This window comes from Prionailurus bengalensis, chromosome B1 (genome assembly GCF_016509475.1).
Source record: "Prionailurus bengalensis isolate Pbe53 chromosome B1, Fcat_Pben_1.1_paternal_pri, whole genome shotgun sequence".
Classification (NCBI taxonomy): Eukaryota; Metazoa; Chordata; class Mammalia; order Carnivora; family Felidae; genus Prionailurus; species Prionailurus bengalensis.
The window spans coordinates 54,922,071-54,994,159 of NC_057344.1; the positions used below are offsets into that span (position 1 = coordinate 54,922,071).

The window sequence follows — 72,089 nt, forward strand, 5'->3', positions numbered from 1 at the left end:
ATCATTTCTACCAAATCCAAAAATTTTTCATGTTTATAGAAATATTGGGAAGAGGTTGATACAAGGGTACAAACTTCCAGCTGGAAGATGAATAAGGTCTGAGGACCTGATATATAACACGGTGACTATCATTGATAACATTGTATTATATCACTGGAATTTGCTAAGACAGTAGAACTTATTTGTTCTCACCAAAAAATATGTATGTGTGTTGATGGTTGTGTGAATTATCTAGATGGGAGGAATTCCCTAGCAATGTAAATGTTTATCAAATCATCACAACAGACACTTGAAATATCTTACAATTTTATCAATTATACTTCAATAAAGCTGAACAAAAACTTATTGTTGCAAAAGCATCATTGCGCTTTGCTGCAAATTGGACACATGATATATCATCTTTAATACCCTTTTAAGAACATTATACCAATGATATGTGTTCTGTTCTACATTTACTTCTTTGTTGAAAAATATGTCATTTATTTAATCCTTTTGTTCACTTGTCTAGTATTTGTTAATTTTATGTGCTTGTGGTATTTCCTGTTCTTTTTTTCTAGCTTAGCTCTCCTTTTTTTTTCAGTTTAGTTATTCTTTAATAACAGTTGCTCATATTGCATAATATTCCATGCATAATGTATTCAATCACTTTCCACTTGGTTGGGATTCAATCTTGGTTACGTTTTATTCGTTTGCCACTTTACAATTTCATTGTCTTTTAATCAAACGTGTTTCCAATCACAAATATCTTTATGGGCCCAAACCATTTATGAACGTTGGTTGAGAAATATATAACAGCAGGTCACAAGACACTTTGTCTTTAAACTTAGAATATAACAACTTCTTGCCCGGTTTGAAAGATTTGCGGTTTAAAATGAAACATATGACACATAGAGGAATTTTAGGTCAGTGAAACTGCTCTGTATGATACAATAACGGTGGACACGTGTCACTCTACATTTGTCCAAACCTATAGAATGTACAACACTAACAGTGAACCAAGATGTGAACTATGGACTCTGGACGATAACGATGTGTCAACGTAGGTTCATCAGTTGTAACAAATGTAGCACATTGATGGAGGGTAGCACATTTTGATACTGGGGGAAGCAGTGCATGCGGGAGGGCAGAGAGGATGTGGGAAATCTTTGCACTTTCCACTCAGTTTTGCTGTGAACCTAAAGCTGCTCTAAAAAGTAAAATCTATAAAAAATGAAACATAAATTTTCTGCCACATTTATCCAATGGAAAACTGTAATCACTGATTTGAATCAGATTGTGCTCTGCTAGAAACTTTCTCGTTTGTGTCAGGATATGACAACCATTTTCCAGAATCATCATCCAATAAACAGAGTGAAGTGCCAGAGTTTTGACTTTTTTATCCAATTTTCAGATTTTATGAATGTATTTTTCTTCAATTTCTGACAAGCATGCCAGAATTCTATTCTCTGTCTCTGAATCATGAATTTGATGTGAATAAATTTTTTAAGTTTATATAGTTATTTTGAGAGACAGAAGGAGAGAGTGCATGTGCAAGTGGGGGCAGAGGGAGAGGGAGAGAGAGAGAATCCCAAGCAGGCTCCGTGCTGTCAGCTCAGAGCCTGACACAGGGTCCCAGGTTAGGAATGGTGACATCATGACTTGAGACAAGATCAAGAGTTGGACCCTGAACCGACTGAACCACCGAAGCGCCCCTGATGAGAATAATTTTGTCTTTCATTTTCGCTGTTTTGATCAGTGACTACGGTTTCATTTATTGTGAATTTGTCATAGCAGAAATCCAATGTGAATTTCATGTGGATAATGTCCCTTGCTCGTTTTCATTGTGTCTTCTTTAAATAATTTATAATGTCCTGCTTACAAATTTTATGTGAGCAATGCTGTACAGAGTCTGCTCACTTTCCTAGCTTCTGGTTATTTAAATTTGGAGGATTACCTTGAAGAGTTTCTCTCTCCTATTACTTTTTAGTTTTTACCTTATTTTAATTTCTACTTTTATCATGATTCAAATTGTACATGTTCTCAATGATCTAAAGCAGGTGTTAGCAAACTTTATCTGTAAAGGCCCAGAGAGTAATCATTTTTGGCTTTTCAGGTCATACTGTATCTGTAGCAATTACTCAGCTCTGATGTTGTACCATGAAAATAGCCATAGACAATATACAAAAATATGGGCATAGACAATATATATAAATATAGGCATGGATGTATCCCAATAAAACTTTATATAAAAACAAATGGCAGACCAGATTTGACCCACAAGTATTCGTTTGCTAAACTCCGATCTAAAGAATTAAAAAATAAAATACTGTTTCCAAAGTATAAAAAAAAAATAAAGGTACAAAAAGAAAACTATTTTTCACGTTTCTTATTTTCTTCTCTAAAATAAGCAAAATAATACACTACAATTAAAGGACAAAATAAAAATTATAATCAGTACCAAAATTTAAACCAGAAGATATACATAAAAATGAAATTTTAATTTAATTTCTGAAAATGTAATTACATCTCTTTTTTTATTTTTATTTTTTGTTTGTTTATTTTTGAGTGAGAGAGAGAGAGAGAGAGAGAGACAGAGTGCAAGCAGGGGAGGGGCAGAGAGAAGGAAACACAGAATCCAAAGCAGTCTCCAGGCTCTGAGCTGTCAGCACAGAGCCAGATGTGGGGCTTGAACCCATGAGCCTTGAACCCATAAGCCCTGAGATCATGACCTGAGCCGAAGTCCGACACTTTACCTACTGAGCCACCCAAGCACCCCTGAAAATGTAATTACCTCTTATTAATTTTTTTAATGTTTATTTAGTTTTAGAGAGAGAGAGCAGGGAAGGGTCAGAGAGAGGAGGACAGAGATTCTGAAGTGAGCTCTATGCTGACAGCAGAGAGCCCGATGTGGGGCTTGACTTCACAAACTGTGAGATCATCACTTGAGTGGAAGCCAGAGGCTTAACTGACTGAGCCACCCAGGTGCCCCCTTATTAAAAATTTTTGTAAAAATAAAACCATTCACAACTGAAACATTCAATGTCGACCAAACAGCCAATGTACAGAATCAATTTCATAAGAAAGACAAATACTATATGGTGTCACTTATATGTGGAATCAAAAAATAAAAAGTTGAATTCGTAGAAACGGAGAGCGGGAATGTGGTTGCCAGGGGTAGGGTGCTGGGGGAAAGGAGCAGACGATGGTCCAAGGGAACAAAATGTCAGTTGGAAGATGAGTAAGTTCTGAGGCTCCAATATACAGCATGGTGATTATAGCTAATAATACTGTGTTATGGGGCACGTGGGTGGCTCATTCAGTGGAGCATCTCACTTTGGCTCCGGTCATGATGTCGCGGTTCACGAGTTCAGGTCCCGAGTGGGGCTCTGTGTCCGGAGCGCTCGGAGTTCGGATTACACTCGGGTTCTGTGTCTCCCTCTCTCTGCGCTCCTCCCCGACTTGTACTCTGTCTCTCTCTGTCTCAAAAATAAATAAACATTAAAAATAATAATAATAATACTGTGTTATGTACTTGAAAATTTGCTAAGGCAGTAAATCTTAAACATCCTCACCAAATAAACAAACAAACAAACAAACTGAGATGATAGATGTGTTAATTAACTTGGCTGTGGTAACCAATTCATAATGGATACAGATATCAGAGCATCACATTGTACACTTTAAACATATGCGATTTTGTTTCTCGGGGACACCTCAGTAAAACTGGAGAAAAAAAGAGTGTCACGGTTCACATGTTTCATCTAGACGTATATATATTTCTAAGTACTATGAATTATTTGACACTGTAAAAGGCGATTCAGACACTGTGTTCAGCTATTTGCATACCTCCCTAATTTATAACTATCTCCAGATCCAGGAATTGGAACACAAGTGCATCTGGGGGGGGGGGGGCGCACCTGGGTGGCTCAGTCGGTTGAGCATCCGACTTCGGCTCAGGTCACGATCTCACTGTTTGTAAGTTCGAGCCCCCCAGTGGGCTCTCTGCTGTCAGCACAAAGCTTGCTTCGGATCCTCTGTCTCCCTCTCTCTCTGACCCTCCCCCACTCTCTCTCTCTCTCTCAAAAATAAATAAACATTAAAAAAAAAAAAAAAAAGAACCCAAATGCATCAATCTGCTTGGGCTGCCATAACAAAAAAAAAAAAAAAAAAAAAAACATAGGCTGAGTGCCTTAAACAATAGAAATGTATTTCTCCCATTTCTGGAGGCTAGAAGTTCCAGATCACCATCCAGCAAGGTTTGGTTTCTGATGAGGACTCTCCCTGGCTTGCAGACAGCTGCTTTCGTGCTGCAGTCCTCATGGCCTTTCCTCTGAGCCCATGCCGAGAGAGAAAGACGAAGAGAAAGGGATCATTTGGTATCTCTTCTAACAAGAGCACTAATCCTATTCGATTAGGGCCCATCCATATGACGTCACTGAAACTTAGCTACCTCCTTCAAGGGCCTATCTCTAAATACTGTCACATTTTGGGGGTTAGGACTTCAGCATATGAATTTGAGGAAGCACAATTCAATTCTTGACAACAAGGAAAAGCAGGAATATAGACACTCAGCACTACTTGTGTGTTCAAGAAAATATTGTGTCAACGTTATTTGACAGAAGGGATTTGGCAAATTGATTTATTTTAGCTCTACTCAAGTATTTTTATCCCACATTTCAAAGCAGTGTCTGTCTCTGACATTGGCAGGGACACAGTCCCCAAGCCTTCATGGAATTAGGGCACTGGAGCCTTTGCTTCATGGATAAAGTGCAAGAAAAGTAGAGATGCATTTCCTTGGAACTGAGTAGTATTTATGCTATACAGGGCCTTCTAAAGGGGGGGCGCCCAGGTCAATGGCCCCTCTGGCCTTGTCTAAGGTGATCATCTCTACAAGCATTACACGGATGAATGGAAAGAGATCAGCAGCCTGTTTAACCTTGAAAACGGTCCAAGTCAGGACCTGGGATAGGTTACATTTTTCTTTTTTTTTAAATGTTTATTTATTTTTGAGAGAGGCAGAGAGAGAGTGAGCGGTGGAGGGGCAAAGAGAGAGAGGGAGACACAGAATCAAAAGCAGGCTCCAGGCTCCAAGCTGTCAGCACAGAGCCCAACGCAGGGTCTGAACTCACAAACTGCGAGATCATGACCTGAGCCGAAGTCAGATGCTCAACCGACTGAGCCACCCAGGCACCCCTAGGTTACATTTTTAAAACTACATTTACCTTTCATGGCAGGATATCAGTACTTTGTATAGATCAATATTAAATACATTTGGTCAAGGATAGAGGCTTGAATTGCATTGTTGAAAAAAATGAGTGAATGAATGCTTATGTAGCCTTAAAATTTATAAATATGAAAACATTGTAGTGTAGTAGCCATTTTATAGTTGAGTAAACTAAGAACAGAAAGGCCAGTTATGCCCAGAGTAGCACTTTATAGTTACTAAGGCAACACAAATATCACACAACTACTGTTTCAATGTAATGGTCCCTTGGGTTATTCTGTCATACATGTCAAAATTATTAATCCAGAAAACATTAGTGTCTTAACATGAGGGATTGGACCACCTCCTGAGCAAGATTTCATCCTGTCAGTTATTCCTTATCAGATCTAATTAAAAAAAAAAATACACACACACACACACACACACACATATATATGGCCTTCAGAGAAGAAGTAGAATTCTGAAGAGATTTAGAGGTGTGGAACACAGCAAAGCATTGGTCATTGAGAATTTTACATATCCAGTACCTTCCAGTGTAATAGTGCCCAACGGTGATAGCCTACAGGTGTGGACAGTGGTTCTATCACAGAAGGTATCTTGAACTGTGAGCACCAGAAACTCTTTTGGATGCTATGTACTAAGCCCATTTTGTCACTTATATGATTCTCCTACGACTAACATCAAGAAAGTTGATGATGGGGAATGTAAATTGGCACAGCAACTGTGGAAAACAATTTGGAGGTTCTCAAAACATCAAATATAGAAATTCCATATGATCTAATAATTCTACTACTGGCTACTTACAACCAAAGAAAACAAAACCACTAATTCAAAAAGATATATGCATCCCTATGTTTATTGCAATATTATTTATAATAGCTAAGATCTGGAAGCAATCTAAGCACCCGCTGTTGGACAAATGGATAAGGAAGATGTCGTATAGATGCATACAACGGAATATTTGCAGCCTTAGAAAAGGATGTGATTATGCCATTTGCAACAACATGGATGGACCTAGAGAGTTTTATGCTAAATGAAATGAGTCAGATTGAGAAAGGCAGATTCCCTATGATTTCAATCAGATGTAGACTTTAAAAAAAACAAATGAATAAACACACGAAAAGCTGAATCAGACCTACAAATACAGAACAAACTGATGGTTGCCAGAGGGGAAGGGTGGGGGGTAGAAGGTGAACAAAATGGGTGAAGGGGAGTGGGAGATACAGGCTTCTGGTCATAGAATGAATGCGTCATGGCAATAAAAGGCACAGCATAGGGAATATGGACAATGATATTGTAACAGTGTTGTATGGTGACAGATGCTAGCTACAATTATGCTAAGCTTATCATGACACATAAAAAAAGTTCAATCGCTATGTTGGATACCTGAAACTAATGTAACCTGTGTATCAACTGCACTCAAATTTAAAAGAATTTGGGGGGGCACCTGGGTGGCTCAGTCAGTTGAGCCTCCGACTTCAGCTCGGGTCATGATCTCACGGTTCATGGGTTCCAGCCCCGCGTCGGGTTCTGTGCTGACAGCTCAGAGCCCGGAGCCTGCTTCGGATTCTGCGTCTCCCTCTCTCTCTGCCCCTCCCCCGCTCACGCCCTCACTGTCTCTCAAAGAATGAATAAACGTTTTTAAAAAGTGTTTTTAAATAAAAACAAACGGACTATTGCTTTTGCTACTCAGACTGTGCCCAGAAGAGAACATTAAAAGAAAATGATTACTTTTCGTTCTTATTTTGAGGGTGCGGTGTGGGGTGGTATGACAACTCTGGGCTAGCGTATCGTTAATAGGTTCTAGGTACTGTTCTCTCACTGAATGTGTATTTTTTATACTTTCCCGCATATCCATTCCCTCTTCTAGAAAATGAGGTAGTTAAATTGTCAGGGAACTCCCATGTTTCGGGATGCCTCAAGGACTCAGGAGGCCTCGGACACTGCGAGGGGAGAGGGGCCAAGGAGTCTTACATCCACCAGCCTTCAACTAGAGCAGCTTCGGATTCATATGTTTTTCCTATTGGGTGCCCACTTTCTTGTAAAATGTCACTCGAAGAAATAATTCTATGCAAAAAAAAAAAAATTTGAAAATTACTTGACCAGATGAACACTGAGGTCTAACCCAAAGAATGTTCTAGCATATAAACTGCTACATTCCTTTTAAAAACTGTAGACTTTGGGGTAGTCAGATTCAAACCAGCTGTGGCTCGGTTAGGATCCCCAGTTGCCGACAACAGAGCTCACGTAAACTCTAGTTTAAATAGAAAAAAGACACTTATTTTCAAAAGGAACTTGCACAGTTCCCAAATTCTGTGGGGGGGGAGGGAGTAAAACCCAGGGGCGATGCAGCCAGGTACAACCCCCAAACACAGACGGACCGTGCCACAGAAAAATCCACTGCCAACTCCACCAGACACAGAAACTCAGCTCACACCACCAGCCCTGAACTCTGGCCGCTAGAACATCCACCACCATTCCCTTTACACACGCACGCGCGCACGCACACACACACGTGCAGGAAAATGTGAAAGATACACATTTAGTGACAGAACAGTAACTGCAACATGTTATCTCCACACTAGACAGCACGCATTCCCCCTGGTACGTACTTCCCAAGGTGACTGACTTCAAATTCACAGTATTGTGTGGGACATCTGACCGGTGTCCCAGCTGCAGGCAAAGCAAATCAAGGACGTGACCTGCCCTCTTAAAGAGACAAGAATCACACGGCAGGAAGGTTCACCCAGATGTAGGAAAGGTATTCAGAAGATGCCGGACAGCAGAAGCATTGCTTCATTTCTCTTGTTGTTCAAGAAATCTTTGAGTGCCTACAATGTGTCTGCTGCTCTTCTGGGCCCTGGGATAAAACAACAAAATAGGGAAAAGTCCTCTTTCGTGAGAGTTGATGTTCTAAAGGGGCAGCCGGACAACACACAAGGGAGCAAATAAATGTTCAACATGCTGGATGCTGATTAAGTGCTACGAAATAAAACAAGCAGGATAGAGGGGCAAAGAATAAGTGGGAGCCATCCTGACAGGGGGGTCCAGGACACGTCACTAAGAAGACTGCACTTGAGCAATAATACGTAGTATACTACCTCCAGGCAGAGACACCCCCAGCACATGCAAAAGCCCGGAGGTGAGCCAACTATGTTCTACACGCCGTGATAAGTCTCACGGACCCTTTAGGCGGACGTGCGAAGCCCAGAGTCGACTCTGTGTTGTCTAGTATTCCTAAGAGCTTTAACATTTTTCCACACTTAAAATTCCCAACTCGCAACGGTGGGGGCCCGCAAGGCGCTTGTAAAAATCCAAGACTACTGAAGGAGGCCACCAGCAGGAAGCAGAGTTGCTTCCACCGTGGACACAACGTGTGAGGCTGTACACAGAGGTGGATTCTGGGTCAGCAAGAGCCAACCCTGGAGTCGAGGCCCTCGTTCCAATTCTGTGGTAGCTGCTACAGTAGCGTCTTATAAAGACAGAGATGTCCTTACCGCCAGACGCCTGTGTGTGGAGGGCAACACCTGACAGTGGGTGGATGACACTCCCCACATACTGACATCAACTCATTCTGAAGAGTAGCAAGATCAGCATTTGTACAAAGCAGCAAATGACTTTCTGCACAATGTGTAGGAAGCGGAAATAAATCCTGCCTGTGGCTTAATGTTGTTTCAGTACGCACATTTCCATTCCCATACATGTGTTCGCTTGCTCACTCTACCGGCAGACCCTCAGTTAGGAGTTTGAGAAACAGCTAGAGTTGGATGAAGTCAGAAGAGGGAAAGGATATTTGTTACAGATGATGTGAAGCCTCACAGAAACCAAGGATGGGAAAATGCTGGAAAAGAGACTCGAAGCTCTATGGGCTCACTCTCTGCCCCATTCCTCTCTTCTCTCTTCTACTTTCTACACATTGGCTTCTGTTTTTCTGGTTGGAAACATGGCAGCCAACAGCCCTAAGCTTTACATGACACAGTACAGGAATCTAAAGAGTTTGAATTCCAATAACAAAATTTCCAAGCATGAACCCTGTGATATAATAAAGAATATATCTGGGCTTTGTCCTTGGTTCCTTGCAGAGTTTCAAAAACCATTGGAATTTCCTGAATGATAAATGTCTTTGTTATGTTAATGGAGTGATTTTTGGTGAGCTCCCGAAGATCAAAGATGGCTTCTGGGACAACCTTCACTGTCTGGCTGTCATCAGAAAGACTTGGCATGTGACTAGACAATTGGAACTTCTCGGGAGGAAATGGATGCTGGAGACTGAGTCTGATCACATGGCCAAAGATTTCATCAATCGTGCCTCTTAATGAAACCCCAACAAAAACTCAACACCAAGGCTCTTTCTGGTTGGTGAAGATAGAGATGTGCCAGGGAGTGAGATGCCCTGACTCCATGGGGAAGAAGCATGGAAGGTCTATGCTTGAAACCCTCCCAGACCTTGCCCTGTGCAGCTTTTTCATCTGGCTATTTCTGAGTTGTGTCCTTTATAATAAAATTATAATTGTGAATATAGCACTTCCTTCAGTTCTGTGAGATCTATTAAATTATTGAAACTGAGGGGTGCCTGGGTGGCTCAGTCGGTTAAGCATCCAACTCCTGACTTAGGCTCAGGTCATGATCTCGCGGTTAGTGGGTTGGGGCCCCGTATCGGGATCTACGCTCACTTCACGGAGCCTGCTTCGGAACTTCTGTCTCCCCTTTCTGGCCTTCTCTCACTCGTGCACTCTCTATCTCTCTCTCTCTCTCTCAAAAATAAATAAACGTTAAAAAAAAATACGGAAACTGAAAGAGCCATAGAAACCCCCAAATTCAGAGCAGGTCAATCAGAAGTGTGGCTGACCTGGGGACCCCACTTGCATCTGGTTTCTAAGGTGAGGGCAGTTTTGCAGAGGACTGAGCTCTTAACCTGTGGCGTCTGGTGCTAATTCCAGGAAGTTAATGCCAGAATTGAATTGTAGTTAACCCATTTGGGAAGGGAAAAACGGACTCTGACTAGCCAAGCCTAATTAATGAGGCCAAAATAGTGGGGTAATTTGATTAGCCCAGCTTGGATCTTCTTCCCACCCCAAACCAATGAATAGTCACATCTATAAACACGGCGACATCTATGGCAATCACATGAATTTAGAGGAGAGGGACACTTCCTAGAAAAGAGGTGTTTGGCAATTTCCTCGGGCCCTACTCCCACCGCACAGAGCTTCACCAACTGACCAAGTATGTCATGCATTTCATTCTCAAGCCTACTCAGATATACAGACAGCTCTCCGAGGCTAGAAATTCATGCAATCGTGCCACGTAGCTAGTACATGTAATCCTGAACTTCTAAAATGAAAAAAAAAAAAAAACAGACACTTTTCAGCGGCTAAAACATCTTATATTAAAATTGAGAGTTTATAAATAGTAACCGGATCTTCTAAACAATCAGCTGTAAATTCCATGTGTCTAGGAAATTATTCGGTGTTTTTCTCAAGTATGTATTTTCTTTGGCAAAATAGATGAGTAGTCTCCTCCACGCAGCCCCGAAAATAAATGTAAGGCCTATTCTGGCATTACATATGCGAGAGAGTAGTTTCCCATGTGGTATTGTGGTAAGCTATAATATGACTGCAAAGAACTAAAGCCTTGTAGATCTAAAAGAATAAAGACGGGGGTGCGTGAGTGGCTCAGTCCGTTAAGCGCCCCAGCTCAGGTCATGATCTCACGGTCCGTGAGTTCAAGCCCCACATTGGGCTCTGTGCTGACAGCTGGGAGCCTGGAGCCTGCTTCGGATTCTGTGTGTGTGTCTCTCTCTCTGCCCTTCCCCCTCTTGTTCTCTATCCCCACCCCCCAAAAAATAAATAAGCACTAAAATTTTTTTTAAAAATAAAAGAATAAAAGTGAACATGATCTATGTTCGGTCACCAGGTACACACAAGAAAGAGGATGCTTTTACCCTGCTCTGCTACTGTCTGCCTACACAAGCCTGCCCTCACACCCTGAGAATGTGTTCTGTATCTCATAGCACCCCAACACAGTACTTCATACATTAGCTCTTAGCTCTCTCTGTTGTAGTTGTCTGGAAATTCATCTGTTCCCCCAGAACACTCTACAGGAATTGAGAACACAGGCTGCCTTCTATTCTGTTTAGTCCTCAAGACAAGCGTAGTGCCTAGGACACAGAAGGAGCACAATAAATATCAGTTATATTTGCATTGTTTGTCTCTGGCAATGACCTAAATTCTCTGAGTGTTGGTTTGCTTACGAGCAAAATGAAGGTAATTATAATCCTTACTTCACTGGGTTGTTATGAGGACTAAATGCTCCATAAATGCTGCTGTTGTTGCTGTTGATAACGGGGGCCCAGTCAGTAATCATTATTCACTGATTAGAAGCCAACAGGCCCAAAAGCAAGCTATTTATAGGTGGAGAAATCATAAGAGAATATTTCACAAGAGGTCCAAGTGACTGTTCTCAAAATAAGCAGCAAATGAAATCGCACTATTCAGACAGACGTCCCCTTTCCTGGCATCTCCATAGTCATTACACCCTGGGTATTATTAGAGCTTGTAAAATACATGTCAACCTATATTTACTACCTGTTATTCATTTGTTTGTAACAAATCACCAATGTAACTTATTAGAAGTCAGATAATATAATTTTAGTTTACTTTCTGCTGCATGTTTAAAAACTTTATTAGATTTTGTGGCATCGCAATACAGAAAACAAAAATTCTGGTGCTTTTTCTCTTTGTTTCATTAAACGACTTTGCTCCAGAGTACTTGACATTTGTCATTAACTTTTTTAGCAGTCCAGCTCCGTTCCTTACTGATTCATGTCCTCTACCCTGCAATGTTAGTCAATAAAATAAACATATTATGGAAGCAATTTATAATAGACACAAATTATGTCATTAAGAAATCATTCTTCTGCTTAGGCTCTACGAAAATCAAGAATCATAACATCCCCTTTGTGCCATAAATTTTTAAGAAATTTCAAGACACACACACACACACTTTGAAAAGAGCAAATACACACGAAGTTCCAGCAGGCAAAGAAAATCTCTTTTTAACCCAAAATAACAATAATTCTTCGGAAGGAACCTCTGAGATGTCATCTAGAAAACAATGCTACTAAAAATAATGACAGGTGCAAGCTGAGAATTAGAACTATAGTTACACATGATACCCAGGCAACCCCTGAAAAAAGAAAACGATCTGTTTTCAAAAGTCGTATTTACTGGGGCACGTGGGTAGCTAGTCAGTTAAGCGTCTGACTCTTGGTTTCAGCCTAGGTCATGATTTCCTGGTTTGTGGGTCCGAGGCCCGTGCTTGGCTCTGAGCTGACAGCTGTGGAGTCTGCTTGGGATTCTCTCTCCGTCCCTCTCTGCTCCTCCCCCACTGACTCTCTATGTCTCTCTCTCAAAATAAATAAACATTTTTCTTTAAAAAGTCACACTTGTCAAAGATATATTTTTTAATTAGTAACGACAATGCCATTAAAAAAATTTTTTTGTGGGGCGCCTGGGTAGCTCGGTCGGTTAAGTGTCTGACTTCAGCTCAGGTCACAATCTCGCAGTCTATGAGTTCGAGCCCCGCGTCGGGCTCTGTGCTGACTGCTCAGAGCCTGGAGCCTGTTTCAGATTCTGTGTCTCCCTCTCTCTCTGCCCCTCCCCTGTTCATGCTCTGTCTCTCTCTGTCTCAAAAATAAATAAACGTTAAAAAAAAATTTTTTTTTAATTTTTTTGATGGAGAAAGAGAAGAAAGCTCACCAGCTAGAATTCAAATGTATTACCTTAAATAAAGGTACTTGACACTTGCCAACCACTGAATTAATCTGACAGAAAAACTGAAGTTATTTGAATATTAATTGCATGATGAGAATTTATGTTGGCCGGAAGCCATTTTTAAGAGCTTATTACTTTAAGGTGCTTTCTAAAACTCTTCCATTAAGAACACTATTCCAAAACTCCCAGGGTGTATTTAAACGTGGAGTAAGCTGTCTACTGCCCAGAAGACCCTACAAGCAGTTTCGTTGAAAACACGCTGATAATTCCTCCGTCCTTTCAAATATACAAAGGTGATTTTGTTACTGAAATCACACATTCTGTCCTTAATTGAGATTATAATCGTCAGTCTTTGCCCCAAACAAGTTCTTAGGGAATTATACACCAGGTCGTCTACTTGATTTTGACCCACGGTAAAATGTCACAATTTGCCGTCCGTGATCACAACTTTGGCATCTCGACAGTGGCATGCGAGGCATGTCGCTTCCTGAATTGTTGCCAGCTAACGTTCATTTTGATATATGACTATCACCAGGGAAATTCAGACCCGTTCAGCCACTTATGTCTCACGTTAATACTCCCAAGAGGTTTTATGAAAGGCGCCAGCATTGCTACCCATTAGGAGTTGTCATGCAGTGTTTTATTTTGATATTTTACTTCACTGATTTTCATCATAGTTTCCTACCTAGGTTCCAGACACTATGACTGCATTCATAAACTTGCATATAATATGCATGTGAAATCATATTTCCTTCTTGGACGTGTTAGCAAAATTCCATCTGTCTGTTCCTTTTTAAACTGCTGAGTTTTCCACATTGAAAAGAGAATTGGGTTACAATTACCTACTGTGGCTTTTCATCAAAATAACGTTTTAAGTTGTATGTAATATTGTTCCATGTTATCCCTTGCCTGGGGAGTTTCAAAGATTTCACACACCCAGATTTTTCTACAATGAACCCAAAGACAGATTAAAGCATTTTCAAGTCGACAGGAATTTTTAGAGATTTTTCTAGCCTAACCCCGTCATTTTTCAGATAAGAAAGTTCAGCTCAAAAAGATTAGAGAAGCAGGAGTGCATGTGGGTGAGAATGTGAATTCTGGGGCCAGACTGCCTGGGTTCAAGAATGTCTCCACCACAGCCTTGTGGTGGGACGTTGCCAACTCACTTCACTTTTCTGTGCCTTCATTTCTGTGTCTGCAAAATTTTGACACTAATATCTGTTATATAGGGTTTATGTAAGAATTTACATGAGCTAATAGATTCATTACCAGGAAAAACAGTTCTTCTCCATGCCCATAACTTCAGTGAAGAGGGAATTTCCTTAAGTAGCCCTTAGTATGACCTTGGAAGAAGGGGTAGAATGGGGGAGCCCAGATCCTTGCCTTCCCTTTATCCTGGGATTAGCTACCCACAGAAGACTCAACTTTTGTTTTCTTCAATACGGGATGCCCTTAGGATGCCCTTCCGTGGAAAACCTATCAGTCAACCAGCAAAGCCCAAGACTGAATGTAGAAATCTATCGTATCCCAGGGCTCAGCATTTGGGAGCCTGTCGTTTGTTGCCAGGCTGTCTGATAATAGCTTCCTTTAAAGGTGATATTTGGTTCTCCATCTGACCAGTTGTTCTCTCTCTCATTTGGTTCAGAACTCTGGCAAGAAAACACCAACATAAAGTGCGTAGTTCACAGAGTGCTTCACACAGAATGAGCACTCAAGTAGCATTAGCTGTTACCGTCATTATTGTATCTTGCTCTAAGTCACCCGTTGCTTCAACATCAAAATTAACATTACAAACCAGATCCCTTAATTACAGTGCTAAGAGCTGATCTATGAACAGAAAAAAAGGACCTTTGATTATTTAATACCGTAGGGTCATATAATAATGTTTCGATTTCACAGTTCTTCAGATCCACTTAACAATCAATCCCTGTGCCCTTATTTGAAACAAACATATGCTATAAATATTGACCAAATATTCTTTGGGACCTACAATTCAAATAACAGTTATTTATATTCTTGCATAAAATATTTAAGTCAGGGGTGCCTGAGTGGCGCAGTTGGTTAAGCGTCTGACTCTTGATTTCACCTCAGGTCATGATCTCACAGTCCTGAGACTGATCCTTGCATAGGACTCTGTGTTGGGCATGGAGGCTGCTTGAGATTATCTCTCTCCCACACCCTCTGCCTTTTCCCCATTTGTGCGCATGTGCTGACTCTCTCTTTTAAACAAATGAAGTTGTATCTTGATATTTTGAGATACAAAAATATGGAAGTAAAAAAAAAAAACAGCCACACAGTGTTCGTTTCTCACATGAAGAACCCACATTTCTTGGATTTGAGTTTTCAGTTTAAAAATGCTTCATTCCTCATTTTTATAATTTGAGGTTATATTTTCCTCTTAAATTTGCTATTTGGCCCTCCCCACAATTACATATTCATAGACACACACACATACACACACTCTGTATAGACCATACACATAGGGGGAATATTTTACTTGTTAGTAAATTTATTTTTTTTAATTTTGTAGTCTAATAAGAATGTTTATGAATGTTTGTACAGTAGAACTTTGAATAAGAGATTTTAAGTTTCTTTAGAGAAGTTCCAAGATCTTTTTCAATTGTGTCATTCATCATAAATCAGACCATATCAATTCCCTAATTAAAACCTCCGACATCTTCTCACCCCATGTAGAATCAAATCCTCTAGAGCCCTTTATGATCTGGCCTGCCTCCTCTCTGACTTCACCTTCGGGGAACCCTCCCTGTCATTCAGGGCCTTCCAGCCAGTTTACCTCCTCGCTGTGCCAGGACATGCCAAGAGTATCTCCATCTTGGACATTTGAACTTGTTCTTCCCTTTGCAAAGAACTGTCAGGATCCTGTCAGACATTTGCTTAGCTCACCCCCTCACTTCACCCAAATGCTGTCTCTCAGACCGTTCCTCGCCATCTTTGTTCAAATATCCCCACTCTCACACTCTATCACTCTGTATCACTTTATCTTGTCTCATTGTCTTCATAGCCCTTATCACTACTTCATAACATATAGAGGTCACTTATTTCTTTATTTTTTGTCCCCCCCTACTAAGATGGGAGTTACAAAAAATTAGAGATTTAACTTACTTTACACCTGTATCTCAAGAACCTGGCAAATATTAGGCGCTCAAAAATGTGTTGAATTGATAAATAGCAAATGAATCCTTGGTGTGCCGGTACTTAGCAAAGTCCCTGGCTCATCGTGAGCACTGGATAAGTGATGGCTGAATCAATGAATAAAATGTTTTGTTCAATCAAAGAATATTGCACCCGGAACAAAAGGCGTGACCCACGTGTCTTCAGACGTCTTAGAAACTTACCGGAGACAGAATAATTTTTAAATGATACGTAATACTGCACTAAGCTGTATGCAATCAGTTCTACAGTAATTGTGTCTCAATCAATGATATAGCTAATAAGTTCATGACTGCTCACAAAGCAGAGTCTGATAAAGGCCGGAATTCTCAAGTCAGAATTCACTGGGTAACGATTTGAGATAAATCTTAAAGGACTTATCAAATTTGGATAGATAAAGAGGAGTTGTTGGGGGGGAGAATATCACAAGTAGGAAGAAAAAAAGCCAGTCGTGATGGAATTGTATTTTTTTTGTTTTGTTTTGGTTTTGGGTTTGGGCTTTGGGTTTTGGGAACTGTATTTTCTTAATATTTTTTCAAGTAAAAGTTTTCTGTTGGAAGTACAGTTGACTCTTGAACAATAAGGGTTTGAACTACACAAGTGCAATTACACACAGATTTTATTTTTAATGTTTTTATTTATTTTTGAGACACAGAGAGACAGAGCATGAGCAGGGGAGAGGGCAGAGACAGAGGGAGACACAGAATCGGAAGCAGGCTCCAGGCTCTGAGCTGTCAGCACAGAGCCTGATGCGGGGCTTGAACTCACGGACTGTGAGATCATGACCTGAGCCGAAGTCGGACGCTTAACCGACTGAACCACCCAGGCGCCTCCTACACACAGATTTTTTTTAAATAACACAATACTGTAAATGTATTTTCTCTTCCTTTAATTTTATTAATAACATTTTCTTTAGCTTACTTTATTGTAAGAATACAGTATATAATTCATATACAAAATATGGGTTAGTCAACTGTGTTGACATTGGTAAGGCTTCCAACCAACCGCAGGCTATTAGGGGTTAAGTTCTGAGGGAGTCCAAAGTTATATGCACATTTTCACCTGGGGGGTGGGGGGGAGTAGGGAGGAGGTGCCCCTAACCCTTGTGCTGTTCAAGAGTCAACTGTACATAATATAACAGACTGTATCTCTTGGGCAATGTTGAGATTCTCATGATATGAAGTTTAGAATTAGGAAATAAAAATTAGAAGTTAATTATAATCACCCACATCTTTCTTCGTGTGCTAATATGCCCAATTATTTTTGCCTAAAGTTATTTAAGTAGAAGTAATTTAGTATCAGTATTAGTAAATTCTGCCTATTTAGAAAACTAAAATGCTTGTAGAAGAAAGGTTTTTAATATATTGAAGATATGGGAAGGGTACTGGGATATCTTCACATGGCCATATCCATAAACCTCATGCTTTTTATGATTACGAAGTAAGTTATTGAAGATATTTTTAGAAATACTCATTATCTCCGACGTGCTCACTGTCTTAGCCTGTAGTTGACTAATAAGTAGCTTAAAAGGTATTCTCAGTTGCTTGTAACTCAATGTGATAAAGCTGCTTATCAAAGTATGATACCTCCATGTCCTGAAAAAATTAGCGTGGGCTCCAAAATTTCAATAGGTTACACTTAGTGAAGGATCAGGACAGCATATAATTTGTAATAATTCGTGCTTCATTGCTATATCCTCATATTGAACTTCTGATGCTATTTGACATTAGTCACCAAGTCAAAGCCAACATCCTGTTAGTAGAATGCACCACTGCGTCCCAGGGGAGTGAGTCAAATTCTGAGCAGAGATACCGCTGCGACCGAGATATATGACTCTCCACTGGTTCAAAAAAAAAAAAACCAAAAAAAAAAAAAAAACCTCAAAAGAAATAGGTTTGAAGTGCACCATATTTCTTAAAAAACTGAAAAATTCGGGGCACCTGGGTGGCTCAGGCAGTTAAGCGTCCAGCTTCAGCTCAGGTCAAGATCTCACGGCTTGTGAGTTCGAGCCCCGCATCGGGCTCTGTGTGGACATCTCAGAGCCTGGAGCCTGCTTCTGATTCTGTCTCCCTATCTTCTGCTCCTCCCCTGTTCTCTCTCTCTCTCTCTCAAAAATTAATAAACATTGGGGCGCCTGGGTGGCGCAGTCGGTTAAGCGTCCGACTTCAGCCAGGTCACGATCTCGCGGTCCGGGAGTTCGAGCCCCGCCGTAGGGCTCTGGGCTGATGGCTCAGAGCCTGGAGCCTGTTTCTGATTCTGTGTCTCCCTCTCTCTCTGCCCCTTCCCCATTCATGCTCTGTCTCTCTCTGTCTCAAAAATAAATAAACGTTGAAAAAAAATTTTTTTTAAAAATTAATAAACATTAAAAAATTTTTTAAACAAAAAAACCTGAAAAATTAAAACAGCTGAAAAATTGGTGTCTTACTGAACTGCAAGAATAAGTTAGTAAAATAATGCCCTCATTCAAAAAATAGTAAAGAATACCTGTTTCCAATTTCCTTCTTCCTCTTTCCAGTGAATATGTTGAAGCTAGAAAAGTGAAATAAACTATATTAAATAGAAATCCAATGGGTCTGCCTTCCTTTGACATTATAAATGAACACGTGGGGCATATGAAAGGTATTTGTGAGGAGACCTTTCTTAATGAAATGGTCATCTTAAGGTCCCTGTACCCTCATTTTCCTGGAGAGAAACGTTTAATTTATATCACCATGCATGTTAACTGTTTTCCAGTCAGTCTGTGATCAAGCATGTGGCATGGGAAAGAGTGTCTGCATTTTTGAGGCTACCTGTATTCCCTGATCTTAGTAGATAGTAAGAGAGTGGAACCAATAATGGCTATAGATTGAGTCAGAACTAAAAACTATATTCTTTCACTATCTCAACAGCTAAATTCCAATTACATCAATCAGTTCCTTTTCATTTTCAAACATATAAGCAGATATTATACAGACGAATGTTAAAAGAATTCACTGAATTTGCTTGAAAGATAAAGGCAATGTACAAAATGATAGTAAGACACATCTAACAACATCCAAATACAGTGACTGAGTGTAGACTCAGGATTTCAACTCAACAATTTGGAAAACATTGCTACACGTGAAGTTTAGGCTGACGCTCCAAATTCTAATAATACTACCCGTGAGCAACGTGACATTTATTTAATCTTCCTCGATATCTGTCCTTACTGGAAAATGAGGGTAAACGTTCTACTTCCCAGAATCACTGTGAGAATCAAATAAGATATTTCAAATGTGTATTGAGACAAAGTATGGGCGTGAAAATATTTCATAAGTTGTAAAGTGCTAAACACATGGTAATTATAAATACATTTGATTTTTTTTTATTTGTGCAAAAGGACACAAAATGAGATTAATCATCATTTTTAATTACTATAGAAGGACATTCTATGCTCTTATCTAAAGCTGACCCATCCATTTATGTATTTGATTTTCAGTCTTCTGCCCATGCAAGGCCACACCGGCATTTCTCACCTCTCTATGCCACATTATTAATGTTTTTCCTTTCAAACTAACCATTTCCTTCAACATACAAACATGCTGTCGTTTACCCCATCTTTAACCACACTTTTATTCCCATCTTTGACTTCACTTTTCTTTGCACAAGCTACCATCATTTCACAACTCCCCTTAAGGCAAGTCTCAAAGCATGGTCTAGAGTGACTATTTCAAATTCGTCTCCTCACATTCTGTCTTATGTCACTTTTGACGGACTTGCTGTCTCTCCTCTCTATAAAAAAAACATTCTCATCAAAGTCACTGAAGACCCCCATGTTGCTAAATCTAAAGATCAGTTCTTTTTGTTCATGTTACTTGATCGAGCAGCAGCATTTGGTACAATTGATTCAATTGTTATTGGTATGGGATATCCTTTTTTAAAACTCCTCTTCTGGAATACCACGTTCTTGGATTTCTTGCCACCTGGCTGATCACCGCTTCTCAGTTTCCTTTTCATAGTTTCTTCTCTTTTGCCAGATCTTTTAAGATGAACATTGCCTGGAGCCCAGTCTTTGAGCCTCTTCTCTTCAATATCTAGATTCACTTGTAGTGAGCTCAGCCTCCCAGCCTTAAGTACTATCTGTACCACAATGACTCCCAAATTTCTCTCCTGAAATCTAAATGTGAATATCCAAACTTCTATTCAACATTTTCTCTTGGATATTGCGATAGGCAGAGTTCTAAGGTGGTCCCTCAAGATTCCTGGCCCCTGGTATACATGCCCTGAAAAATCCCTGGGACTGTAAACATGATGAATCTTCCTCCGGTGGTGATGTTATGTTACATGGCACAGTTAAATTTTAAAAGGCAGGGTGGGGGTGATAAAATTAAGAGAAATTTTAAAAGCAATCCCTTTTACAATTACATCAAAGGAATAAAATACCTAAGAATAAACTTAACCAACGAGGTGAAAAAACCTACATACTGAAAACAATAAGACACTGATGAAAGCAGTTGAAGACAACACAAATAAATGGTAAGGTATTCCATGCTCATGGATTGGAAGAATGAAGATTGTTAAAATGTACAAAGCAATCTACAGATTCAGTGAAATCCCTATCAAAATTCCAAAGGCATTCTTCACAGAAATAGAACAAATAATCCTAACATTTATATGGAACCACAAAATACCCCACATAGCCAAAGAAATCTTGAGAAAGAAGGACAAGCTAAGAGATCACCCTCCCTGGTTTCAAACTAATACTACAAACACAGGAATTAAAATAGTATAGTGTTGGCACAAAAACAGACACATAGATCAATGGAACAGAATAGAAAGCCAAGGAATAAATCTCCATATATATGGTCAATTAGTTTACAGCAAAGAAGGCAAGAATATACGAGGGGAAAGACAGCCTCTTTAATAAAGATGGGGAAACTAGTCAGCTACATGCAAAAGAATGAAACTGGATCACTCTCTCACACTATACACAAAAATTAACTCAAAGACTTGAGTTTAATTAACTTAAAGACTTGAATATGATACCTGAAACCACAAAACTCCTAGGAAAAAAAACCTACGCATCGACATTATTCTTGGAAATAATTTTTTGAACCTGACTCCAAAAGCAAAAATAAACATGGGACTACATCACCCTGAAAAGCTTTGCACAGTGAAGGAAACCACCTACAAAGTGAAAAGGCATCCTACTGAATGGGAGAAGATATTTGCAAACCATGTATCTGATAGGGGCTTAATATCCAAAATACATATAAATTACGGAACTCCTACAACTCTATAGCAAAAAATATATATATTTTTTTCAATTAAAATATGGGGAGAGGATTTGAATAGACATTTTTCCAAAGAAGATGTACAGATGAGCAACAGGCACACGAAAAAATGCTCAACATTACTAATCATCACTAATCAAGAAAACGCAAATCAAAACCACAATGAGACATTATTACCTTACACCTGTTAGAATGGCTATGATCAAAACAACTAGAAATAGTAACTATTGGCCAAAATGTGGAGAAAAGAGAACCTTCATTTACTGTTGGTGGAAATGTAAATTGGTGCAACCACTATGGAAAACAGTACGGAGTTTCCTCAAAAAATTAAAAATAGAACAATCATATGATCCAGCATTTCCACTTCTGGGTATTTACCTGGAAAAAAAAAACAAAACACCAATTTGAAAAGACAGGTGCACCACTACGTTTATTGCACCATTATTTACAATAACCAGGATATGGAAACAACCTAAGTGTTCACTGATGGGTGAATGGATAAACAGGATGTGGTATATAGGTACAATGGAATACTACTTGGCCATAAAAAAGAATGAAATCGTGTCATTTGCAATGACATGGATGGACATGGAGGGTATTATGCTGAGTGAAATTAGTAAGACAGGGAAAGACAAATACCATATGATTTCACTTATATGCAGAATCTAAAAAAACAAAACAAAACAAAACAAGCACTCATAGATAACAGACAGCAGACTGGTGGTTGCCAGAGGGGAAGAGAATAAGGAGGTGGGTGAAATGGGTGAAGGGGAACAAGAGTTACAAACTCCCAGTTGTAAGATAAATAAATCACGGTGGGGGGGAGGGCGGAGGGGGGCGGGGGGGGGGGTATAATGTACAACATGCTGACTACAGTCAGTAACATTGTATTGCATATTTGAAAGTTGCTAAGAGAGTAGATCTTGCAAATCCTTATCCTAAATTTAAAAAAAAAAAACTAACCAGATTTACTGCCTTAATCATTTTCGGTGTATACAAATATCAAATCATTATGTTGAATTTCTTAAACTAATATGATATTATATGTTATATTAAATAAAATAATATTTCCAGAAAAAGGCAGAAATAATATAGGATGGTTAAGCATTTGCTGTTACCTATACTTTAATCTAATCATCTACTCTTTTTGAAACAGTTACTTATGTTTTCTAGTAATAGTTTGTTATACAGAGCTCCTTTTCCGGTTGCTTGATACTTAAAGTTCAGGCAAATTGTGAATAATTTTTTTTTTTAAAGATGGGGGTGCGAGATATCCAGGTGGGCCTGACCTAATCACATGAGCCCTTTAAAAGCAGAGAGCTTAGGGGCACCTGGGTGGCTCAGTTGGTTAAGTGTCCGACTTCAGCCAGGTCATGATCTCGTGGTCCGCGAGTTTGAGCCCCGCGTCGGGCTCTGGGCTGATGGCTCGGAGCCTGGAGACTCTTTCAGATTCTGTGTCTCCCTCTCTCTCTGACCCTCCCCCGTTCAAGCTCTGTCTCTCTCTGTCTCAAAAATAATTAAACGTTAAAAAAAAAAAAAAAAAAAAAAGCAGAGAGCTTAAAAATAAATAAATAAATAAATAAATAAAAGCAGAGAGCTTTACACAATACAGAAGTATATCAAAATGTCAAATCATTTACCTTAAATATTTAAAAATATTATGTTAGCTATACTTCAATAAAATTGCAAGAGGCGAATGTCAAGCCCAGTAAGAAAATGTGAAAAATAACGAATAAATAAATAAATAAATAAAGGCAGAGAGCTTTAAAAAAAAAAACAACAACAACAACAAGCAGAGAGCTTTCTCCAGCTGGTCTCAGAAAAGGAAGTGAGAAAATTGAAGCATGAGAGGAATTCAACAGGAGGGAAATTTTCCTTTGCTGAGGGAGGAGAAGGCCATAGAGCAAAGACCTCAGGGTGGCCTCTAGTTGCTGAGAGCAGCTCCCACCTGACAGACAGCAGGAGAACGGGGACCTGAGTCCTAGCACCACAGGAAACCGAGTTCTGCCAACAACGTAAATGGGCCTAGAAGTGGATTTTTCCCCAGAGCTTTCAGACAAGAATTCAGCCTTCCCGACACCTTGATTGTAGCCTTACGAAACCCTGAACCGAGAATCCAGCCATGCACAGCCTGACTTCTGACCTACAGAGAACTCTAAGTGGGTGTTATTTGAATCCACTCCACTTCTGGTAATTTGTTACACAGGGAAAGGGCAGGGCAAAAGAAAGAAAAAGAGGGAGAGGAAGAGAGAGAGGAGGGGAGGGAGGGAGAGAGAGAGGGAGAGAAACAGAGAGGAAGGAAGGAAGGGAGGGAGGGAGGGAGGGAGGAGTAACTAAGAAGATACAAATGTGTAACAGGCACCCCGAGCTCATCATTTCCGAAACTGACCTGTTGATCTTCCTTCAGAGGCTTCACCTCATTCTTCCCCATCTTCATTGATGGCACCTCCTTCCTTCAGTGGCTTGGGCCAAACACTTGTATTGATCCTTGACTCCTCTCTTTCTTTCACCAGCCACATCTACATTGTCAGGAAATCCTGTAGGCTCTGCTGTCAAAATCTATCCGGGTCACAATACTTGTTAGTACCTCCTCTGCTGCTTTTGTCCAAAACCCCACCATCGCCTCTCCCGCAGTGACGGCACCGGCCTTTCAGCCGGACTCTCCTGCTTCCCCCTTACCCAATGTCTGCTCTCAGCACAGTGGCCAGGGGAGTCTTTGTAGTTCTGCGAACAGTAAAAGGGCTAGACAAGTCTCTGCTTTGAACGCTTCCATTGGAAACTGTTGTGATTTAAAATTTAAAAAAAAAAAAATGGAAATTGGAATTCGTTTCCAGCACCTCTGCTATTTCCCAGCCACAGGACCCTGGCAGGCCCTATGGCCTGTGAGGCTCAATTTCTCATCTGAAATGGAAGTTTGCGAGGCCTGCCCTGCCCCATTCACGGGGCCACTGTAACAATTAACTGAGATTCTCATGTTTGGGGGAAATGCTCTAACGAAAGAGCTCTGTGCATATGTATATCCTTATTTATCACAAAACTGCTTAGCAGTTCCCTGGTGAATGAGTGGCTTCTCAGCACCTCATCACTCCTCCTGGAGCCAATGAACCTCCCTATAAAGTTACAAAGATTTCCAGACCTGCAGGTGACCCTTAGGCTTGGGTGCTGGTTGCTTACCCTGTGACCAAGTAATGAAGAGCACGTTATGGCTCGTAAATTTGCAGAGCTGTCTTTTTTCCTGCAGAATTTGAAACGAAGGCGGAAAGGGGGATTGGCGCTATTTGGTAAATACATCCATTCCTTCCTCTTACACAGCGATCCCAGCGTTCAGATGTCAGCTAGTATTACAACAAATTTCAACTTCTGCCTTTCTTCATTTCCACATCCCCAGCCTTGCTGAGGAAAAAGAAAATGACAGAACAACCCCAGGAAAGAGCAGAGCAATGGTCCCAAGGAGAAGTGGCATTGTAGGAATGTGCTGTAGGTGCCTGCGTGAGTAATTCTGGTAGCATCGTGCTCAGCCGTGAGAGGTTTCTGGCCCGTTGCACTTCCCGTGGCATTGCCATCACATGTGGTGTGCCTTCCCAGTGTGATTCGGGTATTATGACAGAGGCTACAGAAAAAAAATACAGCCACTAGAAGAGAAGCCTGAAAACCAAGTAGGAAAAACCTTGGAAGAAAGAGCGATTATCACAGTCTCTAGAAGCCATAGTTTGGATTCCGATGGACCACACCACACCCACCACAGATGAACTCAAACCAGAGCAGATCTTCGTAAGTTGTTTTACAAGGCCTGCGTTCTTTCACACCTCTGAGCTGTGTCTACGGTAAGAGCTTCATGTAGCCTTGCCGTATGAGGTATCTTCTGTCTCTCTCCAAAGTCCATGGGCCTTGATCTCTAACTGGGAGGCCAGCCTGTGTGAAATTCATCATCTGATGATGTCTAGTTGGGTCCAGCCAAAGGGGACCATTACCAGGAGAGCAGAAGGAAAAGGAGAGCGAGATCTCAGGTTGTATCGTGCCCCCCAAACCTGCATTCTCACACCGGGGGCACCTCGGGCCGCTGTGTCCCTCAACCAAGGTCACTGTTCATCTCAAAGCATTACTGCCCCTCCTCCTGGTACTCAGGTCTCCATGCCCTCCAGCTTGTCCCTTTGGGTCTAGGGATTGTGACAGCTCTGTTATTAATGGCCCTGAAAATACTTTCCGTACACCGTCACCACTGCTTTATAAATCTATTCAACCCTCCTCAAGTTCTCCATCTTGCAGGTAGCATCTGTTTCTTGGTGAGCCCCTGCCTGATACAGTTGCCAATTGAACGAGCATGTCCTAAATATTTCTTTACCTCATTTGTCAGACACATGGCATAAAAGAGCCCCTCGGTAGAAATTCTATCTAATTTTAACACATCCTATATAAGAAGCGTCTTTATATTTTAATAACTATATCCTTCAAGGGGTGCCTGGGTGGATCAGTCAGTTAAGCGTCCGACTTCGGCTCCAGTTCTGATCTCACGGTTCGTGGGTTTGAGCCCCGCGCAGGGCTCAGCCCCACATCAGGTTCTGTCTGGAGCCTGACAGCTCAGGATCTGATGCCTGCTTCGGATTCTGGGTCTCCCTCTCTGTCTGCCCATCTCCTGCTCGTGCTCTCTCTCTGTCTCTCAAAAATAAATAAACGTGAAAGAAAAATTAAGTAAAAAAAAAAAAAAGTATATCCTTCGAATCTCACCTTAGATGTCTCTTCTTCCAACCTGTATTCCCCAAACCACGATCTCTTTTGTAGCATCTTGCTTTTCTCTACTATTGCCTGGCATGGTTTCTTGTTATATACGTTTGTTTGTTTTCGTGTTCAATGCCTATTGCCCACCAGATCTTAAACTTCATGAAGGCAGTAGCTATGCTCCTTGTCTTCAGCACTGTGTTCCTCACCAAGGCACCCTGGACCATGATTGATGTGCAATAAACATGTGCTGAGTAGGTGAGTGAGTTAAAATAGTTAAGGGGGAGAAGAGCCATCTAATTCCTCATGCCAGACACATTTCAACCTCAACACCTATGTAGCTTGCCCCACCCCCCAATACAGGTCAGGGTTATCATCCTCCTTGTTCCTTGCCTGCCCAAATACAAGCATTCCATAGCACCTTAAAGCCCTCATTGGTCTTCTTCCTCTCTCTACTCCTGTACGTGAGTGTTGCTTCCCTAAAATAGACTGTAAGCCTCTAGAATATAGAATCCATGACTTAGATTTATTTTGTATCCCCTATCAAGCACTTTAAATAGGAAAATCTATTGTATGGAAACCAATTTGACAATAAATTTCATATTAAAAAAAAAAAAAAAAAGAAAATCTAGGACTGAGTCCGCCCTAGGCCAAGGGTTCTCCACAATGGCACCAGAGCTATACGGCTGACAAAAGGGGCTCAAAATAACCTATCGGAAATATTTTACGTAACTGCAGGATGGATAGAGAAGGTCTAAGACTCAGACCTCATTTCAATTACTAGGCCTCTGTAGCGCATAATCAAATATCTTTCAGGCCCTGACTCCCATTCTGCATCACTCAGCCACATAATTCTTTGCCGAAACAGAAACATCCCTCATCAAAAAATGTTTATATCCCAACACAGAAAAAAAAAAAAAAAAAACACATTAAAAACTCCTTAGCACTATTTTAAACCTACTCCAGCATGCCAGAATTTTTGCTGTACGTGAATCTGCCACCACTGGACTTCTACTGCCAAGGGGGTCATTTCTTTGTCTATATTCTCCAGTGAGGAACTTATAGATGCAGTTTTCAGATCAATCCAGTTTCCGGCAAAACAGAGAGGAAAGACAGCACACAACCCTGACGGCATTACCTGCCAGGCAACAACTTTTGATTCAGCGTAATTTAAATCATGTGTCTAATTACCTAGTTATTTCAATATAACTGTGTTTTGTATTGACTTTTTTTTTTTTTCAACGTTTATTTATTTTTGGGACAGAGAGAGACAGAGCATGAACGGGGGAGGGGCAGAGAGAGAGGGAGACACAGAACCGGAAACAGGCTCCAGGCTCCGAGCCATCAGCCCAGAGCCTGACGCGGGGCTCGAACTCCTGGACCGCGAGATCGTGACCTGGCTGAAGTCGGACACCTAACCGACTGCGCCACCCAGGCGCCCCTGTGTTGACTTTTGAGGAAGCCTCCTTCGGTTGTTATTTTCTCCTACCCTTACGGGGAAAAAAAAAATTTAAGAAACCAATAAATTTTTGCAATAGTCAAGCTGATTTCGGAGCTCATGACAATTGTATGAGCTAAAGTGCCTGCCTTTAATGAGGATACACCCTTTTAAAATAGAAACTTGAAACTTTCAGAAGGATGTATTGAGAAGTTTATTATATTCCTTTGTGTTTTATCTTCTTCCTGGTTCTTACAAATGGGCCCTTTTGGAAGAGAAATGGATTCTGCTTAATCTGCCTTAGATCTGATCTGGCTTCTTTGAGAAAACTGTAGATGAGACTGACCAGACTTAGCCACACTTTGGGTTCATCTGGCCCAATCTGCAACATCTACAAAAAGCATTTAACTTAACTTCTTGCATCCTATCAAAGTTAGACGCTGTTGAAATAGCCCTTGAATTATTTCTTACCCCAAATCATACAGTATAAGGCAAAGGCTCAAAACCCAGAAAGTACCGTTGCCCAGACTGAGAAAAGTGAATTGTAAAAGCCCCTTTTGTTTTCCAACAAGGTTAAAATCACAAGTTCAACATGCGATAATGCATAGAAGATTGATACACAGTGTGTATAAACATGGTGACAGAGAATACCAAGAGCCGTCCATCCCATCATGACGCAGTTCAAAATTTGACATGTTTGAACTCTCAACACACTTGGCGAACTTCCGGTAAGCTCTACCAATCATAATTAACCACTAATGAAATTTTACTAGGAAAAAAATTACAAGCCATATTCAAAACCTCTTTATGTCTGAGGGAGCAAATTCCGTGAGAATGATTGCCTTCCTATATAAGAGACTGCCACAGAAAGGCTCAGAAACAAATCCGTCCCCAACAGCTAATAATTCACCTATTATCAAACCCTCTAGAATCATAATACCTCAGTCCCAACTGAGGGGCTGCAAATATGTGACAAAACAATTGATGAATGGCAGTGACCAACTGAATTGGTAATGTGCCTTGGGATTTAGGAACTCCACCCACCCTATGTGTGAGAAGAATTTATGAAGATAACATGACATGCTAATATATTTTTACAGCTTAAACAAGATATTCCATGCCATTTTTGAGCCCCACACATAGTTTATCAATATAACTCTTAAGACCTTTATCCCCTTTTGTTTCTTGGCCGCTGCACATAATATAATTATCAAAAAGGTTAAGACTTACGAGTGGAAGCATTTGAACCCTAGACAGAAGCTCTTTTTTTCCCTTCTTTCTCCATTTCTGTTGTGTTCATTGGTTCATTTTGACTTTGGTTGTTTTTGTTGCAATTGTCTGACTACAATCTTCAGCCATGACAGAAACATAACAAAAAATTGTAAATGGCTGAGATGTGACCTTTGAAAAACTTTATTCTTCTTTCTCCTTTGAGATGGGTCAGGTGGTACATCAAATCCCAAAGCAGCATTGGCTAGAGTTCAGGTATCTTTCAGAAAGAAACCAAGGTCACCACCTCTGAAGGACAAAACTGTTCGTTCATAGGTAGAAAAGACATCAGCTCTGTCCTCTCCCGGCTGTTGGTGAATGTCAGATCTACTTCTGAAAGCTGTTTTCATTCTCTAACACAGTTGAGCAGTTAATTATAGAAAAGTACTTCAGGCTTCTCTGCTTAATCACATTTAAAGTATAAAAAATGTATGCTGCTATATTGAGTGGTCAAGAAAATTCTTGTAAATTGAAAGAGTTAATATATACCAGGCTTGTCACTGCTTGTGATAAAAAAGAACAAGCAGCTAATAGATGGGGAGTCATTAATATATGCCTCACACAATGTACTTTCCCTGAATTAGCTCACTCAGTCCTTACACAACCCTAAGAGATAGAAACTATTATGATGGCCATTTTCTAAATGAGGAAACAAGCTTCTGGAGTTTAAATAAGGTAAACAAAAACAAAAAGCCTAGTAAGTGGAAGGGCTGGAACCTTGAACTTGAGCTTAATCTACTACAAAACCCATGGCCATTAAAAGCTAGATTTAACAGTTTCTGCAAAATTCATACACACTCCATGTTGCTTTGAAATTTTTCAAATACAGAGCATGCCCTGGAATAAGATTTAACCATACCACAAATCCTTTAAAATCAAACAAATATGAGTGAGAAACACCACCGATTGTGAACAGCACGGTCTTGGGAAATTTACTCAAATTCACTAAGGTTCAGTTTTCTCATGTGTATGAAGCTTACAAGATTATTAAAAGGTAAGTAAGATCACATGCGTCAGTACATAGTAAAAGACCAATAAATGGAAGCATTCTCCCCATTAATCCATTTAGAGATTTTCAATATTTAAGATAACTCAATTCAAAAATAAATGACCTTACACATATTTTCCCTCTTTCGTGCCTACCTGGCATGTAGCAGGTCATTTCATGACTATCTATTGGGCAAAACTGAGTGTTTCCAGAAAGCCTGAGCAGGAAAATATTATCTGATTGGAACTCTAGCAATGACTTCCTCCTATCACACTTGGCCACTCAAGAATTTGTTATATAAAATGGCAGTAAACTCAGATAAAGTTTATGCTCTCATGTAAGAGCATATCACATTCTGACACTGAAACTTCAAGTCACCAACACACAACAGGTGACCTCAGACATCTACAGAAGCATCACTTTAAAAAGATGTGCAAATACATTGCTGATAGAAAAAGATTCAACCATAGGTCTAGAGCTGTCCCACCCACTGGCCACATTGACTACTGAGCATTTAAAATGTGATTGGTTCAAGGATGCCTGGGTGGCTCAGTCAGTTAAGCATTGCACTCTTGGTTTCAGCTCAGGTCATGATCTTACAGTTCATGAGTTCGAGCCCCACATCAGCTCTGCACTGACAGCACAAGACGTGTTTGGGATTCCCTCTCTCCCTCTTTCTCTGATTTTCCCCCACGCACTCTCTCTCAAAATAAATAATAAAACTTTTTTAAAAATATACATATACATATATGTGTATATATGTATATATGTGTGTGTATATATGTATATATATGTATATATATGTATGTATATGTATATGTATATGTACATGTATATGTATATGTATATATGTTTGGTCCAAAATGAAATCTACTCTAAGAGTAAAGTAAACATTAGATTTTGAAGACTTAGTATGGGGGAAAAAATGTAGTATTTCTCACTAATAATTTCATATTGACTACATGTTGAAATAATTCTGTTTTGGGGGGTGCCTGGCTAGCTCAGTCGGTGGAGTGTGCAACTGTTGATCTCAGAGTTATGAGTTCAAGCCCCACATTTGGTGTAGAGATTACTCAAAACCTTAAAAAAAAACAAAAAAGAAAGACATGATTCTATTTTGGATGTATCACATGTAATATTAACATATATGAGACATAACATACACTAATCTCTATTCATACATTATGGAAATTAATCTCACATGTTTCTTTTTATTTTTTAATGTGCCTATTATAGACTTTAATAATGTGAACTTTACTGGTTCACATTTTATTTTAATTGTTCAGTGCTGTCCTGGAGTGTTTACCAAATCTAATCAAGGCAATTTAAAAATAATATAATTTATTAGTGAAGAAAACAGAAAAGACAGTGCAGAGTCTAGGAAACAGATTAAAAATCATTCAGTATATCTTCGGGACTGTTTAGAGAGAAATCATTCAGTATATCTTCGGGACTGTTTAGAGAGAGTAAACTCTGACTTTTAATGCACAATATTATTTAGTGAAATGGAAATAATTCTACAAAAAAATTAATTATTGCATTAATTATTTATTTACAAAAAAATTAATTATTGCTGGGGCTGTCATAACAAAAACATACTGCAGACCGAGTGGCTTAAACAACAGAATTTTATTTTCCCACAGCCCTGGAAGTCCAACAACAAGGTGGGCACAGGTTTGCTTCCCTATGAGACCTCTTTCTTTGATTGACCCATGGCCACCTTCTCATTGTGTATTCACTTGGTCTTCCTCCGTGTGATCACAGGTATGTGTCCTAATCTTTTCTTAAAAGGACACCTGTCATATCGGATTAAGACTGAACCTTTATGACCTCATTTTACCTTATTTACCTCGTTAAAGGTTCAATCTCCAAATACACTCGTATTCTGAGGCATTGAGGGTTAGAACTTCAACATGTAAATTTGGCAAAGGTACAATTCAGCCCACAATACTCAACTATAATAATTTAAAGGAAACCCATTAGGAATATTTGCGGGGAGGCGGGGGGGGGGGTTGTTCCTGATTATAGAAAGTTTCTAATATATTACGGATCTCCTAAGTGAATCTACCTAGCTAAAGGGAAAACTCACTCCAAGTGATCAATATTTGTAATCCCACAGACATGCATTTCTCTTTACAGAAATACTTTGGACCTCTACTTTCTAAATCAACCTCTTGTGGGTCTTTTTAATACGAATCGGTCTCCCAGAGTTTAACCCTCCCTGGAAGGTAATACTTTTCTCTCCAGACACAGCAGAGGCATTCTGAGCATCATTGTACAGTCCGGTGCAGGGCAAGACTATGGACCCAACGTTCATATCAGCTGAGTTTTCAGTTACCCTAACAAAGCTCTTTATGATCTATTGCAAATGTTTCTGAATAGCTGGTTGAGTTGATGTGGTATGATAGTTAACAAAGTCCTCAAAATGACACAGACTTGAGATTAAATCCCTGCTCTGCTAGTTTCTAACTATATGATTCAAAGAAGGTTGTTCAGCCTCTTGCATCTCAGTTTCTTCATCCGTGGTAGAAGAAAAATAAGGATCCTCCTAACTGTACGATGAGGATGAGGATGAACTGCCGTGATTTAATGAACTTCCTGCTCCAACAAATTTGAACAACTAGTTTTCTCCATCATTCTCTAGTTCACCACCTAACACCCAGGTAGACAAGAGATGACAAGCTTTTTCACCAGCTTTCTTTAGGAACTCTGTATCTAGACACTGTGTTTGGTTTGTGGCTAAGGGGCCTATACCCATTAACACAAGCTGGAGTTGCAATTAAAGAAAAGTAACAAAAAAGATTATGTTTTCAAAACATAAGTTTTGAAACTTATGTTTTCAGTAGGTCTTTGAAAACGGCACCAAAAATACATTATAAGAGAAGAAGAGAGCACAGAAAACCAGTTTCATGAACCCCATCAGTAGATGTCTTGGGTGTAAGAAAAAGAAAAGGGATTAGAGAAGTAGATTATTAGAAGCGTGTGGTTGGCAACATCAAAAGGGAATTCTGAGTTCAGTTTCCACCCAAAAAGGAATCCAGGAACAAACCCGGGGGAAACTGACCCAAAAATACTACACTCAGAGGTGAAACAAGAGCCATAAGGTGAGTCCAGCTTTCCTGACATATTGGGGAAATATGTTTGAACCAAATCTGAAAAAGTAAGAGCAAATTGTCTCACTTAATTGTAGGAAATAACAGGTGTCATGCCCCCCCATGCATGCCCATTTGGGTTCCTTAGAATCCAAGAAGAATTTGAAAAATCTTGTCAACAAGACAAGCAATCTGGAGTGAAAAAATTGTTCCTGACTAGTCTTTCAGAAGGATTACCATAACATCTGGTTGGGATTGCATACTTACTTGAATCTTTCTTGAAAAACCTCTAACTTTAAAAAGGAAGCACTCAGTTGCTTCAGAAGTTGAGAACATTAATTACACGTGGGTTTTTTAAATTTTCTGTCATTTTATGAAAATATATCCCACCAAGTAAATGTTGATCCTTATGTCAATGGTGAAAACAGCCCACTGAAGTGCTCTAGCTTTGTATTTCTTTTCCATGAGACTATTCTTTCTGTATACTGCTTGTAAGTTTAATCTAAACTACATTTGATAAAATTTTCCTTTTTTTAATTTTTTTAACATTTATTCTTTCTAGACAGAGCATGAGCAGGGGAGGGGCAGAGAGAGAGAGAGGAAGACACAGAATCCGAAGCAGGCTCCAGGCTCTGAGCTGTCAGCCCAGAGCCTGACGCAGGGCTTGAACTCAAAAGCTGTGAGATCATGACCTGAGCCAAAATCAGACGCTTAACTGACTGAGCCACCCAGGTGCCCCTCAAATTTTGTCCCTCAGGAACAAAACCAGTAATTGTGTTGTGACCCAAACAATTTGTATTGGTTTGTCACACTTGTCATTGTCTCATCACTAAGCCTGAGCCAGAAATCTTGAAGTTGCTGTAGGATAATAATATATCTGGCCTCTGATCCCACTAGGGTTTTTTAATCTGTGGTCAAAATATAGATGAGGATGTGGCTATTTGTGACGGTCATTGAATATAGAAATACTTTCACTTGGGTTCACAACTTAATCAGTTAATGCTTACATCCTCATGTCCCCTTTATGTGTTAAGTGGAGTTGAATGACTATTTGTAAGAGACATCTAGAGACCAGAGAGCTCAAACTTCTCTGGGAGTTATAGGCAGAGAGATGATAGATGATAGATGATAGAGAGGGAGAGAGAGATGATGATAGATAGATAGATGACAGAATAGAGATAGATAGATAATGAGCTCTCAGTAGATAATAAAAATAAGTAAGGCCACCCTTTGGTCAAAGACAAGAAGAGCAATGTCGCCTAAAATTGAGAGTGAAAATGGGACAGAAAATCTTGAAGACTGGGGCACAGGTTCCAGCCAAACATTCTAACAAGCTCTGACATTTGCTTGTGTGCCTGAGAAGAACTAGTCATTCCAGTTTCCCGTATATGAATAGCCCTGTAATTAAAATGACTTTTTCACTTTTTTTAAATGGCAATTTTTTTTCCATTCTATGTCAGTCAAATGATCCCTGTACTTGTTGATTTGCCCAAACCACACTTGAGCTGTTTGAGTAATCAGCCCATGATTTTGACTGATAGAGAGCCAGTCAAGAAGAAAAAAAAAAAAAGGTAAAAATTAGCGAAGAGTTCAGCCTTCCACTTTTGTTAGGTAGACATAGCCTTTGAATCAAGAAGTATGACATTTTCAGAAGAGTTCTCAGTAAACATCGTAGATCTCTAATAGCAGCTACACAATGTAGAGATATTCCATCACTATTAAAATCATTTTATCATCATCAGAATCATTCATGTCATTCCATCACCTCAACCAGGTGCAGAGGCAATTGCAAAGGTGTATTTTCAGGGAATAAATTATCACTGAGGAAAGTAAATGAATCTGTATAAATATACCTCCACAGGGAAGAGTTACATAAATAACAACAAAGCAATGCCCAAAATTCTGCAATCCAGAAAGGATGCTGTTTTATAACCAACTGATTACAAATATTTATTCCACACCTACTGTACATCATATTGGTCCTTTTGGGGGGTAAGCCAAATATAGAAAACAGTGATAAAAAAGACAGTTGCTCCAAGCATGCTTAGTTGGTGAATTCTTCCTGATTATCTCTGTCTACGTGAGGAAATAAACATAGCTGAACCCCTTTGATGTGCCAGACACTGTTAAGTGCTGGGAATATAAAAATAAATAAGATGCAGTCCCTGCCACAGATGAAATCACAGTCTAATGGGGGAGAGACTACAGTTCTTACCATCTAACGTGCTAAGCTCTGTAACAGCATGACAATGATGGACAAGATACTAACACAACCATTTCACATAATCGATTCGATTTGAAAATAAAACTGAGCATATTTTAACAGCAGCTGCAGTAGATGTGGAGTGATAGCTCCATTTTGTCTCCATCACCCCACGTGGAACTCAATCTCTCTAACCGTCGGAGGACTGTTCTCTGTAGAATGGGTAGCTGGAAAGAAAGAGGTCATTCTTTCACCCTACAGACTTGTTCTGGGTGTGTGCCTTCCACAGCTAGTGTGTTTGCATTCTCAAGTCCACAACAATGGAATTCCCAGGTTCTGTGTTCCTTTCATGAGAAAATATGCAATTGCTTTGAGCTATTGGAAATTTCCCATTCCCACTGAAAACCTTCCACCTCTTAAATCTAAAACATCACATCCCAGTCACAACTTTTTCTCTTCACATATTCTGCACTCTCTTACTTTCATTGATACCTACTGTCAACCTCAGAGAACCTGCCTTATCTTCTTCCCTTTCTCTCCTCTTTCTGGTCTAGGCCTTTGGGGTCCATCCCTTCAGATATTCTGTTGTTAACATCCATTGGCTTTTACCTTGTCGATCTCCCTTCCAGTGCATAAGGACCGAAACCCCGTGGATCATTCTAACCACTGGTCTGTTCCACTAAATCTGGCGCCAGGAAGAAATGTAGTTTACAGCCCTGACGGAGCCTTTGGGGCCAATCAGCAGTCCTTTACATGCCCCTAGTTGGCCCGTTTTCCCATGACCCACAAACAACTTCACTAATTACATTTATTATTTTTCAAACTCCTTTTTCAAACCTTGTCATTCTCATTTGCAGCAGATTATCTTGTCCTCTTCTCTTTTTTTTTGAGTTTTATTTATTTATTTTGAGAGAGAGAGAGAGAGAACATGAGCAGGGGAGGGGCAGAGGAAGAGAGAGAGAGAGAGGGAGAGAGAGAGAGAGAGGGAGAGAGAGAGAGAGAGAGGGAGAGAGAGAGAATCCCAAGAAGGCTCTGCACTGTCAGTGTGGGGCTCAAACTCACCAACTATGAGATCATGACCTGAGAGGAAATCAGGAGTCAGACTGAGGCACCCAGGCACCCCTTATATTGTCTTTTTCTTAACATAGAAAACACAAATAATTTAAAAAGAACTTTCTTATAGCCCTGTTTTCCTATATATCTACATATATATATATATATATACCCCTTCTATCACAGAGAATGAGATATCTCACTTCCTGCCCAAAGCTAGTCCTACAATCCACATCTTTCACCCATTCAGGTCCCTGCTCTGCCTATCAGCTCTGTTTTCCCCTGTACTTTGGGGGTTTTACCCTCTGCATATGATATAGTCAAGCTTCTCCTCGTGAGAAAGCAAGCCCTCTCTCAACCCTGTGTCTTTCTTAAGCAATCTCTCTAGCTTCCCTTGACCCTCACAACCAAGTTACTTAAGAGTGATCTTTGCCTCCTGCTTACTTCTTCACTCACTGTAATTTGGTTTCTTTCTCCTATCTACAAAAACTGTTCTGATGAGACCAAATTGCTGTTCATGCTGTTCCCAAATTGCTATAGCCAGTGGATATTTAGCCACTCTATCTTTCTTGATTGTTCTGTAACATTTGACACTATGGTCAACTTTTTCAAACTCTTTTCTCTCCTGGCTTTTATAACATCATATCTCTTTGTTTTTCTTCTACCTAAATAGATACTTTTGGAGACTCATCTCTTATTTCTCCACTCCTTAAATATTAGAGTACCCTCAAAGGCTTTATCCTCAGGCCTCATCAATTCTACATGCTAACTCAGTGTTACCTCTTAGGGTTTCAACGTTCACCTATACAATAACATCTCCTGACTCAACATGTCTAGACCTGATCTCACGGTGAATCCAAGACCACCAATGCATCTGAATAAAGAACAATTCTGTATGGATGTCTGTGAGGTATGTGAACACCTTAAATTCAGCACATTAAAAATTGAACTTGGGGGCTCCTGGGTGACTCAGTCCATTGAGCATCTGACTTCAGCTCAGGTCATGGTCTCGCAGTTCATGAGTTAGAGCCCTACATCAGGCTCTGTGCTGTCAGCACAGAGCTCTGCCCCTCCCCCACTCATTCCCCCCCTTTCTATCTCTCTCAAAAATAAATAAACTTTAAAAAACGTTTTGAACTTGAATCCACAGGACACTGTTTAGAGATGTAACATGTAATTATAAAACCAGAATCGCTCTTGACATATATGCAGTTGGCCCTCAAACAATACAGAGGTTAGGGGCACAACTCCCATGCAATAAAAAAATCCACATATAATTTTTGACTCCCCCAAAACTTAACTACTAATAGCCTACTGTTGACCAGGAGCCTTACCAATACACATATATTGTGTATGTATTATATACTGTGTTTTTACAATGAAGTAAACCAGAAAAAAAGAAAGTGTTATTTTAAAAACCATAAGGAAAAGAAAATACATTTACAGTGCCATATTGTATCCAAAAAAAGTCCATGTAAAAATAGACTCGCACAGTTCAGACCCATGTTGTTCAACTGTATTGTCATTTTTTTGTCTTAACTTTAGAGGGAGCTTTTAGGAATTAATATCCCTTACAGTAAAAAATCATGCATCTAAAGTCGAGTGAATCTTGTAACTTATCTTTTTCTATATATTTTTTCCCATAGAAATATGTCCAGAAATAAATGTTCCAAAAGTTAATAATGAATATTTCTGAGTCCAAGGACTTGGGGTGACATTTACCTTTCACTTTATGTCTTCTTGTACCTCTTTAAGTTTTATAGTGAGTTTGTACAATTTTTCAATAGTTTTTTAAACTAATCTCATCTCCATCTCTCTCTGTATTTCCTATTCACAAGATAACACCAAATGGTACCATCTTCTAATTTGGGTGGAGTCCTTGATTTTTTTTCTTGCACCCACCTCCTCTTGAACATGTCTTAAATCCATTCGCTTCCTTTTCAGTCCCATTGCTCTGTTCTAAGTAAGGACTTCAGCTCTTGCAGTGGCTTTTGCCTCTAGTCTCAGACCCGTCCATTCCATACTCCATACTATTGTCGGAAGTGTGTCTCTAGAACCCAAATCCTGGCATGCCATATGCTGTTTAAAATCAGTAGCTTTCAGTAGCCTTCAGAATAAAATCTCAACTACTTGGAATGTCCTAAATGATCTACATGATCTGACCCATGTATTTTCAAAATGGTGACCTTAGACCTTAGGATCAGAGCAAGGTTCAAATCCAAATTCTCTATTTGCTCTCTGGTGACTCAGACAAGTTAATTAACCACTTTGGGGCTGTTTCTTTGCTCGCAAGCTGGAGCAAATGATACTTTGCAGAGTTGTTATGTTAGAGATAACTGCATTTAAGTAGTGGACATAACTTTAGGTGCCCAGTAAATGTAACTTATTATTTTTACTACTACTGCTTTTATTGTTTCCATATAGCCCTTGAGGAGGGACAGTGTCTTATTTACGTTTATATCTCCATCACCTGGGCCTAACATATTCAAGGAACTCAAGAAATATTTGCTCAAAAAATAATACAGGTAATATTTTGGACTCCCCTTGGTCGCAACTGGGCCTTTGTAGACTGGCTGTGAGCCCCTAAAATTCATCAGTTAAGTCATCTGATCTTTTCCATCTGAATCCAATCATAAAGTTAGTCTTGTGTCTGCATGCAGAGATTACAGAGAATTCTTCTACCATGCTCCCTCAGTTGATTACTTAAAAATATCAATGCCACACTGCCCGTCTGAATTTGAAAAAATTCACACAGTTCTGAGTCACACCAGATGAATCTAAAAATGTTTCTGTATATACTTGATTATATAATGTCATAGCCTCTTATTCTACAAACGTCAACATTTGTTTTCTTGGATTACTAAAATTGATCTTAAGAGTTCAGATTCTAAAGTCAGATTTATCAATCCATTTGTATTTTGACCCTCATACCCTAAGTTAAAAACCACCAACAAATTCCAAAGTGCTTCAAAGTGCAAACCAATTACGACTTTGAGCAGTCATTAAATTAAATGCAGTGCATTATTTTGACTAAAGAAAAAAAGCATTGTCTCTGTAAATTTTTATGGAGTACTCCAAAGGCAGGGTTTTCTCATCATCCTCTGAATAAACAAAACCGTAAATTCTACAGACCAAAGAGTAAAATAAAAACAAAATTAAAAATTGGCCACACACACCTGCCTGCTTAGCTGTAACAGATGTGATTAATGTCACAATTTAGTACCCACGCAATAATGAGGTGCCCAAAGAGGACTTGGTAAAGGTAATTAATGCTAAATTCGCAGCAGTTTGATTTTTAACCTAAAAAAAATGTTCTAAATAGTAAATATTTTCCTATATAATAATTGAAATGCCTTACATAGGCATGTTTTTTTCCACTTCAATAGTATAAATCCAAGATTCTCCAGGGCTAACTGACAAGCTAGTAACATCAATGAAATACACCATACAGCTATAAATGCCACTTCTAGAATTATTAAGATGATGCCATCAGAAATCACGATCCATTCACATTATATCTTGAAATTGTTAGCTGGCCTCCCCTAGACTCTACTAACCCACATTAAAACTCAATGGCAAGCTAAAAGTTGCATCCCCTTGTGGGGATGGATGGTGAACTTCTGAATGTACAACCTTTGATTCCAGTGGATATGGTGCTATGGTCTGAATGTTTGTGTTTCCCCCAAATTCCTATGTTGAAATCCTAACCCCCAAAGATAACGTTATTAGAAGGTAGGGCCTTTGGGAAATGACCAACTCATGATGGTGAAACCCTCATGAATGGGTCTAATGCCCCTCTAGAAGAGGCTCCAGAGAACTCCCTAGCCTTTCTACCATGTGAGGAACACAGGGATAAAACTGCCAGCTATGAACCAGGAATAGAGCCCTCCCCAGAATACAACCATGCTGGCAACTTGACCTTGAAGTTTCCAGCCTCCAGAACTTTGAGAGATGAATTTCTGTTGTTTGTAAGCTACACTGTCTACAGTATTTTGCTACAGCAGCCAGAACAGACTAAGACACATACAGTGATGGAAAAATCTACTTGGGTAATTTGAGATCATTAGATTAGCAAAGAGCTGGAAATTACATATAGAATACATGAGAATCTAAATGGATAAAATGTAATAACTATGAATAAAAATATTACATTTCCTATGACCAATTCCATGATATAATGAAATATACTGTTGGCAACTTTGCATTAGAAAACTGGAAAAAAAAAATTAAAAAAAAAGGGGCGCCTGGGTGGCGCAGTCGGTTAAGCGTCCGACTTCAGCCAGGTCACGATCTCGCGGTCCGGGAGTTCGAGCCCCGCGTCGGGCTCTGGGCTGATGGCTCAGAGCCTGGAGCCTGTTTCCGATTCTGTGTCTCCCTCTCTCTCTGCCCCTCCCCCGTTCATTCTCTGTCTCTCTCTGTCCCAAAAAATAAAACGTTGGAAAAAAAAAAAAAAGAAAAGAAAACTGGAAGAGGGAGCCTGGGTGGCTCAGTCAGTTGAGCGTCTGACTTCAGCTCAGGTCATGATCTCACGGTGAGTTCAAGCCCCATGTCAGGCTCTGTGCTGACAGCTCAGAGCCTGGAACCTACTTCGGATTCTGTGTATCCCTCTCTGTCTGCCCCTCCCAGTTTGTTCTCTCTCTTTCTCTTTTTCTCTCTCTCAAAGATAAATAAATAAACAACAACAAAAAAAAGAAGAAAACTTGAAGGAGTAATTCACTCAGGAAAGTCTACTTAAATCAATAGGAAACCATATAACAACAGTACTTTTCTTTTTTTATAAAGATTTTCTTTCAGATGATCCACAGTAGCTACAAACACTCATCCTGGATTGGTCAATAAAATGAAGGAAATTACTTAATAGTTTAAGTTAAGAAAATGACCCCCAGAATGACACTCACTACTGCAAAATGTATTCAAAGTAAAAATCTGCTCAAGTGAACATCACCAAAAGCAACATGTCCGACGTATAATGCTAACACCTCAACGCAGCAGTGGCAAATATCTTTATTACTTTCAGTTTAATGTAACAAAGCTGCCTACTGATAAGTTGCCTGCTCAAGTTTCTAGAGTCAATATAAAAGGAATATAATATACAGTATCATATAATACTTTCTTGACCCCAGTTTATCCTAGAAATTATTTCTTTTTTATAATGTGTAATAGTCTTAAAGAACTGATCTAGATACCAATAAAGTGTGACTAATTTATATTTGGTTTATAAATAATAAATTAGTGGACAATGGAGACAGATTCTGTAACAGAGCAAAGAACTCACAAAGAATGCAAGAAGTGACGAAGTGTGAGATGGGGTAGCCAGCGCAGGCCAAAAGGTGATGATGTATGAAGTGTAGCTGAAAATCCCAAGGAAGGATGAAGTGAGAGGGCAGTGATCTTGGGGTGGTGGACGTCCATCTGTAAAGTAAAAAATTTTATCTGAGAGATTATTAAAATGACCAGAAGGAAGTTGGACAACTGGTGGGGCTGAATTTTGATAAATGGATAATATAGAGAATATTAAGAGCAACACTCAACAACTAAATCTTTAAACACAATATAGATGTCCTGTCTTCAAATTATCTCCTGTCTTCATGTGACTGCAGTGATACATTTTCAGTAAGCAGTCCTCAAAGACTATAATCTGCCATAATGTAACCTCCATATGTGGATTGTTTTGAAACTCAATAATGTCATAATTTACTTTTAATAAATCCTGGATCCCAAGGATTACTAATGTATTTCTGAATCTCAGTGCTGATTTGTTTTAAAGACAAGATAGTAAGCTCCATGAAGACATCTGAAACACTTCTACAGTATCTGGCATATTGTATATGATCAAAAAGTATGGACTGAGTGAGTAGATGGATGGACAGACGGATGGATGGATGGATGGATGGGTGGATGGATAGATGGGTGAGTGGATGGATGGATGGATGGATGGACGGAAGCATGAAGTCAAGATAAATCTTCAACCAAGCAAAGTTAAAACCACACCATAGGTTTTCCACATTACAGTGTGGTAGACCAAAATAGGTCAAAGAACATAAGGCACCTGATGGGTTTTCCTGTACCATTTTTGGTCCCACTCACCAAATCATTATATTACAGGCTGCTTAAGCCAGAGATTGCGTCTGTGGTATCATCAGCACCCAGCTCTAGGGTTATATGCAGGATAAATTAAGAAAAGTTGTTGATCCACACAAATTCATATTTGTAACAATGTTAAATGAGAAGATTTCATCTAATAACATTGCTCTTCATAAACCGGGGACTATTTTTAACTGTCTTTTTCTTTCCTCAACTATTTTAATGAACTTCTGAACCAAACTGGGTATCTTAACTCAGCATAGCTTACTATATGAATGTATCTATTTCGTTTTGAAATGTGTAAATATGGCCTATAAAGGTGTAATTCCTGGTCTACCTCTGGTCTTCCTTATTCTCATCTTAGCCTTTAACACCATCCTTCATGCCAAACTACCTAAGATATATTTGGTCCAAGTAGACATTGGTTTCATAGTAATAGGGATTGGGAGTTAATCTGACAATAATTATTGAAACATGCATTTTTTAAAATCTGACATTGAAATAATAGTAAAGTCTTCTATTAAAATATAAACTTTTGGGTGGCCTGGGTGGTTCAGTCTGTTGAGCATCTGACTCTTGGTTTGGGCTCAGGTCATGATCTCATGGTTCGTAAGTTTGAGTCCCACATGGGGCTCTGTGCTGACGGAGCAGAGCTTGCTTGGGATTCTCTCTCTCCTCTCTCTGCCCCTTCCCTACTCGTGCTCACTCTCTCTCTCTCAAAATAAATAAACTGCATATATAGGTATAAACTTCTGATTAATGTGTAAATTTGCTTCTATTTCAGCCTGTCTGAAATAGCCTTCCCATATTATCAGCTCTGTATTTAACATTCAGGTGCTTTTACCACCACCACCCTTTGCTCCTAGTATCTCTCCTTTGCATGTATCCTCTTTCCTTGTGAAAATTTTACCCTGAAAAGTCTTGTGGTCATTCCTACTCCTTCTTCACTTACACTGCAAGTAGTGAAATGGTTGTACCTCTCAAAAACAGGAGGTACTAGGAGGAAAGTTAGTAAAGCATATCCATGCTTACTGCTAATGAAAGAAAGATATAGAGACAGGGGGTTATCAAGAGGGAAATTACTACTTTTAAGAATCTGAATAAAAGTTAAAATTTGTTTTTTGGAATAACCAGGAATAATAGTAGGACTACCTGGGAATAACAGTCCTAGCACCATAACACATAGGCACTTTGGGGGGGGAAATGCGCAGAATAGGTCAGAGTGCAGGGGGCAGTAAGGAAATCTGTGGTCAGTTCGATGCAGAGTGAAATTTATCCAAGATTTGGATTTCGAAGAGACCATATTGTTCCAATTCATCCCAGTTCTGCTCTTCACAATGAAGAAGAGAAAGTGAGCTGTCAATAGAGATCGCCTTTGTTTGATATATTTACAGGATGGGTATGAAGAGGAAGTGGAGGATGCACAATGTCCCCTCTGACTTATTTTCTTGTGTCGTGTGTCATACTGTACAGGGCATGACAATCAGTATGACCAGGGTGGAGATAGCATACCTCTTCTTGGGATGCAGCAGTCATGCAGATGCCCAACAGTCGTGGTATCTTCCCTTTGGCTGAAGACAAAAGAGGAGAAGGGAAAATCCTTGCCATACACAAAGATGACAGGCTCTGCCTAAATACAAAAGACGAAAGCAAGGACTTAAAATGTACAACCTAGGCCAGTGGCCTTCATTACAAAACGTTGGTTTCGAATTTAAGTATGTGCAATCTCTTCAGAATCTAGCAATCAAGAATCTAACAATCAAGAAAGCAATTACTTTCTTTGGGAAGTAATCCTGAAAAGTACCAGGAAAGAAGTGGGGAATTGAAAATAGAGAAAGGAAGGAGGCCAATCAAGGGTACGTTTTCAAGCAGGCTACAGTTATTAGTGACTAGAGTTTCAGTCCCACTGAAGAATCCAAGGAGACAATGAGCAATATGCCTCAGAGATAGCCCAAGCTAGGGATATTTGCCCTCCAGTTCTATCACACATTGCCCAAGAGCTACCCCCAAGGGGTCTGAATGCCTCAGCACTCCCTGCACGTCCTACCCACAGGCCAAATACACTCCAGTAGCCAGAGAGGATCTTACACAGAATCGCACATACTTGCTGCACAAAGCAGAATAGCTGGGCAGGTAAATGATGGGTACTGAGCGGATAGAACAAGGCATCAACAGCATTTGCTACCCCTAATTCCCATTAGATTGGACTCCAAAATACCAATATATTTATCATCTGATCAAAAAGATGAGGGAAGAGAAGTAAACTATCTTTGTATGAAAGAAAATGCTGCAGGTAAAAGAAGACTGGAGCATTAATTTAAAAGAAAACTTCCTTACTCTAAATTTCTTGGGCCTTTTAGAAACTAATATTAGGTTAGAACAAGGGTTGGCATTCTAAGACCCTCATGCCAAATACAACCTGCCAACTGTTTTCATACAGCTCCAAAGCAAGGGTTGTTTATATTCTTAAATGGTTGGGAAAAGGTAAGAAGAAGACACTTTCATGACCCGCAAGATATTTTATACGATATGCAAATAGCAATGTCCATAAACATGTATTGGAACACAGCCACAGTCATTCAGTTATGCGATATCAATGGCTATGCTGTCCATGGCAGGGTTGAGTAGTTGCGACAGAGACCGTACGGGCTTAAAAGCACAAGTTTTCTTCTCTGGCCCTTCACAGAAAGCTTGCCAACTGTAATTTAGAACCTGACTCAGTCTCAGGTAATCTTCATGATAATAGTGATTCCCTGGGGTGGAGGGAAGGAACCGTCTCTTCCTTTTTTTTTAAGGAGAATTAAAACCCCTGATTAGGCTCCATCCGTCAGTCTCTGGCTTCTTGGACAGAGATGACTGTTAACTTTTCCACCCCTAAATTGATCAGAGCAGAACAAACAGTCTCCCATTACTGCCAACATAAAACTTAAGGTTTCTCGGGGGTAAAGCATGTTCCTTAGAAAGAGATTCTTACAAGTTGTAATAGAAATGGAATAAACTTGAAGATTTAGAATCGCTTTTTTCCTCCAATATGAAACATAACACTTTGCAAACACCTGCTCCATTTTGAGTTTCTCCAGACATAAATTCACACTGGAAACCAATGTTTGAACCCTTGAAAAGAAGTTAATTTTGAAACAGGAGATGAAAAGATACCACCCCACAGGGTAACTAGAGAGCGAGAGAGAGAGGACACAACAGCAGGTGAGAGAGAGTTTAATTACTATCATTTAATCATCAGGCACCAAGCTAATACATTATCAAAGGAATAAAGATTTAGATAAATGATTGGACAGAGAGCGAAAGAATTAAAACTGGTAACTTTCATCAGATCCCAAGGGAATCCAATATGCCAAGTTTAATCTGGCCTAACCACATGGTTCCTCGTTCCGTCATGGAAACAGGGACTAGATATGTAAACCAGGTCTTTTCCAGGGAGTGTTACAGTGATCTATGGGTATGCTATAAATCAGCATTGCGTCCCTCAGGATGCCAAAGTCCATTCTCAAGGCCTTGTTTACAGGAGAACATCAGTATTCTCTGGGCACACACGTCAATGCAAAGAGAACTTTAAATAGCACAAGAGAAAAGTGTTCCTGGTAGTCATACAGCCTATGAGAAACTTTGAAGTACAAATGAGAAGTGGAAGTGAATGTTAAACGTATGCCTTGTCCTAAAACTTCATGAAAAATGAAATGTACAAGAAAAGTTGGATCCCTGCCATGACACCCATTACAGTGTAGACTAAGGCTCTGACCTTTTGGGTTATACTTACTGTGTTTTTGACACATTTGGTCAATTAAAACGGGTGAAGTGTAATTTGTTTTTCTTAAGTTTAATACAGCACGTCAATAGAAGTTAACCAAAATTTATAGTTGGAACACTAAAGCTGCCACATGCACTTAAACAAATGAACACAATTTATCATGGTTGAAATAAAGAGAACATCATGGGCATTTGACTTTATACTTCACATAAGCGTGTTGCCAAATATAGGAAAGTAAGCTCCTTCTCACACTTCCAATGGAAAAGACATTTTAGTTCACATTAAATATTGGTGTGAAAAGTCTGGCAGGTATCCAGTCCTAAGGAGTGTTAACGTTGGCACTTCCACTGTGTACTTTTACTATAAATTGTTGTAGCGTTTATTTGACATGGAATACCCAAAGGATTGATGAGCAAAGAAAGGAAGATTTTTTTTTATTGTGCCATATTACCTTTTTCAGACATCTATACTAAGCCTTTACATCTTCCAACTCTAAACAAGTAGCCACCTGTATTCAATCGGTGCAAGATATTTTTCATGAAACTATAGCTTGCCTTTTTATAAACCTATAAAAGCACACATTTTCCATTTTATTAGTCAGCAAAGCAGTGGTGTATTTAATAATAAAACTTATAAATGCAGTTTCTTTATAGACCGTTGAACTTTTTTTTTTTGCTTGTTTAAAATACCACGAGCACAACCAAATTTATTTCACAGTTTCTGTCTCTGTCGCAGAGAAACAAGGAGCTACAATTTTGTATATCTTTACATTAAAAAAATTCACCTAGCACTCGGACCATTGATATAGCAGCCTACAGACTCCCAAAGATTGAAGAGAAACACAATACCGCTAGGGGAAAATTATCTGCTACCATCAAATACATGTATTTGATTTTGACAGTCACAATACGTATGTCACTACATACAGCTACAGCAATCATGCACTTTGAATTTCTTTCTTTTTTTTAATTTTTTCAATATTTATTGATTTTGAGAGACAGAGAGAGACAGAGCATGAGAGGGAGGGGCTGAGAGAGAGGGAGACACAGAATCGGAAACAGGCTCCAGGCTCTGAGCTCTCAGTACAGAGCCTGATGCGGGGCTCGAACTCACCGACCGCGAGATCATGACCTGAGCCAAAGTCAGGCACTCAACTGACTGAGCCATCCAGACACCCCTTGCACTTTGTGTTTCTAAATAAATTTGTGTCTCTTTTTTAATTAAATATACGTATACAATATACACAATAATTAAATATATATATGCACAGAATCTCGCTATTATAAAATGAAATTTTAAGGTAGCAATACGTAACCCATATGATATTGGTAAGATTGAAAACAGCGGTACACCTATCGATGAGGGAGATATAGGAGAGTATGCTGGAGGAAGTATGGATTGTTGCAGCCTTTTGGAAAAAATAGTCTGGCAATATCTGCTAAAATATAAATCACATACACTTTTCTTTTCTTTTTTTTTTAATTTTTTTAAAAGTTTATTGATTATTGGGAGAGAGTGCGAGCCAGGGAGGTACAGAGAGAGAGAGGGAGGCACCGAATCAGAAACAGGCTCCAGGCTCTGAGCTGTCAGCACAGAGCCCGATGCGGAGCTCAAACTCACGGACCGTGAGATCGTGACCGGAGCCGAAGTCAGACGCTTAACTGAATGAGCCACACAGGCGCCCCAAATCACATACACATTTCAAATCAACATCTCTGTTACTGGTAATCTGTACCATAGAAATAAAATACTAGTATATACGGATAGTTAATGCAGTTTTTTTAGGGCAGGGACAAAAAATGGGGGTGGGGGAAGTGAATGTCTATTAATGGGTAAAAGTTTAGTAAGTTGTGGTTAAAAACATTCCATGAAATAACATACAGCAATTACAAGGAATTTTATGAATCTATAGTCAATGATTAAAAAGATTCCCACAACACACTTTGGGACTGCCTGACCTTGGCCCCTGCAGTATTAATAAAAGACATTTTTATTTTGTAGCTATTGAAACATTTCATAATTAGTTCCTAAAATAAATGTTAGCTTCTGGGGTGCCTGGGTGGCTCAGTCAATTAAGTGTCTGACTCTTGATTTCAGCTCGGGTCATGATCCCACAGTCATGCGACAGAACCCCACATCGGGCATTGTGCTGACAGTACAGAGCCTGCTTGGGATTCTCTTTCTCCCTCTCTCTCTGCCCCTCTGTCTCTCTCTCGCTCTCTCCCTCTTTCAAAAATAAAAATAAATAGACTTAAGAAAAGGAAATGTTAGATTCACCATAAAGTAGAGGAAGTAAATACATTCTTAAGTTCTGGAAAAAATAAAATAAAATAAAATAAAATAAAATAAAATAAAATACACACAAACAAAAAACGATTTCTACAACATGCTGTTAAATGAGAAAGGCAAGAGACAGAGAAAAATATATATTATCCTACCTTTCCAAACCAAACAATACCAAAATATTTAAATACATATATAACTCTAAATGTGTGTGAATATATGTAAACATGTATGTGAATATAATCATATGACCACAAATTGAAGTAAGCCAAGATACATACGAGGTTGGTAACGTTGATACCTAGGGCTATTCAGGTGGTGGGAGAAGAGATAATGAACAAAAAGAAAATGGCGTTTTTTTTTAAAGTTTATAAAATAAAAACAAAATTATTATATGATCATCTTTTGCTAAAATCTTTGGGGAAAGGAGTGTATGTGTATGTTTCTAAAAAAGGTACATGAAACAATAATCATCAAAACATTGATGGTATTTTTCCTCAATGTGCAGAGATTTTGGATATTTCCTTTCTCTTTTGTTGGCTGATTTTTTTTTTTTAACGTTTATTTATTTTTGAGACAGAGAGAGACAGAGCATGAACGGGGGGAGGGTCAGAGAGAGAGGGAGACACAGAATCTGAAACAGGCTCCAGGCTCTGAGCTGTCAGCACAGAGCCCGACACAGGGCTCGAACTCACGGAGCGTGAGATCATGACCTGAGCCGAAGTCGGACGCTCAACCAACTGAGCCACCTAGGCGCCCCTGTTGGCTAATTTTTTTAAACAAGGATTATTATTATATACGATGAAAGGGCTATTTGCATTGGAGAGAAAAAAACTAAGAACTATAGAAAGAATATACTAGCTTAAATTTCTCTAAATAAAAATACTCACTATGGGAGAAATTTTTAAGGTTTGAAATGCAAAAAAAAAAAAAAAAAACCTCTTACTTTTCAAAGGAAAAAAAACGGGAAAAAGTCATGAGGAAAAGGATGTGGTATATGCCACCAATAGGCCTCACTATCCATTCTCCCCTTTTGTTTGCCATTATGAGATTGTCTTTGTGTTTCATCCCGACAAACTGGCACCGAGACTAAACACTGTATTTTGCATTCTCCTTGCAGGTAGGAATGCAGGAAGGTGCCTAAGTTCTGCCAGCTGGTTATAAGCAGAAGTGAAGTATGCAATCCTCAGGCCTGGAACACGGAAGCGGCAGCATGAGCCACATGCAACCCCGCAGACCAGAGCAAGCCCAAGGGACTACATAGAGCAAGAAAAGGCAAGGTTATCATATCATAACCCCGGATTGCGTATGCTTGAATTGGCACAAATACACTTTTATCGTTTCAAAGTCGCCGTCACTTTATTCTTTACGTTGTGAACAGTTAATACACTCTACAACAACAGAGGTTGGTACCTAGGCATGAGCTACCTTAACAAAACTTAAAATAGCAAATATTAATTCAGTGGTCAGTTGGCGATCAGCAAGAAAACAGATACAGTGGGCTGAAAAGTTGGTGATCCTTCTTGTCATGGTAGATGACGTGATAAACTAGACTCTCGGATTAGCTGTGGACTGTAATATCTTACGAATACAGGTCACATGCAGATAGAGCTTATGAGTGAGACCACCTGGGAAAAAACTATCAAAATACGGGTAAGAATTGGCTCTGTCTTGCCAAGTTTGGCAGTCCTGCAGGAGAGATCAGTTCAAGAGAATTAGAAGATATTTCTGTAGAGGCAGATTTTGCAGGAGATAAGACTTGCCCAGCCCTCTTCAAAACATCACTGAGAATGGGGATGGTCTAGAGGCAAAGATAGGGCCTTTTGCCTTCTCATCCAAGACTCCCCTTTCAGATGACCAGCCTTGTCCCGGGTGGGCAGAGGCAGCAGCTTCCAGGGTGGCCTGGGCGCCAGCATGAGTGTGGTCAGCGGCTACAGTGGGGCCAGGGAAGTGGGCAGGATCACGGTTGCATCAGTGAACCAGAGCCTGCAGAGTCCCCTTAAGCTGGAGGCAGACCCCAGTATCAAGGCCGTGTGCACCCAGGAGAAGGAGCAGATCAAGACGCTCAGCAACAAGTTTGCCTCCATCGACAGGGCTGGCACCTGGGGCAGAAGAACAACATTCCGGAGACCGAACGGAGCCTCCGGCAGCAGAACACAACTCGGAGCCACAAGGACATGTTCTAGAGATACATCAGCAACCTTCAGCAGCAGCTGGACATATTGGACCAGGAGAAGCGAAAGCTGGGGTTAAAGCTTGGCAGCAGGCAGGGGCTGGTGGAGGATTTCAAAAAGAGCACGCTGTCACTGATGCAGAGTAGCACAGGGAGCTGTCCGTGAAGTTCACCAATGCCAAGCTGGCACGGCTGGAGGCACCCTGCAGTGAGCCGAGTAGGACATAGCATGGTAGCTATGCGAGTACAATTAGCTCATGAACATCAAGCTGGCCCTGGACATTGGAGATTTCCACCTACTGCAAGCCCCTGGAGGGCGAGGAAAGCTAGCTGGAGTCTGGGATGAGAACATGAGTATCCATACTAAGACCACCAGTGGCTACTCAGGGGGGCTGAGCTCGGCCTACAGGGTCCTCGTGAGCCCTGATCTCAACTATGGCCTGAGCATCTTCTAGTCTGGTGGGGGCTCCAATTTCTTCAGCTGTGTCAGCTCCTCCAAGGCGGTGGTTGTGAGGAAGATAGAGATCCGCCACGTGACGCTGGCATCCAAGTTGTCTGGTATCCTGTCCACCTGAACAGCCAGTGAGGTCTCTCCCAGCCACCCCTCTCATGGTGGCCATAGAGCCTTTGGGGGAAGGAGCTGTGCTGGGGACTGTCAGAAACAGGAGGACCCACCTGAGGCTCCGCTTCAGTCCTCAGCCTGCCAGCGGGAGGAGTCTAGTGCCCTGGATACCCCATCTTGCTCATGTCCCCACCTAAAAGCCAAGTCAAGGAGCCTGGGTGACTCAATCATTAAGCATCCAATTCTTGATTTGAGCCCAGGCATGATCTCAGGGCAGTGAGATCGAACTCCACATGGGGCTCAGGGCTGGGCATGAAGCCCACTTAAGATTTTCTCTCTCTCTCTCTCTCTCTCTCTGCCCATCCCCTGTGTGTGCTCTCTCTCTGTCTCTCAAAATACACATTTAAAAACTAAAAATATAAAAAAAATTAATAAAAGCCAAAAGCCAATTCAAGTGCCTTTTCCCAAATAAAGCCTCAGATGGCTCTTCCAAACTTCACACAAAAAAAGTATAAAGGCACAAGATAATAAATAACAAAGGAGAAATAAATTGACAAAATTTCAAAAACCATGAGTCCATGCTGTGTAATTCTATGAAAATAAATGTGAAAACCCAGGTAAAACAGTCAGTTTCATACAAAATACATTTATCAGATTTGACCTTCTCTGTCCAGGTATTAGTTTTCCATTGCTGCCATGAAAAGTCACCACAAACTTGTGGCAGAAAACACCACGTATTTATTATTTTATAGTTCTTAAGACAGAAATCCACTATGAGTCTCATTGAACTAAAATCAACATGTCAGCAGGGTGGTTCCTTTTATGGAGGTTCTAGAAAAGAATTTGTTGCTGGCTCATTCACGTGTTGGTAGAAATTATTTTCTTCTGGGTGTATGAACAAGGTCCTTGTTTTCTTACTGGCTGTCAGTTAAAGGCTATTCCTGCTTCTAGAAGCCACCCATATTCTTTGGCTCATGGTCCTTTACTCCATCTTCAAAGTCAGCGATAGTAAAACACTGTATCTCTCTGACCCAGCAAGAAAAAGTTATTTACTTTTAAATTCTCAAAAAATTAGGCAGTTCAGGATAATCTTCTCATCTGGAGGTCCCTACCCTTAATCACATCTGCAAAAATAACCTAGTCATAGGTTCCGAGGGTTAGGGCATGGATATTTTGGGGGCCATTGTTCTCCTATCACAGATTCAAATATGCATTTCTTATACATATATAAAAATTTCAGATTAAATTTCAAAAGAGAAATGGAGAACTGGCCCTCAAAAATGACCATGTGCAGATAGTTTCACAGGGGAGCTCAGTCAAACCTTCAAAGTGGAGATAATCCAATGCTATACAAATTGTTCTAAACATGGACGTTTCCAAAAATGCTTTTACAAAAAAAAGAAGTATCAATACATAAACCTGATAAAATAGCATGGTAAAGAAACACAGAAACCAATCTTACCTTGGAATATTGAGGCAAAAAATCTTAAGCAGAATATTAGGAAATAGGATCCAACCGCTCATTTAAAAATTAATATATCATGGGGGTGCCCAGGTGGCTCAGTTGGTTAAGCATCCAACTTCGGCTCAGGTCATGATCTCACAGCTTGTGAGTGCAAGCCCCGCGTCGGGCTCTGGGCTGACAGCTCAGAGCCTGGAGCCTCCTTCATGTTCTGTGTCTCCCTCTCTCTCTGCCCCTCCCCCGCTCATGCTGTCTCTCTCTGTCTCTCAAAAATAAATAAACGTTAAAAAAATTAATATATCATGACCAGTTTATTACATGAATGCAAGAGTGATTTGATATTAAGACAGTGGCTCAGACAGTTAAGTGCCTGACTCTTGATTTCAGCTCAGGTCATGATCTCACGATTTGTGAGATTGATCTTTGCATTGGGCTCTGCACTGTCAGCGTGGAGCCTGCTTGGGATCCTCTCTCTCCCTCTCTCTGAGCCCCTCCCCCACTCATGCACGTGGGTGCACACTCTCTCTTAAAACAAATAAATGAAACTTAAAAAAACAAAAGAAAGCCATTACTATGATCACCATCTGAAAAGATTTTTTTAAATTACTTGACTACGACATAGACACTGAAAAAAATGCAACTAAATTCAAAAGTCGTTTCTGATAAAATACTTCATAAAATAGAAAGCCATAGATGTTTCATTAAATTAATAAAATAAATTTCCCTCAATCTTAAAGCCAGCATATTATTTATTATATAGACACTAGAAGCATTTGCACTAAGATCCAGAATAAGGCAAAATGGCTGCTGTTCTTTTTAACTATTTAACACAGAATCAGACTTACTAGCTAGTGCAATGAAACAAGAGAAAAGAATTTGAGATAAAAGAATCGGAAAAGAAATAAAATCATCTCTACTTTCACCTGGTATAATACTTTACTTGGAGTATCTGAATCAATGATAAAATTATTATAAATAAAATAATTCAGTAACTTAGTAAGATACAAGATTATACAAAATTTTGCAGCCATAATATATATAAGTAATAACCAATCAGAAGATATAATGACAGAATAAAGACATCAACAAAAATAAAAATAAACATTTTGTAAATTAACAGTTATGTACAAACCCTCTATGGGTGACATGGCAAACACCCTATAAGAAAAAAAGGAAATTGAATGAATGGACTCTTCATTAGAATCACTGAACTGAAAACAGGTATCAGGTCTCCTCCTAGTTAATATGAATGTAATGTGATTTTCTAAAAAAATATATAAATGAGATTTTTTTTCTAGAATTAGATAAGTTGGCTCTAAAATCCATGTATGTATTTAAATGCATTTAAAATTATATGATAAGCCACTTATGAAAAAAAAAGCCAAGAGGAGACTAATTAGCTCTCCTATGTATCAAAACATGGCATATGAACAAACAGCCAACCAAATACAACAGAAAGGAAAGTTTAAAAATAAACACAACTACATATGGAAATTTAGAATATAATTGAGACAGCATTTCACACCTGTGAGGACAAGATGAACTCTTTAATAAACAGTGTTGTGACAAATGGATAGTCATTCGGAAAAAGAAAATAAGAGAAAAAAGATAAACGCCAATCTAGGAGAAAACACACAAAATGTATATCAAAGATAAAGAACTAATCTGGGGTGCCTGGCTGGCTCAGTTCTTGGGGTCATGTCTGAGCCCCATATTGGGTGTAGAGGTTACTTAAATAAATAAATAAATACACTAACTAACTAATTTAAAAAAAAAAAGAAGAAGAAGAAAAAGCTAATCTTCCAAATATACAAAAAACTCTGGGGGCGCCTGGGTGGCTCAGTCGGTTGGGCGTCCGACCTTGGCTCAGGTCATGATCTCGCGGTCCGTGAGTTGGAGCCCCACGTTGGGCTCTGTGCTGACAGCTCAGAGCCTGGGGCCTGTTTCAGATTCTGTGTCTCCCCCTCTCTCTGTCCCTCCCATGCTCTTACTCTGTCTCTCTATAATAAATAAATGTTAAAAAAATTTAAAAAAAGAAAAAAAAAACTCTGGGCAAGGACGAGTCATTTTTTTTTTTTATTCTCTTCCAGTTTTACTGGGGTGTAATGGACAAAATTTTAAATTATTTAAATTGAAATAATTACATTTAAAATGTTTGTTCATATTTTATTAAAATATGTGTATTCATTCTGAAAATGTTTATTGAGAACCTACTTCATGTAAAGTTTACCGCCTGAATTTGGGACGCAGGATAACAATGTGCGTGGACATCTCTGTTCAAAGTAGGAAAATCCCCTCGATGGCCTTTCCACCTCAGTAGCATCTCCTTTGGCAGTCAGGAGCAACTGCTCTACTAATTTCTCACACATGTTTTTCATTTCACGATTTGCCTTCTTGAGGATCGTGGAATGCAGAATAAGCCACGAAAAAGACTATAAATATCCTTTGATATTTTAAGATAAGAAAAATATCCCTATTCGTCATGATATTTATTTGAAAACTTGTAAAATGCAGCTCCTCGGGATATTTTTATTAGAATATAAGGTCCTAATTTTAAAAGTAAATTTCAGTACCATCTTTTGTTTGCAACCAGTAAAGTAGTCAATCATGTGTTACTTTAACCCTGATTTTAACTTGAAATATCTAATAGGACAGTAATAGCATTCTTCTCAATTCAATATCGGCCTCTATATCTTACGTCACTCACAGCTCTAAGAATTCTGAGCTTGGAGTCCTCCATTATTTCTTACTCAAACATACAGAGTTCAAGTTGCCTAATAGCTTATTTAATAATTTTAGTTAAACAATGGTAACAAAACTGTTACAGTTTTCCCTCCTAATGGGTTCTTCTTTTTACCATAAAGGGAGTCCAGGAGACAAGGGCAACGTAGGCTTCCCATCTGACAAGAGAACTATACCCACTTTTGTATTATTTACACAACAATGATCAAGGCCCAGGGCATTTCCTGGGGATTAATGGCTGACTGGGAGATTGGCTGAAGGCCATTAACTTGAGGCAGTCATTAATTTTCTTTAGAAAACCTGGTTTAAAGTCATTATTTTGATTATAAGATCAATAACACACACCCCTCATCACCACCACCACAAGGAACTCACTGGAAATAACTTTTTTTCTGGAATTTGTCGTTCAGTCTGTAGGTTTGAAGAAAATATTTTTAAAGAAATGCCACTGAAACCAACTTAGTAACATTGACAAGCCTCATCACCTAACCATCAACGTCATGTACATCTGTAATGGTTTCCTGTCTGCCCTGATTTAGGAGTCAAGCTAAAAATAAAGTCTCTCTCTCCCTCTCATTCTCTCTCTCTCTCTCTCTCTCCCCACCTTTGCTCTCTTCCTCCTTCCCATCCTCCTTTGCTCCCTCCATTCCTCCTCCCCTCTCTCTTTCCCCCTTTCCTTCCTAGCGGCTTTTTTCGGCAAGTTTCCACTGAAGGTGTAAATCTGCAAAAGCAGCAGGTGGTGGGGCACACAATGTACAAATTATTGGAGAGCGAGTGGAATTATGACTCTACAGTGTTCCTCAGAAATAAATGTGTGCGTGAAAGGACTGTTCCTTCTTAGCAACTTAACTGAAATGGATCTAAGAAAACTGGAATTCACGCCATTAAATAGGCCTAATTTGCCTTGTCACTGCTTGGATGGTCTGAACACTGAGACCAGCAGGAGGAGGACCCTGACCCAAACCCCAGTCCAGGAAGACAAGAGCACCAAAAGGCATTGGAGCCCTGAAAGAAGCAAGAAAACGTATTGTAAAATAAATGCTAAAGAACCTTAGGAACTGCATTTCAGCACAGGAAAGTGTATGATTAGGGCAGCACCACATCAAGCAGCGGGGGGAGTTCTCGCCATCGATGCTCTAGTTCAGACCTATTTAGAGATTTAGTTCAGATCATCCCTCTTCTGCCTCTCAAAAGTCCCTACATTCTTTTAGGCTAGGAGAAGAGTACAACTAACTTCCTATACAGTAAATATGATAGTTAAAGAAATTGCATCAATCCATTTTCCTCATCTTTAAGATAGGGATAATGTGAATTACATTCTCATGTGCTATTCAAGGGCAAGGTATTATTATTTAATGTAGTAAGAATGACTAGTCACCTAGGATGCACTAGAAACAGCACGTGAGGCATGATATGAAATTGGAACCCCCACCCACCTTCTTTCTCTTGATCTAATTTCCATTCCAGCCACTCCTTACCCTTGAAATAAGCGATACTGTCATATTCTCACCTGTCAATGAGCTTACATCACTTCCTTGTAGATCCATCTCTTGGAGGCTATGACATAGCTCTATGTATCGGGTATTTCCTTCCCTCCTTCCCTTATCTCTACTCCTCCCACCCCCACTAACCCTCCACCACCACCACTGTGTATATTCAATGCACAGACAGGGAGAAGTGGTGAGTCAGGAAAAGCAAAAGAAAAAAGGCTTTGAGAGTGAAAGGCAGAAATAATTGGTTGGTGAACTCCTGAGGTTAATGGACATCCATCCTTCCCACAAGTAAGGAAAAACCACAGTAAGTGACTGAGCTGATGAGAAATACAAAAATAAATTTAAAATAATCCCCATTCCTTAGGAGCTTACAATCCATTAACGGAAATAAAAAAAAAAAAAAGAATACAAATTGTTGTAGCATGAATTAGTAGGCAATAAGAACCATGTGATAGACCCTAGTCTATGAGTGATTTGTTAGTTTGGTGTTTACTTCTGGTTGGCAGAATCAAGGAGAACTTCATGAAAAAGATGACTAAATAATCAGAGACTGCCTTACAAGCAAAGAGAACAGCTTAAGGTGTCAAGGATAAAAATATGGGGGGATTGTCTGAGAATCATGAACACTCTGACTCATCTAAAGCACGCAGAGTACAAAAACACTGTGAGACATAACTAGTATAGATTGAGGTCAAATAAATCTTAGAGGTCTCGAAAGGCCAGCTAAGAAATCCTGGGGAAAGAATGAAAAATTTGAATAAGATAATGATGTAAAAAGAGTTGTATGTTAAGATCAATCAAATATCAAGAGATGTTTAGAATGGATTGAGGGGGAAAATTGGACATGAGTCAATTACGACGCAATTTAAATAGTTCAAAGCTGAGCTATCTAGACTTGTAAGTCATGTAGCATCAGTAGGAATTGAAAGGAGATTAATAAAAGAGCCAGTGAGTAGATGTAGGCTATTGGCAAGGTCCTATCTTTCATGTTGGGTGGTAGTTCACTTCATTATTGTCATTATTATTTGAAAACAGAAGAACAAACAAATAAATAAATAAAGTGTGGGGGGCCCCTGGGTGGCTCAGTCAGTTAAGCTCTTGATCTCAGCTCCACTCCGACTCTTGATCTCAGCTCAGGTCTTGATCTAAGGGTTGTGAGCTTAAGCCCCATATTTGGTTCCACCCTGGGCATGGAGCCTACTTTAAAAATATTTTTAAAAAATAAAATAAAATGTGGCCATGAATGGACCGATGATGAAAGTGTTGTGAACCAAGGATTATAACTAATCTGTGTCCCTAAAACTTAAAAAATAATAACAAAATTTCTTCAGGAGGGAAACGCCCTGAAGAGTAATACTGTCCCTTGAGAGAAATGGCTTACTCCACCAGAAATAAAAGGGGGGAGGGGGGAGGGCCTCAGGATACAAATAAACCTGGCCCCGAATTCTGGCTCTTCTCTTTACAAACTCAATGACAGAGTCACCAGCTTAACTTCTTTAAGTTTCTTTGTTCTCACTGGGAAAATAGAAACATTTATACCTACTTTAGAAGATATTGTGAGACTTAGATGATAACAGTGTTTTTTTGGCAAATACTAGATGCTCAGTAAAGGGTGATTGATTACATAGGTGTAACAACTATATGTTATTGATTACAGTATACAGGGAAATGAATAAACATAGGTGATTGATTACAGTATAGAGGGAAATGAATAAAACATTATTCCAAGGCTTTGAGCCTAGATAGATGGCAAAAAATAATCATGTTATTCATGGAAATATAAAAGTCAAGAAGTATGAAACAAATTTTAGAAAGATTTTTCCATTTTATCAGTTTTCATCCTATACAACTTATATAAATCCCATACCATCACTAGAACATTCAAATATTTGAAGACATAAAAGCCAAAATATATTAAAATATAATATAATTCATATTTAATGAAATACATAAACCCACATATCCAAGACATGTCATGATCAAATAACTTAAAATCTTTGTGATAGGAAGGTCTTGAAAGTAGCCAGAGAAAAAAATATATTACACAAAAAGAAACTAAGATAAACATGCCATCAGATTTCTCATCAGAAAAAGACAACCCAGAAGATAGTGGAAAAACATCTTTAAAGTTCTGAAAGGGGGGGCGCCTGGGTGGCGCAGTCGGTTAAGTGGCCGACTTCGGCTCAGGTCACGATCTCGCGGTCCGTGAGTTCGAGCCCTGCGTCGGGCTCTGGGCTGACAGCTCAGAGCCTGGAGCCTGCTTCGGATTCTGTGTCTCCCTCTCTCTGACCCTCCCCCATTCATGCTCTGTCTCTCTCTGTCTCAAAAATAAATAAACGTTAAAAAAATTTTTTTTAAATAAAATAAAAATAAAGTTCTGAAAGGGAAAAAAAAACTGTCAACCTCAAATCCTTTATTCAGCAAAACAACAGTAAACTAAACACACTTTTCAAATATACAAAAGCTGAAAGCATTCATCACTAACACAGCTGAAGTTCAAGAATTGATACAGAAAGTCTGCCAGCCACAAGAAAAATGATATCAGATGGAAATCATAAGCTACACAAAGTAACAAAGAGCACCAAAAATGGCAATGACGTGTTTTTTTAATTACTTTTTTCTTATTAGTTAAGTATCTTTATATTTTAAAGTTTATTTATTTTCAGAGAGAGAGCAAGCACAAGTGGGGGGTGGGCAGAGAGAGAGGGAGAGAGAGAATACCATGTGGACTCCACACTTGAACTTGAAGCCATGAGCCATGAGATCATGATCCAAGCTGAAATCAAAAATATATGACAATAATGACAGAAAGGCTGTGAGAAGAAAATGTGATAAAGATTTTATGTAGTATGTAAAGCAGTATAATATCATCACTAGAAGTTAGAATATGATAAATTTAAAGATGTTTACTAAAAACACCAAAGCAACCACTAAAATCACACAACAAAGAGTTCTACCTAATAAATCAACAACCAGAATTAAAGGGAGCAATAAAATATACAATAAATCCAGAAGAAAACATTTAAAAAAAGATGACAAAGGAGAATAATGAACAGATAGAACAAATAGAAAGCAAATACCAGGATTTAAACTCCACTATATTAATAGTCTCATTAAAATGTTAGCGTTCTAGGGGTGCCTGGGTGGCTCAGTCGGTTGGGCGTCTGACTTCGTCAGGTCACAATCTCGCGGTATGTGAGTTTGAGCCCCGCATCGGGCTCTGTGCTGACTGCTCAGAGCCTGGAGCCTGTTTCAGATTCTGTGTCTCCCTCTCTCTCTGACCCTCCCCCGTTCATGCTCTGTCTCTCTCTGTCTCAAAAATAAATAAACATTAAAAAAAAAATTTTAAATGTTAGCGTTCTACACACACAAGTCAGAGACAGTGATTGATTAGATTAAAAAAAAAAGAAACAAAATACTCAGATTAGATCAGATTAAAAAAACAAAATACTCAATTCTGTATATTGCCTATCAAAAAAATTAAATATAAATAAAAATTGATTAAAATTAAAAGAACGAAAAAAGATGTACTATGTGAACAGAAATCAAAAGATGGGGGTGCCTGGGTAGCTCAGTCAGTTAAATGATTGGTTCTTGATTTTGACTCAGGTCATGATCCCATGATTCATGAGATCGAGTCCCACCGTCGGGGTCTGCACTGACAGTACAGAGCTTGTTTGGGATTCTCTGTCTCCTTCTCTCTCTGCCTTTCCCCTGCTCATGATCTCTCACTCACTCTCAAAAATAAATAAACATTTAAAAAAGAAATCAAAAGATGGGACACCTATATTATATAGGATAAAGTAGATTTCAAAGCATGGAACAAAGATATACATTATTTAGATAGAAAGGTCAATTCATAATGAGGACAGAATAACAAAACATCAAAACACATGAAACAAAAACTGATACATCTGCAATTAAAAAAGGACAAATTCACAATTATATTCAGAGATTTCAACAATCTCAATAATCGATACAATCATTAAACAGAAAATGAGTAAGGATATAGAAGAGTTAAAGAACACTATCAAACAATTTGACCTCAATTGGTACTTTTAGAACACCCATTCAATACTACAGTAGGATACACATTTCCTTCAAGTGCACATGAAACATTTTCCAAGGTATATATTTTAGATCACAAAACATGTCTCCATGATCCAAACCATACAAAGTATTTACTCTGGGAGCAATACAAATAGATAAGAAATCAATTATCTGGAAAATTCTCAACTATATTGAAACTAAGCAATATGCTTTTAAACAAACCATGGGTCAAAAAAAAAGGAAATTAATTAATAATTATGCTGGATCAAAAACACAACATTTTAAAATTTGTGATATGCAGCTAAAGCAATATTTAGAAGTAAATTTATAACACCAAACACCTATCTTAGAACAGAGAAGACCTCAGATTGATGACTCAACTTCTATGTTAAGAAACTAGATGGGGCGCCTGGGTGGCGCAGTCGGTTAAGCGTCCGACTTCAGCCAGGTCACGATCTCGCGGTCCGTGAGTTCGAGCCCCGCGTCGGGCTCTGGGCTGATGGCTCGGAGCCTGGAGCCTGTTTCCAATTCTGTGTCTCCCTCTCTCTCTGCCCCTCCTCCGTTCATGCTCTGTCTCTCTCTGTCCCAAAAATAAAAAAAATGTTGAAGAAAAAAAAAATTAAAAAAAAAAAAAAAGAAACTAGAGGGCCACCAGATTGGTTCCGTTGGTAGAGCATGAGATTCTTGATCTTGGGGTTGTGAATTTGATTCCCATGTTGGTTATAGAAATTACTTAAAATAAAATCTTAAAAAAAAAAGTAGAAACAAAAAGACAAATACATACCAAAGTAGAAGAGAGGAAATAAGGAAATAATTTTAAAAATCAAACTAGAAATCAATGGAATAAAATATAGAAAATCAAAGAAAAGATTAATAAAAATAAAAGCTGCTTCTTTAAAAAGATAAATAAAATTGATAAATTGCTAGCTGGACTAATGAGAAGAAGGAAAGGGAGAATACACAAGTTACCAATATCAGGAATGATAGAGATGACATCACTATATATCCTACAGATATTAAAGGAAAATAAGGAAATATTAAGAACACTATGCCAACATTTGACAACTCAGATAAAGCGGACATATTTCTTTAAAGATACAAACTACCAAATTTACTCAAGAATAAATAGATAGCCTAAATAGCCTATTAAATAAGTTGAATTTATAATTAAAAACTTCTCACAAACAAATAAACAAAAGCTTCAGGCTCAGATGATTTCACTGAAGAATTCAATCAAGCACTTAAGAAAAAAAATGTATCCAGTCTACACAAACTCTTCCACAGAATTGAACAGGAGGCAATGCTTTCCAACTCATTGCATGAGGTCAGAAGTTCTCTGGCATGAAACCCAGAAAGACATTATAACAGAGGAGACCTATAAACCAATATCCTACATGCACATAGATGCAAAAATTCTAAATAAAATTTTAGCAAATCAAATCCAATAATACATAAAATAGCATAAAATGCTTCAAGGAAAGCAAGGTTTGGTTTAACATTCAAAAATCCATAAATGTAATTCACCGCATTAACAGACTAAAAAATAAAAATCATATTGCCATCTCAACAAATTCATAAACAGCAGTTGAGAAATATTAAATAAGCATATGTGCTGAAAACTCTTAGCAAAGAAGAACTCAAAGGGAATTTCCTCAACTTGAAAACTTACAGCTTTCCAGAAAACTTACAGCTAATATCATACTTAATGGAGAAAGACTGAAAGCTTTCTCCCTATCACATGGAAAAAGGCAGTGATGCCCCCCTTACCATATCTATTCAGCACTGTACTGGAAGTTTAAGTCAGTTCAATAAGGCAAATAAAAGAAATAAAAGGTCTCCAAACTGGAAAAGAAAAAGTTGCCTCTATTTGCAGAAAAATTATTATCTACATAGAAAATCCTTCAGGAATTTCAAAAACAAAACAACAACTAGAGCCAATAAGTGAATTTAACAAGGTTTCAGAATACAATATTTTATTTGTACACACTAACTATGAATAATTAAAAATTGAAATTTTAAAAACAATACAGTTTACAAAATACAAAAAGGAACTTTGGTCAATGCCTCATTAAAATCTGTGGAATGCATCAAAAGCAGTTATAAGAAGGAAACTCATAGCAATGCAGGTCTATCTCAACAGACAAGAAAAGAATAATTAAATCTGGCAATAAATATATGCCTACAAATTTATAATTATTTTAAATATACATGGACTAAATTCTCCAAAGACATGGAGTGGTTATATGGGGAAAAAAGAACAAAAGACTCACCTCCTTTGTAAAGACACACACAGACTGAAAGTGAAGGGATGGGAAAAGATATTTCAGGCAAACCAAAAGAAAGTGGGGTAGCTATACTTATATTAAATCAACTAGACTTTAAAACAAAGATGGTAATAAAGGACAAAGATGAGCATTACATAAGGATAAAGGGGCCAATACAGCCAGAACATATAACATTTATAAATATTTATGCACCCAACATAGAGGCAAATAAATATATAAAGCAAATATTCACATACCTAAAGAGAAAAATCCACACCAATACAATAATAGTAGAAGACCTTAATACCCTACTTACATAAGTGGATAGACTATACAGACAATAAATCAATAAGGAAACATCAGCCTTAAATGATACATTAGACCAGATGAACTTAATATATACAGAACATTTCACCCAAAAGCAGAATACACATTCTTCTCAAGTGCACATGGATCATACTCCAGGATAGATCATATGTTAAGCCACAAAACGAATCCCAACAAATTTAAGATTAAAATCTATCAAGCACTGGGATGCCTGGGTGGCTCAGTCGGTTAAGTGTCCGACTTTGGCTCAGGTCATGATCTCACAGTCCATGAGTTCGAGCCCCACATCAGGGTCTGTGCTGACAGCTCAGAGCCTGAACCCTGCTTCAGATTCTGTGTCACCCTCTTTCTCTGCCCCTCTCCTGCTTATGCTCTGTCTCTCCCTCTCTCTCTCTCATTAAAAAAAAAATGTTTACTTAAAAAAAAAAAATTTTTAATAAAATCTGTCAGCACCTTTTCAGACCATAACAACATGAAACTGGAAACACAAAAAGAAAACTGGAAAAATCACAAATATGTGGAGATCAAATAATATGCCACTGAACAACAAATGGGTCAATTAAGAAATCAAAGGAGAACCAATAAGTACCTTAAGACAAATGAAAATACAACATACCAAAATCTATGGGATACAGCAAAAAACAGGTCTAAGAGAGAAGTTCTTAATGATACAGGCCCACTTCAACAAACAAGAAAAATCTCAAATAATCTAACTTTGCAGCTAAAGAAACTGGAAAAAAAAGAACAAATGAAGCCCATAGGTAACAGAAAAAGGAAACAATAAAGATCAGAGTGGAAATAAATGAAATGCATACTAAAAAGACAATAGAAAAGATTAATGAAACTAACATGATATTTGAAAAGATAAACAAAATGGATAAGTCTTCACCTAGTCCCACTAAGAAAAAAGGAAAGAGGGCTCAAATTAAATAAAATTAAAAATGAAAGAGGGGAAGATACAACAAATACCAAAGAAATACAAAAAATCATAAGTGACTACCATGGACAATTATGTGCCAACAAATTGGAAAACCTGAAAGAAATGGGTAAATTCCTAGAAACAGAAAATATTCTAAGACTGAATCATAAAGAAATAGAAAATCAGAATATACTGATTTCTAGCAAGGGAATTGAATCAATAATCAAAAACCTCCCAAAAAACAAAAGTCCAGGATCAGTCAGCTTCACTGATTCATTCTACAGAACAATTAAAGAAGATTTAATCCCTACTCTTTTCAAATTCTTCTAAAGTATTGAAGGAGTGCAAATAATCCAATTAAAAAATGGACAGAGCATCTGAATAGACATTTTCCATGAAGACATACAAATGGCCAACTCCTAATAAGATGCTCAATATCACTATTCATCAGGAAAATGCAAATCAAAACCACAATGAGATATCACTTCACACCTGTTACAATGACTATTATCAAAAAGACAAGAAACAACTGTTGGCAAGGATGAAGAGAAACAGGAACTCTCATGCACCGTTGGTGGGAATGCAAATTGGTGCAGTCACTATGGAAAACAGCCTGAACTTTCTTCAAAAAAAAAACTAAAAATATAACTACCATATGACCCACCAATTCTGCTTCTGGGTATTTATCCAAAGAAAATAAAACATTAATTCAAAAACATATATATGCATTCTTGTGTTCATTGCAGCATTATTTACAAGAGTCAAGAAATAGAAACAACAAAAGGGATGAATGGATAAAGAATATCTGGGATGTATATATACCATGGAGTACTACTCAGCCATAAAAGGAATGAATGGATAAATATGTGGGATATACACATACTACTCAGCCATAAAAAGAAAATAATATCTTGCCATTTGCAACAACATGGATGGACCTTGAGAGTAATACGCCAAGTGAAATCAGTCAGACACAGAAAGACAAATGCCATATGACTTCAGTTATATGTGGAATCTAAAAAAAAATAAAACAAAATTCATAAATGTAGAAAATAAACTGGTGGTTATCAGAGAGGAGAGGGGTCATGAGGTGGGCAAATAGGAGAAGCTCAAGAGGTACAAACTTCAGGTCATAAAATAAGTCATGGGTATTGTACATATAGTATGTTTGACTATATTTGACAATATTGTATTGCATATAATGTACTTTATATGATGATGTGGAAATCAGACCCACTGTGGTGGTCATTTCACAGTGTATACAAATACTGAATCATTATACTGAATATCTGAAACTAATACAATATTATATGTCAGTTATACCTCAATTCAAAAAATGAAAAGGGGCACCTGGGTGGCTCATTTGGTTAAGCATCTGACTCTTGGTTTCAGCTCAGGTCATGATCTTGCAGTTCATGGGTTCAAGCCCTGCATCAGGATCTGCACTGACAGTGCCCAGCCTGCTTGGGATCTCCATCTCCCTCTCTCTGCCCCTCCCCTGCTTGTTCTCTATCTCTCTCTCTCTCTCTCTCAAGATAAATAAGCATTAAAAAAACTTCTTAAGAAGAAAAATCTCAAATAAGCAATCTATGATAAACCTAAGATTATACATCAAGAGAGTAAGGGAAAAAAAGAACAAAGAAAGCTGAATAATATCAGAAGGAAGAAAATAATAAAGATTAGAGCAAAAATAAATGAAATAGAGGCTAGAAAACAATAGAAAATAACAACAAAGCTAGGAGTTGGCTTTGTGAAAAGATAAAATTGACAAAACTTTAGCTATACTAAGAAAAAAAGATGAATCATATAAGTAAAATTATAAATGAAAGAGGGACATTACAACTGATACCACAAAAATACAATGGATCATAAGAGACTACTATGAACAATTATATACCAATAATTTGGACAACCTAGAAGAAATGGATAAATTACTACAGACATACAACTTACCAACATTGAATCATGAAGAAATAGAAAATCTGAACAGACCTAAAACAAGTAAGGAGATTGAATTGGTAATAGAGAATTTTCCAACAAATAAAAGACCAGGACAAGATGGTGTCACTGGAGAATTCTACCAAATATTAAAGAAGAATTAATAACAATCTTTTTCAAACTCTTCCAAAAAACTGAAGAGGAAGAAATGCTTCCAAACGCATTTTATGAGGCCAACATTATCCTGATACCAAAACCAGGCGAGGACACTATAAGAAAAGAGAATTATGGACCAAAAGCCCTGATGAACATAGATGCAAAATATTAGCAAACAGAATTCAGCATATTAAGAGGATCATACACCATAAGCAAGTGGGATTTATCCTTGAGATGCAGGAATATTTCAAATACGTAAATCAGTGAATGTGATACATCACATTAACAAAATGAAGGATAAAAATCATAGGATCATCTCAATAGATGCAGAAAAAGCACTTGACAAAATTCAACCCCCTTTCATGATAAAAAAGTGTCAACAAATTAGGTATAGATGGGATGTACATCAAAATAGTAAAGGCTATTCATAATAGCATTATAGTGAAAAGTTAAAAGCCCATTTTCTAAGATCAGAAAAAATACAAGGATGCCCACTCCCATAACTTCCATTCAACATAGTACTAGAAGTCCTAAATACAGCAATTAGACAAGAAAAAGAAATGAACGGCATCCAAAATGAACAAGAAGAAGTAAAATGATCTCTTCAGGTGATGTGATCTTCTATATAGGAAACCCAAAAGACCACCAAAAAACTGTTAGAGCTAATAAACAAATCTAGTAAAGTTTCAGGATACAAAATCAACATGCAGAAATCAGTTATGTTTCTGTACACTAAAAATGAATTATCTGAAAGAGAAATTAAGAAGCAATTCCATTTATAGAAGCATAGAAACAGTACATACTTAAGAATACATTTGACCAAGGTGGAGAAAAGCCTGTTCACTGAAAATGTTTATAAGACATTGATAAAAAGAAATAGAAGAACACAAACAAATGGAAAATATCCCATGCTTGTGAATTGGATGAATTAATTTTATTAAAATTGTTCATACTATCCAAAGCCATCTATAGAGTCACTGCAATCGTTATCAAAATTCTAATGTCACATTTCTCAGAAATTTAAAAAAAAAAGACTATTCTAAAATGTGTATGGAACCACAAAAGACCACAAATAGCCAAAACTGCTAATTGTAAAATGAATAAGTTTGGAGAATATAATGTACAGCATGGTGATTATAGTTAATAATATGGTACAGTATACTTAAAATTTGCTGAGAGTAGATCTTATGGGATTTTACCACAAAAGAAAGAAAGAAAGAAAGAAAGAAAGAAAGAAAGAAAGAAAGAAAGAAAGAAAGAAGAGAAAGAAAAGAAAGAAAGAAAGAAAGAAAGAAAGAAAGAAAGAAAGAGAAAGAAAGAAAAGGGAGAGTTAATCACGTGAGACAATGTATATGTTAATTATCTTGATGTTGGTAATCATTTCACAATGTATATGTATATCATATCATCACAGTATAAACTTTAAATACATATGACTTCATTTGTGAATAATTTCTGAGTTAAGCTGGACAAAAAACAAATAAAAGCACCTTGTAAAATAAGATACATATATTTGTGTGTGTGTGTGTGTGTGTGTGTGTGTGTGTAAACTATTTCTAAGGAATGCTCAAGAAAACAGGTAACAATTTCATCCAGCAAAGAAAAAATGGCTGGCTCTGTGACAAACAGAAAAGAGACTTCCTTTATTACCTGGATTTAAAATCATTCAAGAAATTAAAAAACAGACTTGGCACTCAATCACTAGACTGGAGTACAGGGCCAAGTTAACAAGATAAAATTAACTTTTTATAAGGTTTTCCTCTTGACACCAGAAAAAGTAAGCAACTAAAAAATAGGAAATATGTGACAAGCACCCCAATAAAAAAAGACATGAAGCTTTGGGCTGTCCGTTTAATATTTATAAACAGAATCATGCAGGTGCCAAGAAAAAGACTCATGTTCAGTTGAACTCAATATTTATTAATAATCTACTGGGTTGGGGCTCCTGGGTGGCTCATCAGTTAAGCGTCCAACCTTAGCTCAGGTCATGATCTCACGGTTCACGAGTTCGAACCCAGCATCTGTCTCCCTCTCTCTCTCTGTCCCTACCTCGCATGTGTGCATGTCCTCCCTCTCTCACAAAAATGAGTAAATAAACATTTAAAAAAAGATTTTACTGTATAATAAGAGCACAAAAATGAAAAAGAGATCTATCCTGTTCTGAAGAAGATACATACTGGAAAATATAGGTATATTAACGTATAATTATATAGAACATACTAAAAGCAAAGGCAGAAACATACAGAGTCTGAGGGAAGCGGAGAAGACAACACAGAAAACATCCAGAAGTTCAGGGAAGATCTCCCAGAGGCAATCTCTTTCAAGACCTTAAGCTGCATTGCTAGCAGTGCGATGTGTTAAATAGGGAATGTGAAACCTTACCTCTCTTCATGCTCACTACAGCATACCTCCAATACCAATACCGTGGTCTGTTTTTAGTTGCCCTGAGAGATGGGAGAAGCAGGACAGGACGACAAGGAGACTCGGAATTTTTCCGTACAAGAAATGATTAAAGGAATTAGGGCCTGGAAAGAAAATAAAATCTCAGGAATTAAATCCTTCTACTTTTCTTTTTTTTTTTTTTTTTTAATTTTTTTTCAACGTTTATTTATTTTTGGGACAGAGAGAGACAGAGCATGAACGGGGGAGGGGCAGAGAGAGAGGGAGACACAGAATCGGAAACAGGCTCCAGGCTCTGAGCCATCAGCCCAGAGCCTGACGTGGGGCTCGAACTCACGGACCGTGAGATCGTGACCTGGCTGAAGTCGGACGCTTAACCGACTGCGCCACCCAGGCGCCCCTCCTTCTACTTTTCTTGAGCGCCATCACCGAGGAGAAAGAATAGCATGTCTTTCTTCGAGGAACTGGTACCAATAGGCGGATGCTACAGGAAAGTATCTAAACCAGTTCCATTTAAAAACCATATACTTTGGGATGCCTGGATGGCTCGGTCGGTTAATTGTCCGACTTTGGCTCAGGTCATGATCTCACGGTCCGTGAGTTCGAGCCCCGCGTCGGGCTCTGTGCTGACAGCTCGGAGCCTGGAGCCTGTTTCGGATTCTGTGTCTCCCTCTCTCTCTGCTCCTCCCCTGTTCATGCTCTGTCTCTCTCTGTCTCAAAAATAAATAAACGTTAAAAAAATTTTTTTTTAATAAAATAAAAATAAATAAATAAAAACCATATACTTTACCCATCGGAAGACCATGGATGGCTTGTGTTGCCACTGAAAATGGAGGTCAAATGCTCCTCAGAAAGGCTGTGAGGTGATCCCTCAGGTAATAACTAAGGTTAAGCCCAGTCTTAGGAGATTCAAGACTTCTTAGGAGATTCTAGACTTCTTAGGAGATTCCTCCACTGAAAAGGGAGGTCAAATACTCCTCAGAAAGGCTGCGGGGTGATTCCTCAGATAATTTCTAAGGCTAAACCCAGTCGCAGGAGATTCTAGAATTCTCATAATAGTCTTGCATAGATTTACATTAAAACCACCTCATTTTCATTGTGCTTTATGGTTCAAAAACACTTTTGCACACATTATTCCACATGAATTTCACAGTTACCTCATGACAAAGCCCAGGCCAGGGTTATCATCCCCTTTTCACAGAGGGGAAGTTCAGAGAGAATCCAATAGCTAACATGGAGTGGTGTCTGATCCCTAACCCAGGTCTCCTGATTCCAAGCCAGTCATTTTTTTCATTTTAATTTATTCATTTACTTAAGTAACCTCTACACCTAGTGTGGGGCTTGAACTCACAACCCCAGATCAACAGTTGCATGCTCTTCTGACTGATCCAGCCAGGAGCCCCAAAGCCATTTTTAAATGTGTCAATAATTCTCTATATTCTCCTGCTACATGTCAATCCAGCAAAGTTGTCATCCAAATGAGAAAAATGACATAAATGAAATGACTTCTGCATAAGTTAAATTGACTCCGTTTAAAGCACTGTTCTTCATTCATACATTAGACCTTTCTTAATTTTTGGTGTTAAAAGGTACTCTCAATTATTAAATGATAAAAGTATTTGTTTCATATCCATAACTGACTAAATCAAATTTTGACCATCAATATACGTTCCCAAAAAAACTTTATGGAGATTTTGCTGGTCCGTGCAATCCCAAATCTGGAAAGCATCAAAGAAGAGATATGAATAAGATAGAATTTATGGGACTGGCTACAGCAACTGGGGGAAGTATAAGCGAAAAAAATACAGTAGATGGCTGTTTTAGCCCTGGAGAAGTACAGACTATTCCAGAAGCTATCAAAGAAAATTCGGAATACCATTCCACACACACATCCCCACCCCACCCAGCTGCTCTTGGAATCAATTACCTGAAGCCATAATGTATATGAAATCTGCACCAACAGAAACTTCCTGGGTGAATTTCCAAAGTGGCCTGAAATAACCCTGAACTAGGATCTAGAAGTTTAAAATGCAAAGAAACTGCGTGAGAATAAAGTACAGGGCAGATATAACATTCAAAACGAGTTGCTATTTATGCACAAAATGTTGTGTCTGACTGGATATCCATGCACCCTAAGGACGTTTAAGGCACGTAAAAACTAACCAAGCTTGGGGCTCCTGGGTGGCTCAGTCGGATTGAGCGTCCGACTTCGGCTCAGGTCATGATCTCGCGCTCTGTGAATTGGAGCCCCGCGTCTGTGAGTTCGAGCCCTGTGCTGACAACTGGGAGCCTGGAGCCTGCCTCAGATTCCGTGTCTCCCTCTCTCTCTGCCCCTCCCCCGCTCATGCTCTGTCTCTCTGTGTCAAAATAAACAAACATTAAAAACAAAAAAGTAATTAAGCCAAAGTGAGCCATCATGTGCTATCATACCCACGTGTGGATGTCATAAAGCTGAAATCACTTGCAATTCAACTTTTACCCAGTTTTAATTTGCTTGAGGTATAATCTGGCAGTGTGTGAAACCAATTGATTGCTCTATTTTCTTTCTAATTTTAAGCCACAAATCCCTGGAGAAACGCCGCATTTATTTCCCCCACTTTACCTACAAAACAAACAGCCAGAGCACAACTTATTTTAACAATGTGGATTATGGAATGATTAAGTCAATCACCGCAATGAGAGGGGATCACCAGGACTGATGAAATAAGTAGCTTTGGAGTGCCCCTCCCCACATACGGGCGCTGGGAGACTGAACTGCAGGCGTCGTTAAGCCTCAAGGCGCTGGCTGCAGGGAATCCAGAGCCTTACCTCTGCACTCCGTTCACGAAGCTGAACGGATGGTAATTAATTCGTGATTAGTTCATTTCAGCTAATATATGAGCCTAAGCTTTTGCTGAGTGATGTAATATTTCAGAAGTAGAACTGTGCGACGGAATTTATTGGACTTCCTGAAATCACCAATGTAATTGTTTTTGCTGTTCACATATTAGGCGCAGTCTCAAGGGGGAAAGCTGATTCTTCTCATATAATACTCTTTTCCCCCCGAAGTTTGAAAGTCTGTCATCTTTCTCAATATATTCACTTCGTTAAATAGTTTACAGCTTGCAAGAGGGTCACAAAGTCTGAGTAACAAAATGACTGTCCTGACAGATTTAAACAATAAAACCACCAGATTGTTACATAAATGTTTTTCTCAGAGGCTGTTTCTGAAACACATACTAAATGCAAATATTGAAACACCTGCATGCCAAGCCCAATTCTTTTAACAGATGTTAATCCCTGTGCATTTAACCAATGGATTTAGATCACACAA

At 38.9% G+C, this 72,089-nt stretch overlaps 1 pseudogene; it reads left to right on the top strand.

Moving 5' to 3' along the window:
* Positions 1 to 25,334: 25,334 nt before the first annotated feature.
* On the top strand, positions 25,335 to 50,629 carry LOC122468742 (annotated as a pseudogene).
* Positions 50,630 to 72,089: the final 21,460 nt, after the last annotated feature.